Consider the following 72,089-nt stretch of genomic DNA (forward strand, 5'->3'; position numbering starts at 1 on the left):
GAGCTCACGCCCGAGCCGTTTTTTTCAAAGACCAAAAGCATCGCTGAAAGAGCACATTGTTGACGACGATGATCATCATCATTGATGAAGATGAGGGTGGTGACTCCGTGGTTGGGAAGCATTGACGTGGCAGTAGAAGACGTTAGATGGAGCTAGATGGAGGAGGGAACGGGCAATGGCGAGCGTTTGCAAGCAGCTCTACACTTACAAGACGAAAGGCATCGACCAACGCTAAAATAGTACATTGATGACGACGATGATCATCATCGATGATGATGAAGGTGAATCCAAGCTTGACGGCGAAATTGGAACCGCTGACGCGGCGGCTACGACGGTGTCGTAACGCGGAGCGCAACCGAGCACGCACAGGCGGACGTTCGATTGGACGACGAAGAGTGCCCCGAGTCCAATGCATATTCATCGGAGGAAGTGTGTACAGTCTGCTACTTGCTTTTTATTCCCCGGAAAAAAAGCCCGTCAAGAAAGTGTAACGTTTGCACGCAAAACGGACCAATGCGAAAGTGAAAGTAAACTGTTGTGCAAGTCCTGGCGTCTCCTTGCACGCAGGAGAGCGTTACAAAAGGAAAAACTGTATTTGAAACATCCACATAATTGTAAGTAGTACCACAGTTGCACACATTTGTAAATAGTTTGCGAAATTGTTTTGTCAAATTGTTACACTGTTGAATGGAAATAAACGTATTTTGCAATCAAAAAACACTTTTTCATTGTTGGTGAAAGCGTTTTACAGAAGTAAAGCACTATTTAGGTGTTTGTGGCATCATTCATGGACAAAAAGAAGTGTACAATTCACTAGAGTGCACGAAATAACATTGTTTCACAAAAAGCTCTTTTTCTCCATTTTTTGTTTCAAAACAGAGAATTTCGGTGAAAGTAACCATTTTCTATCGTTGATTACTGAAGAACGGAATAAGGTAGAAACAAACTTTTTTTTCTGATGAAAGCTGAGAGTCCAATCTTTCATTTGGTAGTATGTGTGTTTCCATAGTCCAAACACAACATTTTCTGTGGACCTTGAAAGATCACTCAAAATGCTTAAATCGGCTGGCAGTGGGGACAACCCGTTTCTGAAAACGTCTGGCAGTGAAAGAGTTAACAAACAAACGCGTACAATCAACCATTCATTTCTAAACTAAGAGCTCTCGCTTGGTTCAATTTTTCCCGCGGGTCATCTGTCACAGCCAACACTTCATCCAATTTATGTTCCAATTTCTTAACAGATGCGGCTGCCCGCAGCTAACTCATCCTCAGCCTTAAAAACAGATTCGTGCGGTAGCGTCTTACCAAAAACTCATCTCCTGCGCATGGCAACTCGTACGCTGGCAGAGCCGCTAGCTTAGCATCAGCCTCCTTATTCTCAAAATCACTTAACACTGCCATCCGCGCAACTTTCACAGAGCTACCCAACGCTAACATTCTAGCACAAACCAACATTTGGTCCACGACTTTATATTGTATAGATGTGTTTTTCACGGAGGTAATCAGCGTCTGGCGCTGTTTTACACAATCAAGTTCCACGAAAACACCACATTTTTCAATGGTGAGAACCAACCACTATCACAATTAGTGCGCATTCATACATTTAAAAGAGTTTAAAACTTACGTTGACGCCGTGGTGGAAATGCGTCCAGCATCATGAACGTTACAGCCTTCACTGTTCGCTTAGCGACCAATTCTCCTCTCGACCGGAAGCGTATGCAAATCGAACCATCCTTAGTTACGGTCAGAATTTTTCATCCATAATATGTAGTAATTAGTCGTTTTTAATATTTATAAAGTCAGTGACGTCTCACTTATGATACTACAATATAACAGATCAAAACTATTCTCATCAATCCCCCCCAAAAAAATTATTATATATATTTTTTTTTTCTCAGAAAAATACAAACAAGACGAAAATAAAACAGATATTAAATACCTTCTGCGCGACTTTAATAAATATATCCAGGATCTTCACGGGCGGCTAATATCACACAGCACTCGAACCGTAGAAATATATGGCCGGCTTTATACCACTCCACACACCGTAGCGATATACGGGCGTTTAACACAGCACTCACTATGCGTGATCAACGCGAGCGGCTTATTTCACGACACACATCAGCACTCACTCAGTGCGATCAACACTAGCGGCTTATAACACACCACAATAAAAACAGCCTATTCCTCCGTGGAAACTCAATCTCTTATGCCGTTTCAAACGGCGGAGCGCTCCTACTTGACGTCACTTCCGTACACAACGGGGCATCACTTCCTATGCATAGTTCAATGTCGTAGTAATTTTCAAAATCGAGGACTTTCGCGTCCCTCCGTAAAAAATACGACTTTAACCCCCCTGAACTTGTTCACAGATCCCAAATACAACTTAGCACAGACGAAATGTGACTGTATTGATTCTAAACAACCAGAATTTCTCTACGTGGATAAATGTCCACTCACCTTTGTTAATATTTTGCGCTTTAGAAATCCGGTGTTCAGGACCAATCACAGCTGTTGCAAAAACGTCTCAATTTGTCTCCGTCGGCGTCAGGGTCACCATTTTGAAGGAATTATTTGATTACTATATTACGTGTAATCTTTGCATGTTCCAAATAATTGCATTGAGATCTGATGAAGTTTTCTTTGCAAAACATTTATTTAGAAGCTTCTAAAGACACAGTCAGGACACCCAATCTCCATGCAACGTGGGGCCCCAAGTGTGTAACAGTCTACAGAACATCAACTCATTTATAAACAAAAGATAAAAGGTTCCTCTTCCCGCCTCTTGATTGAACAAAGGACAGACATGTCGACTCCTAGTTGAACAAAGGTGTAATGTTGATGGTAAACAGACATCTTTATACAGTTCCCCTTCTTGATTGGGGGAACAGATGCAATCAGGATCTGACCCCAGACCTTCAGTCCCTAATGACAAGAGACTCTGACAACATCATGCACATTCCCCTCTTCAACAGCTTTGAGGGTACGAAGTTCAAATAAAGTTCACAAAATCACCATCCCACTGTATTCTTTTAAACACTCATGATTATATCACATCTATATGGCTATAAGTAAATTCAAAAACAGCAAAACTATAAATTGAAAATGTTAAATGTCTTCAATCCTTACTATGAATTAGGCCAACAGAGTGAACAGTTACCATTGTACTTTTCGAATCACTGTGAAAAATGTAAAAAAAATAAATAAATAAATAAAAAAGTTGAATGTGGTGTAACCCATGGGTGGTATTTTATTTTGAAATAGCCTGGTCAGAACCATCAAAAAGCCCAAAATGGGTCACAGTACCGATCAGGGGGTTGACCAATCGTTACAAAAATCCACATGCACTGTCACGGTTGCGAGTGGAGGACCCAAATGCAGGAAGGTAGGAGAGCCACGGCGGGGATACAGGTAACTCAATTTGAATCAAAAACAAGAAAACACAAGATCACGCCAGAGGGCGGATAAAACAGAGAGGAGTGTGGAATACAAAGTAGATCCACGAAAAAAACGCTACTAGTCAAAGCACTAGTGGTGTCCACAGCACCAGGAAAGATTGCAGCTAGAAAGGTAGCAGAATCACAACGTCAGGTCTGGTGAGTAGTGTCATGGAGTAATAACCCGACACTCCTCTCTGTTGCTGCCAGGCTTTTATTTTGGCCTGATGACCCAATGAGCAGCAGGTGTGTTTGGCAGGATCCGCCCTCCAGCTGTTTCCCCAGCAACTGCAAGGGAATACAGAAACAGCTGAAAACCAAACATGACATGCACATCTCTACGTATGCCCACAGCAATATCTGAAAATATGAAAGCGATAGACACAGTGGTTAGGATTTTATGGGCATATACTCTCTTGCTCTCCATAGGCGCACTCAGTTTGTCAAATTGCTTAATGAGGAAAATGTTTAATGTCCATAAAACCCAAGCTATTGAGCCAATCATATTGATATTTTCAAAGATTGATGTTGGCATAAGTAGAGATGTGCGTGTGTATTTTGGTGGCAGTTGGTCGTAGTTTTCTAACATTAAGCCACGTTAAACTTTTTATGGTAAGGCTCTATTGGGAGGAAGGCTGAATGCCAACATAATCAAAAATACCTTGGCAATTGTTTTGATATTTTCAGAGGTTGAAGTACGTAGGCATACTGTAAGTGAGATATATGGGTGGGTGAATTTTGGTGACGATTCATAAATGTTTTCTGACATTAGGTGACGTTACATGCACATAAAGCGTCTTATACGGTCCCCTTTTCGATGAGTTTCTCGTGAAAAAATGCATACCCTGTCTTCATCTTTTTTTGTGATGGAGTTTTCTTGTACAATGCTTGTTTCCACATCGGCAAAGAGGATTTTGGGCAAATGCTTGAGATAGTGTACAGTATACTCTACGATTGATCTTTCCTCTATCGCTAAATAGAAGAACCGAAAGTTGAGATCCCCAGTGACTACATATTTCCGTTTTTTTTCAAACATGTTTGGTACTCTGTACCGATGGCGCAGCACCATCCGCGCTCAGAAAATGCCCCGCACATGAGGCGTGGAAAGCAAAATACCGATCGCAGATGATGACTTGGCGCCTCATGTGCGCTGGTCTTAAACACCTGGGAGAATATGCTCCCTAAACGTGATGACATTTTACATTTAAGGCAAACACAGTTCCATGCAGACCACTACTCAAGTCAACTTCACTGTTATAAATATCAAAACAATTGCCACAGTATTTTGGATTTTTTTGGGCATTAACATTAAGGGGAACTGTAATTCAAATACAGACACAGGTGTCACGGTGGGGTGGAGAAGAGGAGGACCCAAATGCAGGACAACCACGGCAGGGATGCATGGAATACTGAACACAATTTATTTAACAAAAACACTAACAGGGGTACTGGGTAAAACTCTAAATAAACAAAACCAACAATGTACTGAAAAGACCAAAAATCTAAGTAAAAACAAAACACAAGAGTGGTGACAGCGACAATGATCCAACAAAGACTGAACGAAACCAGGAAACTAAATAAAGGCCAACTGACGAGACAACGATAGACTCAAGTGGCTGGGGGAGATGATGGATGACACAAGGGAACAGGATGACGAGTACAGGTGCAAACAAAACTTAACCAGCAAGACGGAACACAAAGCCAAAACAACAAACCCATCCATCCATCCATTTTCTTAACCGCTTGTTCTCACAAGGGTCGCGGAGGGCGCTGAAGCCTATCCCAGCTGGCTACGGGCAGTAGACAAGATACACCCTGAACTGGTTGCCAGCCAATCGCAGGGCACACAGAGACAAACAACCATCCACACTCACAATCACACCTATGGACAACTTGGAGAGTTCAATTAACCTGACATGCATGTATTTGGAATGTGGGAGGAAACCGGAGTACCCGGAGAAAACCCACGCAAGCACGGGGAGTACATGCAAACTCCACCCAGAATGCCGAAGCCCGGACTCGATCTCACCTAAAACAACAAACCTTCTTGGTCATTACTATTGTAGCTTTGTCTTTTTAATGACCTTTTCCACAGCAAAATGACACCTTTATCACAAGATGACACAATACTCTGAATTGAAACTTGAATTATAGTCCCTCAGAATTTTTCTATAACATCACGGACATGAATAATTTTCAAAATGTTTAATGTCTTATAAAGGAATATAAGAGTTTGTGTTGAGTGGGGGTGAAATACAGGATGTGTGTGATACACGTGGGCGTGTTAGGAATGGAAGGTTGCCAACAAAGGATGCTAATTGCAGGGGGAGATGCAGAACCGTGATAAGATCAAAGTAGGTTATAAACCACATTTGTTTGAGACCATGGCGGAAAAGTACAAAACAGGAGAAGCCACCCAGTGACCTGCGGATGAAGATCGGCCAATGAGAAGCAAGCTAAAGTTAAACTGCAGAAAACACATAGCCAATAGAATAATGCCAGGATGCCGTTGTTTCTGTGTCATTTAAATATTGTGTAGTATAACTATTCACTGGGGCAACTCGGATGAGACTACGTTGGCTGCTTGAGACAGAGACGTATAGAATTGTATGGGTAGGGACCCGGGACCCCAGCTGTGATGTATTAGATTTGAGTGTTAGGAATAAATCCACTCGTGTGTGAAAATGCCGGCTTCCTGATACCTTTCTATTGCAGAACGAGCATGCTATTGTTGGATGAGTGATAGTTTGGTAAGGTCACAAATTGGAGTCAGATTATTAACTTAAATTTATATTAATATAGAAATAAAATCCAACAATTATGGTGACCCCGACGTGATGCAAGAGAGGTAAAAAAGAAGTCTGGGACTTCGAGAAAACCACAAGAGTCTGGGACTCGAGGATCTGGGATCCAAGTCCACACCAGGTGACGACCTGAAAAAGCCACACGTCCGATCGGCTTTCCTCTTGGGCCCATACTCAAACAAGGTGAGCAGATTCCTTTTGTTTAAATTCTGCACATTGGCAACGCTAAATTATGAGAGGAAGGAATGTGGGACGTGTTAGTAGGGTATAAAATCTGGGATTTACCTACTCGAATAAGTTTGGAACTGTTCGTGGTTTGATACGGTATAAAATCTGGGATTTACGTATAAAGTGTGGACATTAGTAGGGTATAAAATCTGGGATTTACCTACTAGAATAGGTCGCAACTATTCGTGGTTAGATACGGTATAAAATCTGGGATTTACGTATCGATACGGTTTAAAATCTGGGATTTACGTATCAGTGTGGAAGCGGTGTGAATGTAAAAACTAAAATTAAACTGCAAGAGAAGTGATTAAGGACACGTGCGAGTGGATTTAAGGATGGCGGAGAAGAGAAAGTGTGATGAGGGTCTCGGGTCCCCTGAAGTCTGGTCGGAGATTAATGGTCATTACGCTAAACTGGAATCACAGTTGATTAGTGGAATAGAAAGTAAGAGAATTAAGAAGGAAAGAGAACGGTGTCAGAAGTTGTTTTGGAAATTAAAGAAGGATGAATTGTTTCGCGGAGAACCTGGAACATGGGATATGTCGAAGTTAGCGTGGCAGTTACAGGAAAAGGAGAGCAGAATGTTGGCAAATATTCAAGATATGGAGGAGGAACAGAGCCGAGTTGGATGGCGAAAGCGTCATAAACTCAGAAAAGGAGTTGAAGATGTAGAGAATGATAGACGGGGCATTCACCAATTGGCGACTATTGCGACTGCGCTGGCAGCGATAAGAGAGGAAAAGAAAGAGGAAAAGAAAGAGGAAAAGAAAGTGGAAAAGAGAGAGGAGGAAGTGATTGATAAGGGAGAAAAGGCGGAATGTTTTAGATGCGTTTATCCACAGTTGCCGAGCTCGGGACAGTATGTATTTGCGCCCCCTCCGTATCCGACGGCGTCAGTGATGGCCCCCGTAGTCACTTTGGGGGGCAGAATGGTTTTAGATGTGGAAGATGACGGGTCACGGATGACGCCAGCAACAATACAGTTGATCGAACAGGCTGTGAATAATGAGAGGAAAAGGCTGAGGGGGAGTGAGTCGCCCGTGCGCACGTCAGGGGCGGTGTTCGCAGGAGACGGCGGCACCACTAGTGCAGGGGATAAGAGGACTCCGAAGCTGATAAGGGAGGAGGCACAGGGGAAGTTGTTTGATGGACATAAGGTGCAGACTGAGGAAAGAGAGATGTTAGAGAAAATGGTGAAATCAAAATGGCCATTTGGTCTGTTTCTCCTCACTGCCTTTGTGGAGATGATAAAAGTGCAGAAGTTAAGTGAATGGAAGTGTAAGTTTGTTTAAGACAGTGATTTTTAAGTGTGTGGAAAAAAAAAGGTGAAAAAGAATGGTAAGCAGGAAATCTGCATATTTTGAAAGGATGGGGGCCGTGAGCTGCTGTTTAAGAAGGTGGTGATTTGTACTGTTGTCTGTTAAAATTAAATTAAACTAAATAAAAAGGACAGGGGGTGTGATACGTTTAGTCCTCTCTTCCATTGTCTCCATTTGGGAGACTTGTAGTCTGTTGTGTGTGAATAGCAGGGGTCTTCTACTGCTAATCTGTTAAAATCAAATTGGTCCTGTTATGCGTAAGGACATAGAGGTCTAGGTGTTAACTACAGGCCACTATCATATTATTTTTAAAATCAGATCTGTGTAATATAGTTGAATAAGTAATAAAACCAAATTTTAATTGAAATAGACTTTTCATTTTTGATTTTTATATTTCCCCTCCATCTCTGATAACTTATTAGTAGGTGTGAAAATTATTTAACCTTTGTCCTTATCTGAGTCCCATTCTAGAAGTCTGACGAGCCTTGAAATTCGAAAGGACTTCCATCCAAGTGGCCAGGGTGACTGATAGATGTCACATGTTTCTTAAATTTGAGGTAACACGTAATGAAGATGTCTATGGTAGACATATGCGTAAATATAGTACTACTACTTGATATAGTGTAGTGATCAAATTCAAATAAAACCACAAAATGAATAAATTAGGGGTTTGGAAAACAAAATATTTTGGGGGAATTTTTTATTTTATTTTGTCTTGGAAATTGAATGACAACAAGCAGTGTTCTCTTGCTATAATCTCATCTCCCTCTGTCTGTTCCGAGTGTATAAATGTTTCAGGCAGGTTCAATCTTTGACTGAAAGGTGTTTCACTTGGGTGACTCAACCAAAAAGTGCTGGAAATGGAATGAACAGCATTCTCCTGCTATGCTTGATGTTCAGAGTGGACGGCGAACTGAACAATGGTCACTTTCGGGGGGGAAGTGACCACACGGACTGCAAAAAGGATGGTACACTGTAAATCCGCTCGTCCTGTGACTGTTCAATGACTCTTATGCATTGTTTGAGCATAATGTCCAGCAACTTTTTGAGCAGACAGGATAACCATCGATTCTGTCATGATGAACTTTTCCTGAGAACTCCAGTACACAAAGCCCAGTGCCCGCTTTGAACTTTGCCCTGCATAAACTGCTATCGACAAGGACAGGAAGGAATATGAACTACAGTTGTGGACTCAAAGTTCTGGAATCATCTGAGTGTGGTGCCTGAGGTCGTATGTTGTATTCTGTTTGTAGACATTTGCACTCTGTACTATGTCAGAAAGGAAATGTGATCTATAGCAACGCAGTTTCGGAAATTGAGAACAGCTTATGTGAATTAGGGTAGTATAAAATTTAGTCTAATCTTTAAATACTATATTTTCCGTTGTTTGATGCTTGTTGAATTTGGCCTTCTATTATTTTCCCATTTCTCTTTTATAACTTTGGCTTCTCAGAGTGGACTCAGATATGGAACACTTATGGCGAATTTGCTGGTTAAATTTTTAATTTTTGATTTAGGTTGCAGCACTGATTTTTGATTGGGTCATGATCTGCAAAGTTCCCTGCTGTGTTTTTACAAAGCCCCCACTACTCTGTAGAAGAGGTGAGGTTAGTTAGCATTTTAAGAATACTTTTTGGTTGGTGTAAAGTAGGGATTTTGTTTTGTTTTTCTGATTATAACTCATTTCTTTTATTAGTTGAGATGGCAGATATTTGGAAGATTCGTGACATGCAATAGATTAATGGGGTTATTTTAAATCTTTTTTTCATCTCTTCCTGACCCTAAAAGTCCTCCGCTGCAGTATCTTAATTTACATCTGCTTAAGTTGGTTGTTTTTCTAATCTACAGGATTCAAATTTACATTACAAACTCTTGCCTCAAAGGCTTTTGTTTTTATGGCTCCTGGCTAGCTCAGCTGGAGATCTTTTTATAGTTCTGGTGTTGGCCAAATTGTCACAATTTGGTTGTTTTTTAATCTACAGGACACAAGGTGTCTGTTTTTCCTCTTTGAAGCAGCAATTTGGAAGCGGCTGCCGTTTTCACATTCAGGTCTGAAATGATCAAAATTGATCTTTATCAGATGGGGGAATGACTGGTCTGTCTGTGTATGGTTGAAAAGGAAGTCTGATGTGAGAATGAAGTTTGGTGTGAGGAATTTACAGGCAAAGAATGGAGCGAGAATGGGGAGGATGGGAGTTGGAAAAATAAGTTCTACAAAGATGACAAAAGACGACCCTTATAGCAGAAATACGGTAAGTATGTTCCATCTCAGAAACAATTGAAAAGTATAATTTCTAGAGCCCATGGAATATGCCATTTAGGTGTGGAAGGAACATTGACACACCTGGGTGACATTTTTTCATGAGACAAGTTGTTAAAAATGAACTGCGGTGTTTATTTAAGGTATAAATATAAATCTCTTCTCAGACTGTTCATGGCCCGGCCGGACATGAATAGTTCTGAGTTAAGATGATGTTGTTTTTAAATGATTTACACTGCTATAATAAGAAACCAGCGTTAAAAATACAGAAATTTGATGTACGACAAAGAGCAACATTATGCTCAGGCATTGGAGCTGTGGATTGAGACCACAGGTAAACACCCAGGCAGCTACCCTGAAGCTGAGATGATGTTCAGGATGGCGATGCTGAACGGCCTCCCAAGTGAGGTGCAAGCGATTAGGAGAATTGAAACTAAAGGACAAAAGTGGTACCATTACTCACAGTTGCACCCGGCCCCAGACTTTGTGCCTGCCAATGGTGAGCTTAAAGATTGACTGCCCGGACGGGCAGGTCAAGAGAGGGAATGTGACGATGGCAAGAATTGGATCAAAATCGGACTCGGAAGTGTCTGAACAAAAACGACGACGATGCAAATGTTTAACTTTATTGACTATTTTGTTTGCAGGCTTGTGCTTTGTGTGGACTATGTTAGCGTTTGAACATATGGTGCGGGATGATAGAAGTGATGGAACGAAAGGAGAACGAGTGATGGTGTATCATTCCTGTAATGGAACGGTATGGTATGAAGCAGAGCAAGATGGTGGTAAGACGCTGACACAGACACAACAACTACTGTTAAATCTGAAGTGTAAACAACCGACACAGGTATTTCTATGGTCACTAATAATTGGCTCCTGATGGCTGAACAGGCCGCTAAGAATACTAACGAGGATTGTTTGGTATGTTTAGGTGCAAGACCAGTTTTGAAAATCATGGCAGCAACTGTTGTATCCAAAACCTGTCTCTTTGGTTTCCTGTATAACAAAACTCTCCAAGGAAAGTGCAGCCAATTGGATTCGGCCTTTCCACTGACAAATATGGAAAAGCAAAAGCCCATTTTTGACATCCATGTTGCACAACAAAATTTTACCTGCCTAAAGTTACATGGGAGTGGCCCTGGGATTGGAAACATCCAGGAGTCATGGTGTAATGAAAATGTGTCTTTGCCAGCAGGAATACCTCTCGCTCGTGCTGATGTTTGGCTGTGGTGTGGAGAGAGAGTGTTGTACGATAGGCTTCCCCCCAATGCCTCAGGTAAGTGCGCCCTAGTAACGCTGATCATGCCAATTAGTGTGACAGCATTAGACATGGCTAGGATAAATTGGGAAGGAGTTAGACAGTGGGGAAGAATCCCCTTCCTTGGGAGGAAGAAAAGGGACATGCAAGAATGGTTGAATGCAGGAGACCCCACATACATAGATGCAATTGGAGTTCCGAGAGGGGTCCCTGATGAATACAAATTGGTGGATCAAGTGGCGGCAGGATGGGAGAGTATTTTTCTGTTTATTACAGTAAACAAAAATGTGGACCGGATTAATTATGTCCATTACAACGTCCAACGATTGGCGAACTTTACCACCTCGGCACTCCAGGCAGTGCACGAGCAATTAGCAGCCACGTCTCTTATGGCATTCCAAAATAGAATGAGTTTAGATATGGTGTTAGCTGAAAGAGGAGGAGTGTGTGGTATTTTTGGGGAGCAGTGTTGTACTCTGATCCCCAACAATACATCTCCTGATGGTCGCCTTACTAAGGCATTGGAGGGTCTGCGCACGCTAAGTAATAAGATGAAAGAGCATTCGGGCGTGGACACCAGTTGGTGCTCTGACTGGTTGAACGTCTTTGGCGAGTATAAAAGCTTGATTGCATCAGTATTGATGTCGATCGCAATGTTTTCCGCTATTATGGTGTTATGCGGCTGTTGTTGTATTCCATGTATCGGATCATTGACTGTTGGGACAGTTGAACGCACGTTGGGGCCAATACCGCCGGGTGGGCAGTGTATGATGATCCCTCGGAAGGACCCCCAGGAAGTGGAGACAGCTGTGGCCCTCCGGGAGTCCGGGATGTGAGTATGTGAAGTTAGCCTCAGGGATCTGAGGCCATGAGAAAGAATGAAATTTTATACTGATTTTCTACTAGAATGAAATTTTTTACTAATTTTTAGTTGTTTATTGATTTATAGCTCATGTTTAACAATAAAAAACAAGGTATTCGAGTGATGACCTCAGTCGTCTGAGGTCATGAGAGGGATTAAAGGAATATAAGAGTTTGTGTTGAGTGGGGGTGAAATACAGGATGTGTGTGATACACGTGGGCGTGTTAGGAATGGAAGGTTGCCAACAAAGGATGCTAATTGCAGGGGGAGATGCAGAACCGTGATAAGATCAAAGTAGGTTATAAACCACATTTGTTTGAGACCATGGCGGAAAAGTACAAAACAGGAGAAGCCACCCAGTGACCTGCGGATGAAGATCGGCCAATGAGAAGCAAGCTAAAGTTAAACTGCAGAAAACACATAGCCAATAGAATAATGCCAGGATGCCGTTGTTTCTGTGTCATTTAAATATTGTGTAGTATAACTATTCACTGGGGCAACTCGGATGAGACTACGTTGGCTGCTTGAGACAGAGACGTATAGAATTGTATGGGTAGGGACCCGGGACCCCAGCTGTGATGTATTAGATTTGAGTGTTAGGAATAAATCCACTCGTGTGTGAAAATGCCGGCTTCCTGATACCTTTCTATTGCAGAACGAGCATGCTATTGTTGGATGAGTGATAGTTTGGTAAGGTCACAAATTGGAGTCAGATTATTAACTTAAATTTATATTAATATAGAAATAAAATCCAACACTTATCACATTCAAATTTGGACATAGTATGAACAATTTTGCTAAGTTCACTGATAATTTGGCATTACTTTACTGCTCAATGCACAAGAAGATACGTATCTTGACATTGTAAAATCTGAAGACTATCGACAGATTTTTCCAGAACTGGCAGAGCTCGCAAAGATCTTGCAGTAGGACACTTCCGCATACAGAAATGCCTAAAATGTGTTTTTAAATGTGAAAAAGTTAAAACTGCGGCCATGAAAATGTGAATTAATGAATTTATTGATTTTTTTTTCATGTTAACTTATTTGTTTGAAATCAATCAATCATGCTGCAAACAGATGGACACATTGAGCTGGTTTGTTTCAGGTCTGGTCTCAGACTATAAATGTATTTCCTGTTAGGCGTGCCTCTCCGCTTTCACTTCTGCCTAGCTGACTGCCTCAAAATAAAAGTTAATGAGCAGAGAATGTTGCAGTGACTAAATCTTCTCAGCAAAATGAGTTTTTCTGGTCATACACCTTCTAAGGATAAGCGTGATGAGCTATTAAATCTGGGGTAAGACTGCCTGCGATTGTTAACTCTCCAGCTATCACACTAAAGAATAATTAACAACCAACTACTGTAAACTGTTCATTGCACTGTTATTCAAAATCACTCATTGGACTGTTTACATGAAATGATTGTTTGTGACTTTCACAATACTTGCACTAGGTATTTTTATTGTCCAGCACAGCATAACAGCTGTGACCTGATGGTGCTTGTTTTGGTTATTGATTTGATTGCTACTATAGTTTTTAGTGGCATTTTGAGTGTCAGAATTACTTGCTGTGTATTTCAACTGAACGCAGCAATTTACTAGAGCATTCTTTACAATTGTTAGAATATTTATTTACACTGAACTTAATTTCACCTCATCTCAGGCACGTTTGGTCTGTGGAGAAAGAATTTACAGAAGTCTCCTATAATTTGAATTGTGGCTGAGTTCCTGTTCTGTTCTGCATTCGAGGAAGGTGGGAAGTCGGACTTTTCCGAATTCATACCAGGAAGTATGGATGGTAACGCCCCTTTGAACCCGGTGTCGGTACCAGATGTAATCGGGCTGCCAGATCGTATCGGGGTCGCCTAACAAACACATCACGCTACAGGATTGTCTGGAAATTATGCAGTTGACGTGAAACATTGGAAAGAAAATATTAAAGATGTAATTTAAATAAGAAAATGTACAGACCGAAATTGTAAAAACGTAAATAAACCTAAGAATATAAAAGCAAGATATATTGAATCAATAATAAAATAGATTGAATAAATTATATATACACAAATTGCCTGAGATGTGACAAATATTGTCAGTTTAGATTGTTAACTTAATAATTAACATGTTAACATGTTAATTATTAAGTTTTTGTGATGTACTGGTACAACACTGGTACAACATTCAAGTTTTCTCTGGTTTTATAGTCTTTTGTTATGGTCACACCTAAATATTTCACCTCATCTTTCACTGGAATTCCATATAAATCCGATGGTGATCATCATGTATTGACATCAACTCACATTTATTTTTTTATTTAAATATAACCCAGATGCTTTAGAAAATGTTTTTTTTTAATTACCAAAGGAATGTGATCTGCTTTTTTCAAAAATATTGTTGTATCATCAGCTAATTGAGTTATTGTCAGATGACTACCCAATACATTTAAAGGTCTCATATATTTCAACTTTTTAACATGCCAAAATAGTTCTGTGACATGCATTCGTTAAAATTGACTTTGGATCTAATATTTTTGCTGTCCCTAAATCAGCCAAAAAACGCTCCGTTCAAACCAGCCTGTTTTAGGGGTGTGTCACTTTTATGGAAATAGCTGCACCAGGCCACACCTAGGACACACTCTTCTCTTTCGAAGGGGCAGGGATTTTGTTCATGGTAGCCATGTGCTAATTTTGTGAATGGAAACGACTGGTCATGGGAGCAGAAGAAAAGAAAAATACAGACATGCCTTTGACACATTTGAGAACTATTTTAATATGTGGAAAAGTGGCATAACGTTTTACCATAAGAAAAAGTAGCATAACGTTACTACAGAGACTATGTTGTAGCGTTAGTTTGTCATTGTTTAGGCAATGGTTATTTTGTTGTAACCGGCAAATATCCCGCAAGCATTATTTTGCCGTAAATGCTTGTAGACATTAACAAGCGGTTAGGAATAACACAAATGTGCACATTTAGGCCACTGCGCAGTCGCAACGTGCCAATTGTCTCGTTGAGACCACCTAGGTGGCGGGTTGCCAGTCACGGCAAATTAACCTCTGCGGATTGTATCTTGACAAACCAATACGCGACCGCTTCATATTATCCAACCACTGTCTGCTTTATCATATCTGACCTCTTGTAACCAAACAACCTCCACACGCCAAATGTAGCTCCCACTTTAGGCACTAAAAATACACAAGTAATATGGTAGAAGGTGCACATCTCTTATTAGAAAGGATAGGAAGGAAGGCTAAATCAAAAGTGTTAAACTTACATCTTTTCCGTTTGCAGTCGCGTCACACTGTTGGGACCGATCATGTTGCAAATCCAGCTCTGAACAGGCTTTCACTAACAAAACACTCCGTTGTGAAATCATGTCGGTACACAACCTTCAAAAATAAAATTAATCCACTGTCTTCTCAAAGACTTGAGATGAAGGAAGCAACCACTTTTTCCTGGTCATTGTTTCCCCTCTCCACGGAGCATTTGCGAGCAGGGAGAGAAAAAGAAAGAAGCAGCCAGCTTCTCAAATTGGTGGCAAGATGAGACCTAAAAAGGACTCCCTCATTCTGATGTTGTGGGGCTGTCGTGGTTGACACGCCTCTACAACATCGCGTGGACATCAGGGACAGTGCCTATGGATTGGCAGACCAGGGTGGTGGTCTCCCTTTTTTAAGAAAGGGGACCGGAGGGTGTGTTCCAACTATAGAGGGATCACACTCCTAAGCCTCCCTGGTAAGGTCTATTCAGGGGTGCTGGAGAGGAGGGTCCATCGGGAAGTCGAATCTCGGATTCAGGAGGAGCAGCGTGGTTTTCGTCCCGGCCATGGAACAGTGGACTAGCTCTACACCCTCGGCAGGGTCCTCAAGGGTGCATGAGAGTTCGCCCAACCAGTCCACATGTGCTTTGTGGACTTGGAGAAGGCGTTTGACTTCCCTTGACAAATTGGATGATCACCTGGCGTGTTCTCCTCTCCTCTCTCCTTCCTAGCCTGTGCACGGTGTCCACCACGTCGTCCATCTGCTTCTCCCACGTGGGTGCAATCCACTTTAGTAGATCTTCTCTCTTGTATTCTCATTTTCCATTTCTTACATACCTCCAAATTCCATTGCCTGCTGTTTCTGTCATGTTCGCCAACTCTTTCTTCAAATGTTGTGTTCTCTTTTTCCAAAACCACCACTTTCGCTTCCAGCTTAGTCACTTTACTTTTACCATCATTACGTTCCGCAGCATTAAACTCCAGTGCTTTGGCTAGACTACTAATCATCGTGCTGTTAGATTTGATCTGCGACATAATGTTTTCCATTCGGTCTTCTTGCTTGTCAAACCTTGAGTTTGACATGTTAACAGCTTTTAGTATAGCCTCCAACAAAGAATCTTAATTTGGCTTCCCCCATTTACGAATGACAGAGGACTTAGTCAGCGTGCTTACCTGAGAATCTTCAATTTAGTCGAAACTCCGTTAATCCATTCCACCTCCGGCAACTTCCATTGAATAGCTGTGGTCCACCACTATCCTGTCATTAGCCATGATGCTAGCTGGAACAGTGGCTTTTTTTTTTACCAGTAGAATTTTCTTCCTTGTTCTCCGGGTCTGTTCTCTTCTTAGGCACGTTTCTTGTCGTAACCCCGTCTGTTGTAAGGGGAAATAGTAATTAATTACTACATTTGAGGAACTTGACCGAGAGCGCTACATCTGCTCTGACCGCCATCTTGCCGGAACTCCCCGCCCGATCACATCTGGTACCAATACCGGAAATCCGATTTACGAAGTCAAGAAAAAAAACCCAATGTGGTTTAAATGATGTCACTCGACAATGGCGAACCCGGTAGAGCAGTCTTCTCAAACCAAGCTACCAGTCGCTGGGTATAGCTCGCGAACAGATTCATTCACTATATTGTTGTATTTTTATTGTTTCATAAAACCTTTGCTTCAGGTCTCTGGGATTAACCTGCAAAAACTGTGTCTCATAACTAGGAAATTGCTCTTCAAATGAAGTCATTGATGAGTAAAACTATTACGCAAAGACAAAGAGTTATTTTGAGCCTTGTTTACTACCTGTAATATCTCTTCATTGACCACTAACTTAGATGTATTTTATTGTAGATGGTACCACTATGATCTGTCCCGTCATGCTGCTGAGGCCCTCCTCTTGTCCAATGGAAGTGATGGATGTTACCTCCTGAGAAACAGTAATGAGGGGCCAAGCTGTTTTGCCTTGTCTGTAAGGTCAGTTTAAACGAACAGACATTAGTCAGGTTTCCATCCAATTGTTTAAAAAAATTTAAGCAAATTTACTGAAAATGCGCAAAACGGACATGCTTTTCCATCTGTTCTTATTTTGCGAACATTGATTGGACTCCGCCACTGTAAGTGGCAGTATACACCATAGAGATGTGATCTCGTATTTGTTTTCTTTTGTAATTTTTGATGAACTGTAGCGTTTCGTTGCTGTTTTCCATCAAAAATAGCATTAATATTGCTTCTTTAACTAATTCCAAAAAGATTTATGTTTCGTGCCCCCCCATCCCAAACATACCTTAGTTTATCGGTTGACATTGCTTTGGGACTACAATCATACGTGTGATGTAATATCCGGTCAAAACGTGCGACGTGTATGTCTTGCCAGGGGTTATTCGCAAAACCTGTTTCCATAGCCAAAATCTGAATTTTCATTTTTTCCATACGCTTCAAAATCCACTCCTAAGCGTAAAAACTTTCTTGGAGAATTTTGGGCATTTTTTTTTTAATTTATAGTGCTTCCATTCAATTTTATTTTCGCATTTCTTGACAATTCAAATAAAAATGGATGGATGGAAACACAACTACTGTACATGTATTGTGTATATATACTGTATATCTGACTTCCACACAATGTGGAGGATGCAGGAGACAAACAGAAAGATATAAAAAGATGACCTCTTTTCTAACTCCTTAGAAAGACCTTTGTGTGAGATTAGTGAATTAGATTAGTGAAAATTCCCAAATTAATATTATGTTTCCAATCCAACCTGCAGAGCGAAGGATTCAGTCAAGCATTTTCATGTGACACGCAAAGAGAATGGCTATGTGTTTGGGTTTAACACATTTGCAACCCTTCAGGACTTCATTAACCACTTCGCCAATCAGCCTCTCGTGGGCAGCGAAACAGGTACAACAAGCACAGTTTTAGCTCAACATAGTCACTGCATGATTGTACGGTGTGAAGATTTAACCCAAAGTAAAACGTGTAAGGTCAGACAATTATCTGCATCATCTGCACAACTATCATTTTATTGTAATAACTGCACTACTAATCACTTTATCTTTGCTTGATGACTGTGCGCATCATTTGCACAGCTGTCATTGGTCAGTAATTGTACCCTTACATTACGTAAAGACTCTGTACTCATGTGTCACGTCTTTGTATGTCATAGTTACTGCAATACTAGTGTAGCTCATACTCAGAGGTGGGTAGTAACGAGTTACATTTACTCCGTTACATTTACTTGAGTAACTTTTTGAAAAAAAGATATGCTATATTGGGCTACACTAGAGTCGTTACCCGCCGCCCCATTCATACATTAGATTTCACTTAAGCGCTCGCTTGACTGACTATGTGGGAGTAGTTCTGCGGACACATTGCTTATATACAGGAAATGCGGTTGAAGGCTGGCAGGCATGATGAGAACCCAAAAAAGTCAACTGAAAGATGATGTCTTGGTCCTTTTGCTTTAAAAAACTGCCACCTATGGTCGTTAGACTGGGTGGCAGCGCCGAGCGAGTTATGCCACAATTTGTGAATGGATTGTGCATGCTTGAGCTAACATGTCTGCTTGCACTGTTGTTCGAGCTCAAACAGTTATTATTCTTATTTTATGATTTGAAGATGCCAGCGTTTGCACATAATTTTATGTTTTTGTCTGTCTGATGACATTGTTTTTAAAAATAAATCAGACTTCATGTTCAAACACTTACTCAGTACTTGAGTATTATTTTCAGTGAATACTTTTTTTTACTTTTACTGTACTTGAATTATTTTTTTGATGACTACATTTTACTTTGACTTGAGTAATATTATTTTGAAGTAACGCTACTCTTACTTGAGTACAATTTTTGGCTACTCTACCCACCTCGACATACTTCTGGAGACAGTGTGTTTTTTACATACTGTAGACCTACTTGGCCAAAAAATATGATTGTGATTCTGAAAAGAACTGACAATGAGACTTTCTGTAGTCTAAACTATTAAACTAGTGTTAATTATATCTGCCATTTTTTTTACTTTGACTTCGTTTTATCCCAGTTTCAATCGCTCTTGTTAGTTAGTTTGTTTTTTTAAATTTAGTCAACCTGTTTTTATTTAGTCAAGTTTCTATGAGTGGAGGATTTTAGTTATTTTGTCCAAGAAAAACTTTATTTGTGTTGTTTTATTCAACAAAAACTCGAGCAACAAGGCTGCTTTCAGACTGCAAGCATATCTGACTCCAATCGGATTCTTCCTCAAATTCGATTTTTAGGGCTTTAGTCTCTAAATCCGATCTGGCCTTGTTCAGACTGAGCTACATTATTGACCCATCTGACAGGTTGCTGTAGCAACGACGTCGACGGCGGCGCCCAGGGCGTGTAGTGTTTAACGTCATTGTGACGCTGTTTACTGCTCCATACTTCCTGTTCGCAAGCGCGTTAAGCGGTTTTCTTTTCTTTTTCTTTTCTTTTATTGATATTTATACAAACACAAATCTTCAGAAGTCAGTGGCAAATTGCATGAGTCAAGAAAGTCCATTATTTTCTCCTGTGTGATTGTTCCCGGTGTTGTAGAGGCAAAAAAACTTTACCAATGATATGGTAGCAACAGGTTTAGGCATCGTAGGCAAGTGTGTTGTTCCCCCCCAAATTTTTTTTTGCCTGCGATTGCTTAGGCAATGATTATTTTGACGTAACCGGCTAATCTCCTCTATCAAACAGAGGAGCCCTGATTGCTTGTAGACATTTACAAGTGGTTATGAATAACACAAGTGTGCGTGTTTAGGACGCTGCAAGGCCGCAACGTGCATGCCGTTGAAGGAATATTTTGATTACTATATTAAGTGTAATCTTTGCGTGTCCAAATAATTGTATTCAGAATCTGATGAAGAAGTTTTCTTGCAAGAATTTATTTAGAAGCTTCTAAAGACACAGTCAGGACACCCACATCTGAATGCAATGTGAAGCCCCCAAGTGTGTGACAATTTACAGAACATCGACTCATTTATACTCAAAAGATAAAAGGTTCCTCCTCCCGGCTCTTGATTGAACAAAGGGCAGACATGTCATCTCCTAGATTGAACAAAGGTGTAATGTTATTAGTAAACAGACATTTACATACAGACATGTTGATTCCAGGTTGAACAAAGGTGTAATGTTATTAGTAAACAGACATTTACATACAGTTCCCCTTCTTGACTGGGGGAACAAATGCAATCAGGATCTGACCCCAGACCTTCAGTCTCTAATGACAAGAGACTCTGACAACATCATGCACATTCCCCCTCCAACAGCATTGAGGGTACGAAGATCAAATAAAGTTCACAAAATCACCATCCCACTGTATTCTTTTAAACACTCATGATTATATCACATTGATATGCCTATAAGTAAATTAAAAAACAGTAAAACATCAAATTGAAAATGTTAAATGTCTTCAGTCCTACCATTGAACTTCTATAAGTTCAAAAACCGGACATTTAATCCCATAATAGTCTAGAGAGAAAGTCCAGCGCGAATCTTGATCGTCGCAAAATGAAGCAATGTTTATGTGTGGAGTTTAGAAATAAGAATAGCAGGTGAGAGAGAGAGAAAGAGAAAGATAGATAGAGGGGCTTAGCAGTCAAAATTCAGTTTGATTCATTAAAAATTCGGTGGAAGGGGCATAATAAATGTGAGGCATAACCCTATGTGATGTGGTTAAGTGTCACGACGCAATAGCAGATGTGTCCGTCCCTCAAAGCCATCTCCTGATGAAGGTCTTTGTTGAATGAAAAGTGTGTTCGACAGTTGGTCAATTTTTTTAAAAAAAGAGGCGTTTGTCAGCCTTTTCCGAACCCTGGCTCACTGCCAGAGATCGCAGGAAAGGTCACGGGACTTCATTCCCAGTGTGACTCTATCCGTGCCCAGGGAAAAGGCACTCCAATGAATCTTCTTTCAGCGACCTCCTCCGTGTGCCCAGTGAAAAGGCACTCCAATGAATCTTCTTTCCTCCGCGTCCTTGGGCAGCTTGTCAGGTAGACACTGGAACCGGGTGTGGTGGGATCCGTTAGATGGCTCCAATTGGTGTGGGCGCAGATCAGCAGTTTAGTCAACCCCCTCGGTCGGGGTCAATTGATGTGATTGATGAGCCTGGGACCTCGTGGCTCACATGTGGTGGATGTGGCCCCCACCATTATGATCAGCAAACCAATCTGTGTGCAAAATCATTTTCATTTAGTCACTCATAACATACATTTGAAAAGAGCACCTGGTTCTTTGTTAGCAAATGTTAATTGTTTCTATAGCTTATGAAGTGTTCCTAGGAAACCCTTATGAGGGTAGATAATGATTAATCAAATATTTTACCATGATATTCACTGTTGTAGATTTAGCATAAATGTGCTCTTTGTCGTACATCAAATTTATGTATCTTTAACGCTGGTTTCTTATTATAGCAGTGTAAATCATTTAAAAACAACATCATCTTAACTCAGAACCATTAATGTCCGGCCGGGCCATGAACAGTCTGAGAAGAGGTTTATATATATACTTATACCTTTAATAAACACTGCAGTCCTGCAGTTCATTTTTACAACTTGTCTCATGAAAAAATGTCACCCAGGTGTGTCAATGTTCCTTCCACACCTAAATGGCATATTCCATGGGCTCTAGAAATTATACTTTTCAATCATTTCTGAAATGGAACATACTTACCATATTTCTGCTATTCGGGTCGTCTTTTGTCATCTTTGTAGAACTTACTTTCCAACTCCCATCCTCTCCATTCTCTGCCTGTAAATTCCTCACACCAAACTTCATTCTTACATCAGACTTCTTTTTGATACACAGACAGACCAGTCATTCTCACATCAGACTTCCTTTTCAACCATACACAGACAGACCAGTCATTCCCCCATCTGATAAAGATCAATTTTGATCATTTCAGACCTGAATGTGAAAACTGCAGCCGCTTCCAAATTGCTGCTTCAAAGAGGAAAAAACAGACACCTTGTGTCCTGTAGATTAGAAAAACAACCAAATTGTGACAATTTGGCCAACACCAGAACTATAAAAAGATCTCCAGCTGAGCTAGCCATGAGACCATCAAAACAAAAGTCTTTGAGGCAATAGTTTGTAATGTAAATTTGAATCCTGTTCAGGCAACTTAAAGTGAGAAAAACAAACAACTTAAGCAGATGTAAATTAAGATACTGCAGCGGAGGACCTTTAGGGTCAGGAGGAGAAGAAAATCCTTTTTTTTTTAAACAACCCCATTAATCTATTGCAGGTCACAAATCTTCCAAATATCTGCCATCTCAACTAGTAAAAGGAACGAGTTATAATCAGAAAAACAAAACAAAATCCCTACTTTAAACCAACCAAAAAGTATTCTTAAAATGCTAACTAACCTCACCTCTTCTACAGAGTAGTGGGGGCTTGTAAAAACACAGCAGGGAACTTTGCCTTTGTGCATTCCCCGTGGGATCCAAAGATCACAGTGCTGTTGAGCTTAATCAAAATTAAAAATTTAACCAGCAAATTCGCCGTAAGTGTTCCACATCTGAGTCCAATCTAGAAGCTAAAGTTATAAAAGAGAAATGGGAGAAAAAATAAATAAATTTAGAAGGCCAAATTCAACAAGCATCAAACAACGGAAAATATAGTATTAAAGATTAAAATTAATTTTATACTACCCTAATTCACATAAGCTGTTCTCAATTTCCGAAACTGCGTTGCTATAGATCACATCTTCCCTTCTGACATAGTACAGAGTGCAAATGTCTACAAACAGAATACAACATACGACCTCAGGCACCAAACTCAGATGATTCCAGAACTTTGAGTCCACAACCGGAGTTCATATTCCTTCCTGTCCTTGTAGATAGACATTTATACACTCGGAACAGACAGAGGGAGATGAGATCATAGCAAGAGAACACTGCTTGTTGTCATAGCAAGAGAACACTGCTTGTTGTCATTCAATTTCCAAGAAAAAATAAAATAAAAAATTCCCCCAAAATATTTTGTTTTTCAAACTATTTTTAATTTATTCATTTATTTATTTTGTGTTTTTATTTGAATTTGATCACTACACTATAGCAAGTAGTAGTACTATATTTACGCATATGTCTACCATAGACATCTTCATTACGTGTTACCTCAAATTTAAGAAAATGTGACAGCTGTGAGTCACCCCGGCCACTTGGAGGAAAGTCCTCTCCAGACTTCTAGAATGGGACTCAGATAAGGACAAAGGTTAAATCATTTTCACACCTACGAATAAGTTATCAGAGATGCAGGGGAAATCAAAAAATGAAAAGTCTATTTCAATTAAAATTTGGTTTTATTACTTATTCAACTATATTAAACACAGATCTGATTTAAAAAATAATATGATAGTGGCCTGTAGTTAACATCTAGACCTCTATATCCTTCCGCATAACAGGAACAATTTGATTTTAACAGATTAGCATTAGAAGACCGCTGCTATTCACACACAACAGACTACAAGTCTCCCAAATGGAGACAATGGGAGAGAGGAATAAACTTATCACACCCCCCTCCCCACAGGAGACAAAAAGGAGAGAGAGAGAAGGGGGGCGGAAGAAAAACTTATCATACACACTCCAGACAACAGTACAAATCACCACCTTCTTAAAACAGCAGCTCACGGCCCCCATCCTCACAGACCTTTAGTCCCTAATCAAGTGTGGGGGAAGGGCTTTAAAAATTGTCACAGACAAAGGCAGACTTCTCCCCTACTTTCAAAATATGCAGATTTCCTGCTTACCATTCTTTTTCACCCTTTTTTGAGGACAAAGGATTTTGGAGGGAAAAAATTACTTTCCACCCGTCTTTTTCTTTCTTTCCTACACTTAAAAAAATCACTGTCTCAAACAAACTTACACTTCCGTTCACTTAACTCCTGCACTTTTCTCATCTCCAACTCATAAAATAACCACAGACGAACACAAACATCTCCGAAGTGCACAGACTCACTTGTAAAATACACCGTTACTTCGTCTAATAATAACTTCACCACGTACGTATAGCGCAAATGTCGACTTATTCGCGCACAATCCATCGCAACGTTACGGCTGCGACACAAACACGTCGCGCACATTGTAAAACAAACAACGAAAAACCGCGTGGCCACAACACACCATGGAGCTTAACAAACAAACGCGTACACTCAACAATTCATTTCTAAGCCAAGAGCTCTCGCTTGGTTCAAATTTCTGGTTCATTTCTCCCAGTCAACACTTCATCCAATTTATGTTCCAATTTCTTAACAGATGCGGCTGCCCGCAGCTAACTCATCCTCAGCCTTAAAAACAGATTCGCGCGGTAGCATCTTACCAAAAACTCATCTCCTGTGCATGGCAACTCGTACGCTAGCAGAGCCGCTAGCTTAGCATCAGCCTCCTCATTCTCAAAATCACTTACACCGTCATCCGCACATCTTTCACAGAGCTACCCAACGCTAACATTCTAGCACAACCCAACATTTGGTCGACGACCCCACACCGTCTAACTTTTCTTCCATTCGAAGAAACTATAGATGTGTTTTTCACAGAGGTAATCAGCGTCTGGCGCTGTTTACACAATCAAATTCCACGAACACACCACATTTTACAACGGTGAGAACCAACCACTATCACAATTAGTGCTCATTCATACATTTAAAAGAGTTTCATACTTACGTTGACGCCGTGGTGGAAATGCGTCCAGCATCATGAACTCACTGTTCGCTTAGCGACCACTTCGCTATCGACCGGAAGTGTATGCATCCATCCTTATTTACGGTCGAAATCTTTCATCCATAATATGTAGTAATTAGTCGTTTTTAATATTTATAAAGTCAGTGACGTCTCACTTATGATACTAGGATATAACAGATCAAAACTATTCTCATTAATCCCCCCCAAAAAATTATTATTATTTATTTTTTTTTTTTTCAGACAAATACAAACAAGACGAAAATAAAACAGATATTAAATACCTTTTGCGCGACTTTAATAAATATATCCTGGATCTTCATGGGCGGCCTATATCACACAGCACTTGAACCGTAAAACGGCAGGCTTTTTATATCACTCCACGCACCGTAGCGATACACGCGATATACGGGCGTTTAATTCAGCAAACACTACGCGTGATCACCACTAGCTGCTTATAACACCACAACAACAGAAACAGCCTATTCCTCCGTGGTACTCAATGTCTTATGCCGTTTCAAACGGCAGAGCGCTCCGACTTGACGTCACTTCCGTAAACACGGGGCATCACTTTCCTATGCATAGTTCAATGTCGTAGGAAATTTCAAAATGGAGGACTTTGCGTCCCTCCGTATACGACTTTAACCCCCCTAACTTGTTCACAGATCCCAAATACAACTTAGCACAGACGAAATGCAACTGTATTGATCCTAAACAACCAGAACTGCTCTACGTGGATAAAATGTCCACTCACCTTGTTAATATTTTTGCGCTTTAGAAATCCGGTGTTCAGGATCAATCACAGCTGTTGAAAAAACGTCTCAATACGATCACGTCAGGGTCACCATTTTGAAGCAATATTTTGATTACTATATTAAGTGTAATCTTTGCGTGTCCAAATAATTGTATTCAGAATCTGATGAAGAAGTTTTCTTGCAAAAATTTATTTAGAAGCTTCTAAAGACACAGTCAGGACACCCACATCTGAATGCAAAGTGGAGCCCCCAAGTGTGTGACAATTTACAGAACATCGACTCATTTATACTCAAAAGATAAAAGGTTCCTCCTCCCGGCTCTTGATTGAACAAAGGCCAGACATGTCATCTCCTAGATTGAACAAAGGTGTAATGTTATTAGTAAACAGACATTTACATACAGTTCCCCTTCTTGACTGGGGGAACAAATGCAATCAGGATCTGACCCCAGACCTTCAGTCTCTAATGACAAGAGACTCTGACAACATCATGCACATTCCCCCTCCAACAGCATTGAGGGTACGAAGATCAAATAAAGTTCACAAAATCACCATCCCACTGTATTCTTTTAAACACTCATGATTATATCACATTGATATGCCTATAAGTAAATTAAAAAACAGTAAAACATCAAATTGAAAATGTTAAATGTCTTCACCGTCTCGTAGAGAGCATGTAGCTTAACGGCTGGTTAGCATCACAAAGTCACATCAACTAAGTAGGGAGTTGTCGGTCACGGTAAAATAAACAACGCGGATTGTTTATCTAGGCTAAACAATATGCAACCACTTCGGTATTATCCAACCACCGTCTGCTTTTTTTTTTTTTTGGTCATAAGGAGTGCGTCTAATCAAGGGTGCTCCAACTATGCTCGGTTAAATCTTTTGTTCCCTTTTACGCCGAACAATAACAAGCTGTTTCCATGTCCTCCTCACATGTCTTTAGCCTGCACATCCTCTTTCCTCCACAATTTGCAAACAATTGTATTTTTGCATTATATCTGACCTCTTGTAACCAAACAACCTCCACACGACGAAGGTAGTTCCCACTTAGCCGCTGCTCACACTCTGCGACATTGTTGTTATGCAGCAGCGAATGACACGTGTATGTCCAAATGAACACAATGACCCATGATGTTACGGATTATGACATCACATCCCTCCAGTGTCAATTTTGCGATTTTGTAAGTTTTTATCACCCAAAAAAAATACACTGGTAATATCATAGAAGGTATTATATGGATCACCCCTAAAGGCTACTATCATTTAGGAGACGGTAGTTCATCAAAATCACTCCAACCACCCACACATCCCTATATAATTCAGTTGGGACTCAATTCAAAAGGAATGCCTGATTTTCATCAATTAATTATCTGTATCCACTTTTGTCCATTATCAGGTTTACCTGTTAGACATTTATTAAATACTACACAAAAAGGAGAGAAGAACTCAGTTTTTGTTAGACAGCTCGCGAGGAGAGAAGAGAGGAAATGCGTCATACAATTCACTACTGTACCTCTCCTCATCTTCTCTTTTTATAGTTTTCCATGCACCTAGTTACATGGGTGTTCCAACTCTCAGGGGTATGGGCACAAGCATAGTTGGAACACAGTGTACTTGTTTGTCTATGTGTGTGTGTACATGTGAGTGGTGAGCACATGTGTGGTCAAGTTTGCAATCATTTCTTAACAGACAACAGGCCCATCATAGCTGACTGGCTCAATACATTTTGCTGGGTTAGACCTTCTTGTTCTTGTAGTTATCATGAGTCATCTCTTGTTAATCAGCTGCCCTAATCTAGCCAAGCTATGTCAATGTGAGTGTGGTAGCAGAGCAAAGCATAATTCATTGCAGCAAATAGTAAAGTGCTTATTCATGTGATAACTTATTGTACAATTTTCCCAGCATCCATTTTCAGTTATTTCAGTCACTATAGACATGTTTTCCTTTCTTTAATATAAAAGTACCAACAATTTTGTTGATATGTATACATCAAATGCCATACTGTATAATATACAAACCCCTTTTTCATTTGCAACATAAGTTTTGGGAACAGACAGAATTAGTAGCAACTACAACTGCCTCAGACCACTGTACAAAGTGCTCACCATTATTGAGAAAGAGCATGCAAGTACTTGTACTTGTGCAAACATGACCTCACACAATGTTTGCCGATGTGATAAGTACATGACAATTCAAAAAGGTTCTTCTGGTTTTGGGCAAATTATGATAAATTTCTCATTATTAACATTCACATTTCATCACATTAATTGGAATTGCCATTTGAAATAAGTTTCTATTGCTCATCACAATTAGAACGAAGTGGAGATATAGTTGAATCATTCTTTTTGACAGGGATGCTCTTCTTTCTCATCATCTCTCCATGTCTTAGGGACTCTCATTGTTCTCAAGTATCCATACCCATGGAGAGTGGAAGAGCCATCCATCTATGAATCTGTGCGGGTTCACACAGCTCTGCAGACTGGCCGCACAGAAAATGATCTTGTGGCAAATGCTCCCTCGGTATGACACACAGAACCTTTAATATGATAAGTAATGAAAGTAATGATTAAACTTTATGACAACCGAGGTGTTACGATCATTAAAAGAAAGATCGGCTGCTTATTGTTGCCTACGTACCTAACTTAATAGTAGTTAATTTGCGAGCTAGCTGGTTAGCTCGAGAGCTAACAGTTAGCTTGCGGGTTAACCATTCACCTGTACGCTAACTCCCAAATAGCTGCTATTTCGCGAGCTGTTAGCTCGTGGGCTAACCGTTCACCCACACTCTAACCCCGGGATAACTCCCAATATCCACTAAAAAATGGCTATTAGGTTAGCCCGCTAGCTTTTTATCGGCGATTATTGGTCCATCCCCAAAAATTGCAGAAAAAATATATATAAAAAAGAGAGTCAAAAAAAATTAGGCATCCTCTTGCATTGTCAGCCCATGGTTGATGAGAAGATTAAGTAACGTGTTGTTGTCTTTGGCCATGAACTCCTCTACCAGCTCTACCCCTACCTCTCACTCTTCCTCCCCCCTCTCTTTCTCCCCCCTCATTGTCACCCTCTCTTCCTCTCTCTGCCACATCTTCCATTGTTGATGTAAAAAAAAAAAAGGTGCTCACCTGTGCTTACTTCCTGATTGTAGTGGTAAGAATTAACCATTGAGGTGTTTGGCTAGGCGGCTCATATATTGGCCAATTGGCTAATGTATTGTCATTTTGAATGGCAGTGTTTTGAAATGGTAAACATGTGACCTTTTGTCAGATTGCTGTGTTTTATACAGTGAACCGTGTTCAGTGCATTTAAAAAGTGCCCATTTGAATTGCAAAATGTGTGTAAAGCAGAACACGTTTATTTCCAAATAATTGCATTGAGATCTGATGAAGAAGGTTTCTTTGCAAAGATTTATTTAGAAGCTTCTAAAGACACAGTTAGGACACCCACATCTGAATGCAACGTGGAGCCCCAAGTGTGTACTCGAATACAAAACATCCACTTATTTATAGTCAAAAGATAAAAGGTTCCTCTTCCCGCCTCTTGATTGAACAAAGGACATACATGTCGACTCCTAGGTTGAACAAAGGTGTAATGTTGAACAAAGGACAGACATGTCGACTCCTAGGTTGAACAAAGTTGTAATGTTAATGGTAAACAGACATCTTTAACAGTTCCCCTTCTTGCTTGGAGGAACAGATGCAATCAGGATCTGACCCCAGACCTTCAGTCCCTAATGACAAGAGACTGATAACATCATGCACATTCCTATCTTCAATAGCTTTGAGGGTACGAAGATCAAATAAAGTTCACAAAATCACCATCCCACTGTATTCTTTTAAACACTCATGATTATATCACATCTATTTGCCTATAAGTAAATTCAAAAACAATCAATTGAAAATGTTAAATGTCTTCAATACACACATGCTGTTGAAACTTTTCAACAATTTAAATGTACTTTTTTTTCCCACCAACAAATCAGTGCAACATATGCACAGCCGATATGTCTACATTGGAGTGAACAAATATATTCATGCCAAACAGTAAACTGGAAAAGAAAATTGCAGAAAAAATATGTATAAAAAAGAGAGGCAACAAAAATTAGGGTGCCTCTCGCATGGTCAGCCCATGGTTGATGACATTATCATGCTCTGATTTCATTTGAAAGTTGTTGTCTTCTTTGGCCATGAACTTCTCTACCACTACCTCTCACTCTTTACCCCCCTCTCATTCTCACCCTCTCTCTTTCTCTTCATCTCTCTGCCACGTCGTGGATTGTTGTAATTAAAAAAAAGTGTTCACCTATAGTGCTTACTTCCTGATTGAGGTGGTAACAATTAACCATTGAGGCCAGATATATTGGCTAATTAGCTAATGTAGTGTCATTTTGAATGACAGTGTTTTGAAATGGCAAACATGTGACCTTATGTCAGATTGTTGTGTGTTGTTAGCCCATACCTCCTTACAAAACAGCTTCTGCTCAGCCAGGTTAGATGGAGAGCGTTTGTGAACCGCAATTTTAATCTTTAGTTAGCATTATGAAGGCTAAAGAACACACCCCGCTGTTCCGGGTCAATGTTTTGGGCAGATTTTAATCAAGAGAAGGATACAAAACGATTTCAAAAGCTTTGAACATCACAGAGTACTGTTCAATCAATCATCCATAAGTGGATGGAGTACGAAGCAACCACAAACTTACCCAGGCAAGGCCATCCCTCCAAAGTTCCTGACCGAAGAAGGAGGGCACTGATCAGAGAAGTGCCAAAGAGGCCTTTAATTACTCTAAATCAGGGGTGTCCAAACTCGTCGTCAAGGGCAGCACAGCTAATATATGATCAGCAGATCAGCAGGCTCTGTATAAGCCTGATAACAATCCTGTTGATTGGAATCAGCTTGTGTTGAAAGAGGGAGACCTCCAAAACCTGCAGGACTTCGAGGACTGAGTTTGCCCACCTCTGCTCTAAATGGCCTGCAAAGACCCTGAGCAGAGGTTGTGGAATCTTTCCATAGAACAACAATCAGCACAAATCTGGCCTGTATTGAAGGTGGCAAGAAGAAAGCCATTTCTAAAAGTGAGCCACAAGAAGTGTCACGTCTGCAGTTTGCCAGGAGCCATGAAGGAGACACCGCTGACAAGTGGAAGAAGTTGCTCTGGTCAGATAAGACCAAAATTTAACTTTTTGGCCTACATTTCACCATCCCCACTGTCAAACATGGTGGTGGGAACATTATGCTCTGGGGGCGCTTCTCTTCTGCAGGGACAGGGAGCGCAAGTTGAAGGGAAGATGGTGCCAAATACAGGGCAATCTTGAAAGAGAACCTGTTGGTGTCTGCAATAGACCTGAGATTTGGATGAAGGCTCAATCCGAAGCATACAGCTAAAGCGACAATGGAATGGTTAAAAAAGAAAAGAAAAGAGGCATCAATATGCTAGTGGTTCAGTCAAAGTCCTGATCCAGATCCAATAGAAAATCTATCCTAATATCTTAAGATTGCGGTTCACTCTCCATCTAATCTAGGTGAGCTGGTGGTGTTTTGCAAGCAGGAATGGGCAAATATTTCAGTTTCCTGATGTGCAAAACTGATAGAGACATACACCAAAAGACGTGCAGCTATAATTGCAGCAAAAGAGGGTTTGACAAACTACTAATACAGGGGGGACGAATACTTTTGCACAACCTGCTTTTCAGTTTTTTGTTGATCTTGTTAAACAAGTTTGAAATAAGATATACATTTTGTTTCACTTCACGATTGTGTGCTACTTTGTGTTTAACTTTCACATAAAATTCCAGTGAAATATATTTGCTTGTGGTTGTACCGTGCCAAAAACTCAAGAGTTGTGAATACTTTTGCAAGGCACTGTATGTGTCATGAGTACTACCCAGAGATCCCATCCCCTCTCAACCATGGATTTCACATGAACATAGAGACTGGCAATTTAGAACCACTATGGTTTGAGGGTGACGTCACCCCCAAAGCCCTTGAAGAAGAGGAAACAGATGAGGATGTTATGTTTAATGTTGCGCCTTGATACCTTGGTCCACCTTGGGGGCATGACATTATTCACTTTTTATGTAATTCACTTCAGATAGTATAGGACTACATAACCCATGTTTGAAATATTGTTTATGATTTTTTTTTAGATGCAGAAAAATAGCTTAATCCCATTTGGAATGGTAATTCTGGAATTTTCATTTTTTTCCCGATTTAGGGTACAGTGGAATACTTTGGTCATAGCTCCTCTAATACTCCAGATAGAAAGCTCATCTTGGACTTAAATTGAAGGTTATAAATGTAGAAAATGTTTAACTCTTTGACCGCCAAGCGATGCTCTGAGTGCCAGCCAATTTAAGCATTTTGACTGATCTTTCAAGGTCCACAGAAAATTTTGTGTTTGGACGGAGAAATCAAGCTTTTTGTGAAACGATATTATTTCATGCACTCTAGTGAATTTGACACCTTTTTTTTTTCCATGAATGATGCCACAAACACCTAAACAGTGCTTTACTTCTGTTAAACACTACCACCAACAATGAAAAAGCGTTTTTGATAGCAAAATACATTTATTTACATTCAACAGTGTAACAATTTGACAAAACAATTTGGCAAACTATTTACAAATGTGTGCAGCTGTGGTACTATTTACAATTGTGTGGATGTTTCAAATACAGTTTTTCTTTTTGTAACACTCCCCTGCGTGCAAGGGGACGCAGCAGGATTTGCACAACAGATTAGTTTCACTGCCCCTTCGCGTGCTGGCTTTTTTTTCCCGGGGAATAGTAAGTATATACTGCAGTGTGTGCTTGGCCATGTTGCCATCCATTCTACTCTCAGGATCATGATACGGTGACATTACGGTGGTGTTACGTCTGGCTTCCTCATGTCCTTCAGTTCCTATACCGGGTGGTAAGAGATGTTCTGATCCATCTTATCCGCTCCATTCATGGTGGCATCGTAGTCCATAACCAGTGTCTTCTCCGTGATCAAACTGTACCCACTCCTCTGATGAATATGCATTGGACTCGGGGTACTCTTCGTTGTCTGATTGACGTCCGCCTGTGCAGAAGTGCTCGGTTGTGCTCCGCGTTTTCCGGCGTTAGCATCGCTTGTCAAGATGGGGGAGCTTGGGGACCCAAATGCGGGAAGACAGGGCGAGGAGGCAGAGGTTAAATCAAAAGAGGGATTTTAATTTCTACAAACAAAAAGCGATCTTTCAAATTTCAAGATGAACCAAAACATGAACCAAAACATGGGGGGAACAACAAGGCAAAAACGAGCAGCATGACATGGGGAAAAGACAAGGCAAAAACGGGCAGCATGACACGAGGAAAGACAATGAACCGACACAGACAGAGGGGAGACAGCAGAGAAAATACACAGACACTAGGGACACAACAAGACACACCTGGGGCAAGACACAAGTGGCTGAGGGCACTGATTGGATCACACGAGGAAGGGCAGGATCACACTTAACAAGACCAAGGAAGACACACAAGGAAAACAGATCCAAACATGACAGAACCCCTCCGTCGAGGGACGGCTCCCAGACGTACCTATAACAAAAAAGGTTAAAAAACAGGGCGGGCGGAGGGGGGCACGGAGGCGGGAACCTGGCACATCCATCAGGGCCAGTCCGGGGGGCGTCCCGGACGCCGGACGAGGGCAGCCCGGCGGCGCCGGTCCGGAGGGCGCCCTGGACACCACACTGGAAAAGAACGGCAGTGGGACGTATACCTCCTGTCCACCCTCATGGGCTTGACGCCGCCATGGAAGAGGCGAAGAGACTTTGCACGAGAGCGGCCGAGGCCAGGGGCGGCCGAGGCCAGGGGCGGCAGCGGCGAGGATGCCCGGGGACTTGGGGCTGCCGAGGAGCCGGCACGGGGACCTGGGGCTGCGGCGGCAGACGTGGCTCGGGGACCTGGGGCTGCGGCGGCAGACATGGCTCGGGGACTTGAAACTGCGGCGGCAGACGTGGCTCGGGGACTTGAAACTGCGGCGGCAGACGTGGCTCGGGGACTTGAAACTGCGGCGGCAGACGTGGCTCGGGGACTTGAAACTGCGGCAGACGTGGTTCGGGGACTTGAAACTGCGGCAGACGTGGTTCGGGGACTTGGAACTGCGGCAGACGTGGTTCGGGGACTTGGAACTGCGGCAGACGTGGTTCGGGGACTTGAAGCTGCGGCAGACGTGGTTCGGGGACTTGAAGCTGCGGCAGACGTGGTTCGGGGACTTGAAGCTGCAGCAGACATGGTTCTGGGACTTGAAGCTGCGGCAGACGTGGTTCGGGGACTTGAAGCTGCGGCAGACGTGGTTCGGGGACTTAAAGCTGCGGCAGACGTGGTTCAGGGAATGGAAGGTGCGACAGACGTGGTTCGGAAAGTTGAAACTGCGACAGACGTGGTTCGGGAAGTTGAAACTGCGACAGACGTGGTTCGGGGAGTTGAGGCTGGCGACTCCGAGCGCCACCAGCTGAAGCCAAACGACGCCCGACTCCCTCAATCAAGGATGATAGTAGGTCCATTTGGCTGGCCATGGCGTGCTGGAACGCCTCATGGCGTGACAGGCGTGCCTCCTGATTCCACAACGTGGCTTTCAGCGCTCCCGCTGGGTCCTTCTCTGGTCGGTTCATTCTGTCAAGATGGGGGAGCTTGGGGACCCAAATGCGGGAAGACAGGGCGAGGAGGCAGAGGTTAAATCAAAAGAGGGATTTTAATTTCTACAAACAAAAAGCGATCTTCCAAATTTCAAGATAAACCAAAACTAGAACCAAAACATGAACCAAAACATGGGGGGAACAACAAGGCAAAAATGAGCAGCATGACATGGGGAAAAGACAAGGCAAAAACGGGCAGCATGACACGAGGAAAGACAATGAACCGACACAGACAGAGGGAAAACAGCAGACTAAATACACAGACACTAAGGACACAACAAGACACACCTGGGGCAAGACACAAGTGGCTGAGGGCACTGATTGGATCACACGAGGAAGGGCAGGATCACACTTAACAAGACCAAGGAAGACACACAAGGAAAACAGATCCAAACATGACATCGCTAGCCGTTGAGGCTTTATGACGTGATCATACGCGTCAACGCTTCCAACTTCGGTGTCAACCTCGGAGTCACCAAGCTCCGCCTCACGTCTTCTACTGACGCCTACCCAATCTTGTCCAAAGTGAGTCATCGCTGCCATCTAGGGGCCAAAAATAGTCATTATACTAACTAGATCTGCTTGATACTTTCAGCACAGTTGGCCAAGTCTTTCCTCCACCCGTTTCCCAAAAAAATACCAAAAAAACACAGTGAACGTCTTTTAACGTCTTTGGCGGTCCTCCGTAGGATTTTACTAAACGTTATTTAACGTTTTTGGCGGTCAAAGAGTAATATACATTTGAGGAAATGAGATGTACAATAAAAGGTTTGAAATTAATCCCTTTTAATAGTAATTTGTCAAGTGGGGAGACATTTGTTTGGTATTTTAGAGTATGTTGAAGGTGATATTTGAGAATTGAACTACAGGAAGCCCATGATTATTTTCCTGCTAGTTCCCCCATGTGTCAGGATACACCATGAAAAATGATTGCGTTTTCTGACCATTTATGCAGGTGCTGTACCTTGTCATTTGCAATTACACAAGTTCCCCAAAAGCTTTTCCCAAAAGGGTGTTTTTTTGGCCAGAGGTGAGGGTGTTCCCTATCAACTTGTGATGGCTCAAGGTATGAGGTAACAGGAAATAATAGTAAAAAATAATAATAGAAAAAGGTAACAAAAAAACATCCTGAGGACCTGGCTCCCGGCCTAAGTATCGACTTAAAACCACTGAGGGGGTCTGTATCATTTTTACTGGCACTGAGCAACTTTGGATGATGGAAGGAACACTGCCACACAAAAAACTACAAATGTGCTGACTGCTTTATGACATATGACACTTCCCCCTTTCCCCATTTGTTACAAAGACGGAAGTCAATTTGAATGTCGATGCAAGAGTACTGCTTTCCTGGCAGAAGTTGCAAAACAACTGAAATGTTTTGTCTGAGAAGACAAAAAAAAGAAGGTAAGATACCCATATAAAAGGACAGTCAAGGATCAATATTGGCCCAAATTTCACTCGCGTGAGCTAAAAAAACGACACAATGTGCTTGTCTTCATGGGAAATGTGGTCTTCCTTCAGGCATAACATTACCGCTTTTGTCCATATGGTGCCGCCATAATCAACATAAACTAAAAGTTACTTAGTGTTGCTGTAATTCATTATGTGATGGGGATTTCATTGAAATGTGGGTGCAATTAATTTACCACTCAAACTGTCCCCTTTATTATTTGCAATATTTATTGAGCCACTTGCATTAGCCATACGCCAGGAAAGAAGGATTCAAGGAATTCACTGTGGGGTAACAGAACATAAAATTAATCTATATGCCGATGATATTTTACTTTATTTAGAAAAGCCTGCTATTTCGTTAGGGGAAGTATTTAACTTAATAACTAAATTCTCACAGTTATCAGATTATTCTATTAACTGGACAAAATCAACACTTCTACCTATTACAGAAAATTCATGGAACCCTGCAAGCCAGGACCCACACTACTCATTTCCTATAGGTAATTTAAAATACTTAGGCATAAAAATCTCACCTAAATTAACTGATTTAATTCATTTAAACTTTACTCCACTTCTGGATAACATTTATAGTGACTTGGAGCGCTGGAATAATCTTCCTATTTCTCTAATAGGACGAATAGCCACCATTAAAATGAAAGGAATATGACTTTTGGATTCAAGTTTGTGAAAACGCATTTAAAATGACAAACGCTTGGCGCCATCGGTTGGGGCAGGCCACATTATAGAGCAGTGCTGCGGTCCCCTGTCCGTGTCCCCGCCGCGCCCCCCCCCATTTTTCTTTTTTTTTTTAACGCACCACATACACTCACTGACATGCCTGGGAGGCGGGTGGATCGGAACGTGGGGATATCATTTCCCTGTGCTCCGGTTCACCTGCTCCCAATTTTAATGCACCACACACACACACTTGTATATACACTGGGTGGGGTCACATGTGCTTGGGGGCCTGGGGGCGGCTGGGGCTGGGTTGGGGTGGATGGCGTGGGGGGAGCGGGGGCTGTGGGCCTGTGGGGTGCCTGGCGGGCCTGCAGTGCCCCGTCCTGCTGCGTTGGGTTGGGGGCGCGGGCTGTGTTGGGGTGGGGGCGCTCCTGCTCCTGGGTTTGCTCTCCGACCGGTGGCCCCTGCGGGGCCCGGGGGTCGTCCTTTGGCGCTGCCGCGGCCTGGGGGGCCCTGAGGTGTTGCGCTTGCTCTGTCCTGGCAGGGGTAGACGGCTCCCCTCTTTGGTTGAGATTTTCATGCATGCCAGATCCACCACACCAGCATCTATCGAAACTCAGACACAATCTGCTTCTTCCCCAGGTCATTGAATCGGTGGAGGCTGGTGTCTGTGGATCTCACTCTGCTTTGTCTGTCCTTCCTTCCTTTCCTCAGTCTCTCCTTTGGTCTCTTGAGGTCTCCCTGATTTGTTGGAATTTAGATGTCTCTGGGGTTGGTGAAGGACTCTGGTTGGTGGCCTGGTGGGTGGTGTCTGGTCGGTGCTAAATTTCACTTTCCTTTCTTTTCTTTGGTCCTTCTGGTTTCCTGACGGCCTCACGACTCTGGCTGGAAGTGTTCGGTTTAGGTGAACGGTATGGGATTTTTTAATAGGTTTTAGGTGAACGAATGAATACACTCGCACGCATGCACACATGCAAATACACATACTCACCCACATACAAAAAAAGGAGAAAAAAAAGAGAGAGCAATGATGATGACATGTCAAATCGGTAAAATTACCGAATGAACAATACTGAGCTCCCCAGGAAAAAAAATAATAAATAATAATAATAATAAATAAAATACCACTCAAACTCAGTTTTTTTTGGAGCTTGTTTCATTTTCGCTTACTAGTGGTTTGTATCTCATTGTGTGAAGGCAGTAACCTTCACACATATATTATTTCAATCCTTTAATAATATTATTCATCCCACTTTTTTATCTACTTTCACATTATTCATCTGATTTACGTCATTCGAATTTCATTCACGCCATGCTAGGGTGTTTTTTTTTTTTTAATTCCAAATAATCACAGTTTACCCACAATTTCCCATTTTGCACTCCAAAATTCCCCATTGATTACCAATGGGAGACACATGGATCTTTGAAAGTACAAATTGATAAATCTCAAACTTTATGTTGGAATGTTTGTATGCATTCTTTACCCACACTTTTGTTTGTGATAAATGAGCCCCCTGAAAAAGTCATGGAATTTTTTTTTTTTTTGGAGTGGTAACCCAGTCAGAGCTTCCTCCAATGGATCCCATTAGTTTTCAATGGTAGCCATCTACTACCCAATTTTTCTTACCAGTAACGCATGACTTTCATTATAGAGCCAAGTTGTACTTGATGTTTACAGAAACACCAATGTTAGGTTAGAATAGCAAAGTCTATGGTTGGGTGGGACCTGTCTCTGCAGCTGGCATTGGTGGTTTTGGCGTCCGTGGTCCCAATGGTTAATGCTGTGATGGCCTCGGCGCCCAATGAAATTCCCCCGTCCAACAGCGGTGATCTTGGTCTTGGTTGTGAGTGAGATGCTGGTGGTATGCTCCCACTTGGTCGCCTCCATGTTACACTGTTCGAATGTGTAGTCGAACTCGATGTCCTGGCAGGGTCGGTTTGTGATGAAGCTTTTCAACATAATCTCTGGGGGATGCTCCACCGTGTTGGTGTAATTAGTGTAGTAGCGCACGTACATCAGTTCGTCCTCCTGAATGTCTGTGTTGATGGTCAAGAACATGTAGTTCTTGTCGTAGATGTACTCATAGTTTCCATATGGCAAGTGAAAAACATTGTTCTGAATCGTGCCCAGGCCGTACATGCAGGTCATGATTGCATTCCTCACCACTGAATGACTGGTGGTCGCCTGCCACTCTGGTCGCTCAAAATTGACCTTGTTAACCAGTAAGGAAAAGTCGTATGCTGAGATTTGCCCTTGAAGGATTTCTACTCCTAGTTGGTGTGGTACCTCAGACTTCTTCATTGATCAGTATCACCGAGCTCTAACGGTCACTTCGCCTAACAGGCAGTGTTTACTCAATGCTAAAAATTACAAACATTGTGTGAACACATCAGCGAAAAACATTGGCGCTAGCAATTTACCTTCAAAGCCAATGATGTAAGAACAAACACAACATTTAAATAGTTTCTCCATCAGGCTCTGTGGAGTTGAAGTCGCTAAACGAACAGTTCAGCTCACATCATTTACTGAGACTTTGGGAAGCTCCAGTAGGCAGCGACTAAACTCAGATGACTCAGCCATCTTCACATTAACAGTGCGCTCCGGTAGTCTCCCCCTGAAGGTATTATTTGATTACTTTATTAAGTGTAATCTTTGCGTGTTCAAAATAATTGCATTGAGATCTCATGAAGAAGTTTTCCTTGCAAATATTTATTAAGAGCTCTTAAGACACAATTAGTGATCTTACATTTGAAAGCAATGTCCAGCCACAAGTGTGTCCAGAATAGAAAACACCCACTCTTTTTATACTTAAAAAAAAACGGTTTCTCTCCCCTCTCAGGCTGAACAAAGGATTAGTGATGATAATAAACAGACATGTGATATACAGACATGTTTACTCCAGTTCCCCTACCAGCTCGGGAAACAGATGTAAACAGGATTTTACCTTAGACCTTCAGTTTTTACGACCAAATGACTAATGACAAGAGACTCTGACAACTTTATGCAACATACACATTCTTATCTCAAGAGCTGGTGGTGAGTAAGAGGTTCAAATGAAGTTCACAAAATCATTATCACATTGTATTCATTTAACTACACATGGTTATATCACATCTATATACCTATAACTAAATTCAAAAACAGTAAAAATATAAATTGAAAATGTTAAATGTCTTCACCCCCCAACCAGAAGCTCCGGTGCCTTATGACATCGAATGCGGAAAAATAATTTATACCAAAAAATGGCCTGACTGTAACTACAAGTAATGGGAAATTGGGAATGACCACATTAACAGACTCAAAACATCAAACATAATTAAACTATTTAAGTTTAAAGAAAAAAACATCTATAGAGATCCGGACGTTGACATTCACATGTCCCAAAATGGGCATTTGTGAAGCCATTTTGGCAGCATAGAAAACGCGTCTGCTGCTTTGAGTAAAAGGCAAAAGCCGCACTTTAACTCTTTGACTGCCAAAAACGTTTAATAACATTTAGTAAAATCCAAATGAGGGCTGCCAAAGACGTTAAAAGACGTTAACTATGTTTTTTTTTTTGGGGGGGGGGGGATGGGTGGAGGAAAGCCTTGGCCAGCTGTGCTGAAAGTATCAAGCAGATCGAGTTAGTATAATGACTATTTTTGGGCACTAGATGGCAGCGATGACTCTTTGGACAAGATCGGGTAGGCGTCAGTAGAAGACGTGAGGCGGAGCTAGAGTGTTGCGGGGAGGATGGTTGAGGAAGGGAAAATGGCGACCGGTTGCAAGCAGCTCACGCTTGTGCATTTTTATCAAAGGCGAAAAGCATCGACCAATGCTAAAGAGCACATTGATGACGACGATGAAGATGATGGTGACTCCGAGGTTGACGCAGAAGTTGGAAACGTTGACGCGGCGGCTATGATCATGTCGTAAAGCCTCACCGGCTAGCGATGCTAACGCCGGAAAAATGCAGTGCACAACCGAGCACTTCAGCACAGGCGGACGTTCAATCGGACGATGAAGAGTACTTCGAGTCCAATGCATATTCATTGGAGGAGTGGGTACAGTCTGATCACGAAGAAGACACTGGTTCTGGACTACGATGCCACCATGAATGGAGTGGATAAGATGGATCAGAACATCTCTTACCACCCGGTATAGGAACTGAAGGACATGAGGAAGCCAGACGTAACACCACCGTAACGTCACCATATCATGATCCTGATAGTAGACTTGATGGCAACATGGCCAAACACACACTGCAGTATATACCTGCTACTCCCCGGAAAAAAAGGCCGGCAAGAAAGTGTAGCGTCTGCACGCGAAGGGGCAATCGCAGTGAAACTAATCTGTTGTGCAAATCCTGTGAGTGTTACACAAAAAGAAAAACTGTAGTTGAAACATCCACACAATTGTAAATAGTACCACAGTTGCACACATTTGTAAATAGTTTGCCAAATTGTTTTGTCAAATTGTTACACTGTTGAATGTAAATAAACGTATTTTACTATCAAAAAACACTTTTTCATTGTTGGTGGTAGTGTTTTACAGAAGTAAAGCACTGTTTAAGTGTTTGTGGCATCCTTCATGGAAAAAAAGGTGTCAAATTCACTAGAGTGCACGAAATAATATCGTTTCACAAAAAGCTTGATTTCTCCGTATTTTGTTTCAAAACAGAGCATTTGGGTGAAACTAACCATTTTCTATTGTTGATTACTGAAAAACGGAGTAAGGTAGAAACAAACTTTTTTTTCTGATGAAAGATGAGAGTCCAATCTTTCATTTGGTAGTATGTGTGTTTCCATAGTCCAAACACAAAATTTTCTGTGGACCTTGAAAGATCAGTCAAAATGCTTAAATCGGCTGGCACCCACGGCATCCCTTTTCTGAAAACGTCTGGCGGTCAAAGAGTTAACAATGATTGACAGCTGTTGTGGACCAGCTACCACAACGAGAAGACAAAAAAATCCGTAGTCAATGTTGCACTCTGTACATGGTGGCTGAATCAGCAGATGCTAACTGTTACCACACTTAAATGTGGGGGAAATAATCTGTTTTGTTCATTTGTGCTGCTACGGTTTAATAGATATTACACAGTTGAATTTAATAACTGACCAACACCATAAAGAAGACTTCTTACGGCATAAATGACAGCAGCCGCAGCCGAATTAGCAGCTGCTTAGTTGCTAACGTACCTCAATAACAAGACTTGCATGAAACTGCTAACTTCTATGGCATTTTGACCGCTCATAAAGGGGAAATAAATCCGGATTGTACAAATTTGTAAAGCCTTTATATGATCAGATTTGAAAGCACTCACCGGCAAGAGAGAAGATAATTACACGTAGCAGCGTTAACGAGTTGAGGAAAAAAAAGCCCTCCTGGCACTTCATCGGCAATCCAACATGTCCACCTCGTGCATGTATATCATGTCCTTTTCATCAAAGTGACTGTCAATGCTCTTGAGCGGAAAGTTGACGGATAAACGCTAGTTATAGCCTTCCTCGCCGTTCTAGTCCATTAACGCTGCGCCGCTACTTTCCTGCCGCAGGAGGGCGTGTTCAGAGAAATAGTCACGTAACGTCCAGATCTCTATTGAATAGCAAGGTTGACCTGAGTTTTCTTTTTAAAGTCAATTGTTGTGTTTCCAGTTTGGTACAAAGGAAGGCTATCTACTGAAACAAGGGGCAATTGTGAAGGTATGGGCAGCAGACAGATTCTAGACATGTCTTATTTGCACATGTAGTAATTTAATGTTGTTTCATATAACGAAAATTTTGTTTCCAGAGCTGGAAGCAAAGATGGTTCACACTAAGCAGAAATGAACTGAAGTACTTTAAAGACCAAATGGTTAGCTTACGTTCTACTTCATTAAATGGTTTGCAATCGTACACCTACAGCAAGCTGTAAGCTTGATTGTTTCTTGATTGTTGCAGTATGAGGCGCCCATTCGGACACTTGACCTGAAGGCATGCTCTGCTGTCCAGTTTGACTACTCTCAAGAAAGAATCAACTGTTTTTGGTAAGGGATAACTTAATTGTTGATTGTTGAATCGGTAATCGTTGAGTGGCTAAGTCCATGGATAGTTTCTGCCTGTATTTAATTTGTAACCTGGCAATAGCCAGATTGATAATTATGATTCACTCAAGGGAGTTCTTCACATTATCAATCTGGGACTGCACCACGGTGATCTGCTCAGAAAGGCAGGGCATTTTGTGCTCTACTGTAGGTCTAAACCAGCGCCATGGCTCAATGATGTCACAGGTGCAGCGAGGCAGGAGTGTCGAAAAGCAGAGCGCCAGTGGAAGAAAGATAGGGTTGAAGTGTTGTATCAAATTAGTTATCAAAAAATTCTTCAAGCTGAAAAATCTAAATATCTTTCAAATGTAGTGTCTCGAAATCTGGACAAGCTCAGGGTCCATTTTAAAACCATAGGGTCGGTACTGAACCCTCCCCAATCCACTTTTTTGGAGTCTTTGTGTAAGGCCTGTGAGCCATTTTTGATTTTCCATAGTGAAAAAGTGATGGCTATCAGGGCCAACATTTTTGTCCCTCTTCTTAATTCTGTAACAGACACTCGATGCTCCACAGTAATGCATCAGTTCAAATCTGTGTGAGGAAAAGCGGTTAAGAAAATGGATGGATGGATGGATATATATACACATACACACTGTGTATTTATCAGGGCTGTCAAAGTTAAAGTGTTAACTAATTAATTAATCACAAAAAAATATTGCATTAATCATTTATTAACGCAGATTAATCACACTATTAATTTCGACCGCATATGATCCTTTAGCTGACAGCGGATGGTTACGTTAAAGGTGGCACAGGTTGTGTTTGAGCAATAAACATAACTACATGCAGTGGATCAAAACATGTTGAAGACATCTTCATAACATTAAAAGTCGAAATAATTACCACATAACAGGTGCTCTTTAAATTTGGCGATCAAAAAATGTTGACAGAAAAAAGCCTTTTTGATTAAGCGATTAATCGTGATTAATCAAAATCGTACGATGTGATTAATCTGATTAAAAATGTAATCGTTTGACAGCTCTATATTATATATATATATATATATATATATATATATATATATATATATATATATATATATATATATATGTGTGTGTGTGTGTGTGTGCGTGTAAAAATAAACAAATTAATACTTTAATTGTTTAAATTGTGGGCCTTGAATCTGGCCGCTTTCCCGTCCCCGATGTGCAGCTCTACAGCAAGGACATGTGATCGCAAGAATCCCTTGCTGCTGATTGGGGCCTGCTCATTGGCTCTGTTGTCGCCACCCGCCAGGCCTGTTCGCTCACTCGCTAGCTTTGCCGCCACTCGCTGGTCCTGCTCGCGGGCTTCACCGCTGTCACTCGCTGGAGCTTGTTAGCTTTCACCGGCGCCGCTCGCCGGGCTCACTGGCTTCACCGCCGATGCTGCTCGCCGGGCTTACAAACAAGTAGTTTCCTTATAAACAAGTAAAACAGCAACACATCTGATTAAAATTATAGTGCTGATGGAGTGAAGGACAAAAGGTCATAACTGGGGCATATAGAGGGGCGTATCCTGTCCCTGGGGTTTGGCATGAAGATAAATGAGGAACTGCTGAAGGTCCATCCAGATCCATCACAATCCACGAATGATGACAAAAAAAAGTTTCATTGTAATGGTATCAGAGAAACATAATCTTAAATACGAATTTATTTTCAGCATCTGAATGAAAGATTCATTGAAGTAATAGCTCTTGAGCGAGCTAGCCAGAGATGGTAAATCCAGGTCCAGAAAGTAAAAACCTGCCACAGTTTGGCTTTAACCCCTTGTGCTACCTAGTTAGCTCTCTAGCAGGTAAAGAAGGTAAATGAAGCGAGCAAGCTAGCACATGGGGCTAAAGCCAAACTTTGGCAGGGTTTCTACTTTCTGGAACTGGATTTGCCACCTCTGTAGCTAGCTCTCGAGTTTCTTGCCAGGCAGAAAAGCCCACCTATGTGCCATGGACGTCTTGCCAAATTCCAACATTGCAAATTATGACCTTCCTGTTCTTATTACATTACCACAGTCTTGTGTTTCCCGAGAGAACATTTTATCTCTGTGCAAAGACTGGTGTGGAGGCAGATGAATGGATCAAGATTCTCAGATGGAAATTGGTGAGCTTTCTATGCTTCTTGTTACTAACTGTGCTGTTGTGAGGCATCACATTTAAACTAAAAGTCGCAGTACTCCAAGGCCACCCCTAGTGCAGTACACTGACCAATACATGCAGACTAAATAATAATAATAAAAAAAATCCAACTGCACTTTATGAGCATTTAGTTGAATTGTAGGGGAAGTTGCAAACAGTAGTTCATGAATAAGTTTACAGAAGTTCCGGTGTCCGATGGAGCATTTGTGCTACAAATCAGCACAAAAATGTGAAAAGTAATGTCATGCAATATTGCCTCTTGACTTACATAATTTGAAACATGTTGCTTTATGAAACACTTAAAGGAGTACTTGATTCATTGAGCAATATTCAGCAGCAAAAATTTAATATTTTATCCAGAATGAATTTGGCAACTTCATTATTTTATATGTACAATTAATATTGTAAAATACTATTTTTTTCCACTTTCTGTCCACTGAAGATGACATAACCTGTGCTGAGGAAGTGGGCAATGACCAATCATGGGTCAGTTTGCTGACCAAACCCAGAAAACGGGTGAGCCATGTTTGGTCATTACCTACTTCCTCAGCACAGAATATGTCATCTTCAGTCGAGAGCATGTGGAAAAATTAGTTTTTAAAGTTATGTATTTGTACAAGAATAATAAGAAGTTATTAAATTCATTCTGGACAAAATATTGCTGAAAATGTCTCAATGACTCAAATATCACTTTAACCTCAAATGGTGCAATTAATGTCATTCCCCCCCCCCCCCCCCAGTCACAGGCACAAAAAGGTCAATGAGAGTGAACAGACTGGAACATCACTGGAGAACACACCAAATTGAAGGAGGGACACTGTGCCTTCATTAGACTGATTCTGATGCCAATGTGTCATATTTTGTAAGATGGTGGGCTGATTGATCCAAATATATCAATATTACCGATACCAAGTCATTATCTATCAGATAGATACTGCCACTATAATATCGATCGAGTAGTTTAGTTTCAGTTTGGCTCTTTTTTGCAGTTCTGCGGTTTGGTCAAACAGATAACAGGTATGTCACCGCACACTCCACTTCTGTCTGTCAGAGCAGAGCAGGCAAAGGCAGCCTTGCTCACGTTCTCCCTCTTCCCCTCCTCCTCTCCTGTGTTTCGATCGTGTGCCGTCATGTGACTTAGTATCTTGTCTTTGTAGTAGATTGCCTGAACACATACAGTACTGTATTTGAAAAATAATTTGTTTCGTATGTTGTTTTATATTTGTTGCATGATAATCTTTAACATCTTGTTTGTTTGGGTTGAAAAAACCCACAAAAGAAGTGCAATGAAGGCAGAATTTTTTGTTTGATAAATAATTTGTTTTCCTAGATCACCACTTTGTACACTTTGTTTAAGAAAGTAAATAAATAAATAAATAAATGAAATTGTTACAGTTGTAATGTTTCTGTGGGGAGAAAACATTGATAAAGTATTTTCTATTTATCAACAAACTTTGTCCCAATTTTGTCTTTTGTTTAAAAAGGAAACACAATAACACAAAATTGATTGTGATTAAGGAATTAGATGATACAGCTACGTGGGGGGAGGGGGGGTGTCTGGGGATTTGGGGACCTGGGGGCGGCTGGGGCTGGGTTGGGGTGGATGGCGGGGGGGGTCGTGGGGGGTGCGGGGGCTGTGGGCCGGTGGGGTGCCTGGCGGGCCTGCAGTGCCCCGTCCTGCTGCGTTGGGTTGGGGGCGCGGGCCGCGTTGGGGTGGGGGGCGCTCCTGCTCCTGGGTTTGCTCTCCGGCCGGTGGCCCCTCCGGGGCCCGGGGGTTGTCCTTTGGCGTTGCCGCGGCCTGGGGGGCCCTGAGGTGTTGCGCTCGCTCTGTCCTGGCGGGGGTCGACGGCTCCCCTCTTTGGTGGAGATTTTCATGCATGCCAGATCCACCACACCAGCATCTATCGTAACTCAGACACAATCTGCTTCTCCCTCAGGTCATTGAATTGGTGGATGCTGGTGTCTGGGATCTCACTCTGCTTCGTCTGTCCTTCCTACCTTTCCTCAGTCTTTCCTTTGGGCCCTTGAGGTCTCCCTGATTTGTTGGAGTTTGGATGTCTCTGGGGTTGGTGAAGGACTCTGGTTGGTGGCCCGGTGGGTGATGTCTGGTCGGTGCTGGACTTCACTTTCCTTTCTTTTCTTTGGTCCTTCTTCGGGTCTCCTAACAGTAATGTCAATCTCATTTTGGTGGCAGTCGCTATATTCTACTTGCTCTAACGATTCGAAGGAGACTCAACCATGGAAATCGACCAATCCATGAGCTATGAGTTAGCCCTGGATGCAGTGCCCAGGTCGAGGCGTGCCGCCACGTCAGGTGGACCGAAACGTTTGACTCCGCCCACACAGATTTTCGCCCTCGAAACGCCTTCTTTCTTTCTTTGTTGTTAAACGTAACCCTAACCATAGCCCTACCACATCACGATTACAGTATTGTTTGAACACTTAATTGAACAACAAAAATTAAAAACTGACGCTATAAATTATATGCTAATGTAACGAATATTGCCCGTCACCCTCAATTTTTTCCTTTTATTTGCCTTTTTAACTCTTTGACCGAACTATGGAAACACACATACTACCAAATGAAAGATTGGACTCTCATCTTTCATCAGAAAAAAAGTTTGTTTCTACCTTATTCCGTTTTTCAGTAATCAACAATAGAAAATGGTTAGTTTCACCCAAATGCTCTGTTTTGAAACAAAATACGGAGAAATCAAGCTTTTTGTGAAACGATATTATTTCATGCACTCTAGTGAATTTGACACCTTTTTTTCCATGAAGGATGCCACAAACACTTAAACAGTGCTTTACTTCTGTAAAACACTACCACCAACAATGAAAAAGTGTTTTTTGATAGTAAAATACGTTTATTTACATTCAACAGTGTAACAATTTGACAAAACAATTTGGCAAACTATTTACAAATGTGTGCAACTGTGGTACTATTTACAATTGTGTGGATGTTTCAACTACAGTTTTTCTTTTTGTGTAACACTCACAGGATTTGCACAACAGATTAGTTTCACTGCGATTGCCCCTTCGCGTGCAGACGCTACACTTTCTTGCCGGCCTTTTTTTCCGGGGAGTAGCAGGTATATACTGCAGTGTGTGTTTGGCCATGTTGCCATCAAGTCTACTATCAGGATCATGATATGGTGACGTTACAGTGGTGTTACGTCTGGCTTCCTCATGTCCTTCAGTTCCTATACCGGGTGGTAAGAGATGTTCTGATCCATCTTATCCACTCCATTCATGGTGGCATCGTAGTCCAGAACCAGTGTCTTCTTCGTGATCAGACTGTACCCACTCCTCCAATGAATATGCATTGGACTCGAGGTACTCTTCATCGTCCGATTGAACGTCCGCCTGTGCTGAAGTGCTCGGTTGTGCACTGCATTTTTCCGGCGTTAGCATCGCTAGCCGGTGAGGCTTTACGACATGATCATAGCCGCCGCGTCAACGTTTCCAACTTCTGCGTCAACCTCGGAGTCACCATCATCTTCATCGTCGTCATCAATGTGCTCTTTAGCATTGGTCGATGCTTTTCGCCTTTGAAAAAAATGCACAAGCGTGAGCTGCTTGCAACCGGTCGCCATTTTCCCTTCCTCAACCATCCTCCCCGCAACACTCTAGCTCCGCCTCACGTCTTCTACTGACGCCTACCCGATCTTGTCCAAAGAGTCATCGCTGCCATCTAGTGCCCAAAAATAGTCATTATACTAACTCGATCTGCTTGATACTTTCAGCACAGCTGGCCAAGGCTTTCCTCCACCCATCCCCCCCCCCCCCCCAAAAAAAAAACATAGTTAACGTCTTTTAACGTCTTTGGCAGCCCTCATTTGGATTTTACTAAATGTTATTAAACGTTTTTGGCAGTCAAAGAGTTAAAGTGCGGCTTTTGCCTTTTACTCAAAGCAGCAGACGCGTTTTCTATGCTGCCAAAATGGCTTCACAAATGCCCATTTTGGGACATGTGAATGTCAACGTCCGGATCTCTATAGATGTTTTTTTCTTTAAACTTAAATAGTTTAATTATGTTTGATGTTTTGAGTCTGTTAATGTGGTCATTCCCAATTTCCCATTACTTGTAGTTACAGTCAGGCCATTTTTTGGTATAAATTATTTTTCCGCATTCGATGTCATAAGGCACCGGAGCTTCTGGTTGGGGGGTGAAGACATTTAACATTTTCAATTTATATTTTTACTGTTTTTGAATTTAGTTATAGGTATATAGATGTGATATAACCATGTGTAGTTAAATGAATACAATGTGATAATGATTTTGTGAACTTCATTTGAACCTCTTACTCACCACCAGCTCTTGAGATAAGAATGTGTATGTTGCATAAAGTTGTCAGAGTCTCTTGTCATTAGTCATTTGGTCGTAAAAACTGAAGGTCTAAGGTAAAATCCTGTTTACATCTGTTTCCCGAGCTGGTAGGGGAACTGGAGTAAACATGTCTGTATATCACATGTCTGTTTATTATCATCACTAATCCTTTGTTCAGCCTGAGAGGGGAGAGAAACCGTTTTTTTTTAAGTATAAAAAGAGTGGGTGTTTTCTATTCTGGACACACTTGTGGCTGGACATTGCTTTCAAATGTAAGATCACTAATTGTGTCTTAAGAGCTCTTAATAAATATTTGCAAGGAAAACTTCTTCATGAGATCTCAATGCAATTATTTTGAACACGCAAAGATTACACTTAATAAAGTAATCAAATAATACCTTCAGGGGGAGACTACCGGAGCGCACTGTTAATGTGAAGATGGCTGAGTCATCTGAGTTTAGTCGCTGCCTACTGGAGCTTCCCAAAGTCTCAGTAAATGATGTGAGCTGAACTGTTCGTTTAGCGACTTCAACTCCACAGAGCCTGATGGAGAAACTATTTAAATGTTGTGTTTGTTCTTACATCATTGGCTTTGAAGGTAAATTGCTAGCGCCAATGTTTTTCGCTGATGTGTTCACACAATGTTTGTAATTTTTAGCATTGAGTAAACACTGCCTGTTAGGCGAAGTGACCGTTAGAGCTCGGTGATACTGATCAATGAAGAAGTCTGAGGTACCACACCAACTAGGAGTAGAAATCCTTCAAGGGCAAATCTCAGCATACGACTTTTCCTTACTGGTTAACAAGGTCAATTTTGAGCGACCAGAGTGGCAGGCGACCACCAGTCATTCAGTGGTGAGGAATGCAATCATGACCTGCATGTACGGCCTGGGCACGATTCAGAACAATGTTTTTCACTTGCCATATGGAAACTATGAGTACATCTACGACAAGAACTACATGTTCTTGACCATCAACACAGACATTCAGGAGGACGAACTGATGTACGTGCGCTACTACACTAATTACACCAACACGGTGGAGCATCCCCCAGAGATTATGTTGAAAAGCTTCATCACAAACCGACCCTGCCAGGACATCGAGTTCGACTACACATTCGAACAGTGTAACATGGAGGCGACCAAGTGGGAGCATACCACCAGCATCTCACTCACAACCAAGACCAAGATCACCGCTGTTGGACGGGGGAATTTCATTGGGCGCCGAGGCCATCACAGCATTAACCATTGGGACCACGGACGCCAAAACCACCAATGCCAGCTGCAGAGACAGGTCCCACCCAACCATAGACTTTGCTATTCTAACCTAACATTGGTGTTTCTGTAAACATCAAGTACAACTTGGCTCTATAATGAAAGTCATGCGTTACTGGTAAGAAAAATTGGGTAGTAGATGGCTACCATTGAAAACTAATGGGATCCATTGGAGGAAGCTCTGACTGGGTTACCACTCCAAAAAAAAAAAAAATTCCATGACTTTTTCAGGGGGCTCATTTATCACAAACAAAAGTGTGGGTAAAGAATGCATACAAACATTCCAACATAAAGTTTGAGATTTATCAATTTGTACTTTCAAAGATCCATGTGTCTCCCATTGGTAATCAATGGGGAATTTTGGAGTGCAAAATGGGAAATTGTGGGTAAACTGTGATTATTTGGAATTAAAAAAAAAAAAACACCCTAGCATGGCGTGAATGAAATTCGAATGACGTAAATCAGATGAATAATGTGAAAGTAGATAAAAAAGTGGGATGAATAATATTATTAAAGGATTGAAATAATATATGTGTGAAGGTTACTGCCTTCACACAATGAGATACAAACCACTAGTAAGCGAAAATGAAACAAGCTCCAAAAAAAACTGAGTTTGAGTGGTATTTTATTTATTATTATTATTATTTATTATTTTTTTTCCTGGGGAGCTCAGTATTGTTCATTCGGTAATTTTACCGATTTGACATGTCATCATCATTGCTCTCTCTTTTTTTTCTCCTTTTTTTGTATGTGGGTGAGTATGTGTATTTGCATGTGTGCATGCGTGCGAGTGTATTCATTCGTTCACCTAAAACCTATTAAAAAATCCCATACCGTTCACCTAAACCGAACACTTCCAGCCAGAGTCGTGAGGCCGTCAGGAAACCAGAAGGACCAAAGAAAAGAAAGGAAAGTGAAATTTAGCACCGACCAGACACCACCCACCAGGCCACCAACCAGAGTCCTTCACCAACCCCAGAGACATCTAAATTCCAACAAATCAGGGAGACCTCAAGAGACCAAAGGAGAGACTGAGGAAAGGAAGGAAGGACAGACAAAGCAGAGTGAGATCCACAGACACCAGCCTCCACCGATTCAATGACCTGGGGAAGAAGCAGATTGTGTCTGAGTTTCGATAGATGCTGGTGTGGTGGATCTGGCATGCATGAAAATCTCAACCAAAGAGGGGAGCCGTCTACCCCTGCCAGGACAGAGCAAGCGCAACACCTCAGGGCCCCCCAGGCCGCGGCAGCGCCAAAGGACGACCCCCGGGCCCCGCAGGGGCCACCGGTCGGAGAGCAAACCCAGGAGCAGGAGCGCCCCCACCCCAACACAGCCCGCGCCCCCAACCCAACGCAGCAGGATGGGGCACTGCAGGCCCGCCAGGCACCCCACAGGCCCACAGCCCCCGCTCCCCCCACGCCATCCACCCCAACCCAGCCCCAGCCGCCCCCAGGCCCCCAAGCACATGTGACCCCACCCAGTGTATATACAAGTGTGTGTGTGTGGTGCATTAAAATTGGGAGCAGGTGAACCGGAGCACAGGGAAATGATATCCCCACGTTCCGATCCACCCGCCTCCCAGGCATGTCAGTGAGTGTATGTGGTGCGTTAAAAAAAAAAAGAAAAATGGGGGGGGGCGCGGCGGGGACACGGACAGGGGACCGCAGCACTGCTCTATAATGTGGCCTGCCCCAACCGATGGCGCCAAGCGTTTGTCATTTTAAATGCGTTTTCACAAACTTGAATCCAAAAGTCATATTCCTTTCATTTTAATGGTGGCTATTCGTCCTATTAGAGAAATAGGAAGATTATTCCAGCGCTCCAAGTCACTATAAATGTTATCCAGAAGTGGAGTAAAGTTTAAATGAATTAAATCAGTTAATTTAGGTGAGATTTTTATGCCTAAGTATTTTAAATTACCTATAGGAAATGAGTAGTGTGGGTCCTGGCTTGCAGGGTTCCATGAATTTTCTGTAATAGGTAGAAGTGTTGATTTTGTCCAGTTAATAGAATAATCTGATAACTGTGAGAATTTAGTTATTAAGTTAAATACTTCCCCTAACGAAATAGCAGGCTTTTCTAAATAAAGTAAAATATCATCGGCATATAGATTAATTTTATGTTCTGTTACCCCACAGTGAATTCCTTGAATCCTTCTTTCCTGGCGTATGGCTAATGCAAGTGGCTCAATAAATATTGCAAATAATAAAGGGGACAGTTTGAGTGGTAAATTAATTGCACCCACATTTCAATGAAATCCCCATCACATAATGAATTACAGCAACACTAAGTAACTTTTAGTTTATGTTGATTATGGCGGCACCATATGGACAAAAGCGGTAATGTTATGCCTGAAGGAAGACCACATTTCCCATGAAGACAAGCACATTGTGTCGTTTTTTTAGCTCACGCGAGTGAAATTTGGGCCAATATTGATCCTTGACTGTCCTTTTATATGGGTATCTTACCTTCTTTTTTTTGTCTTCTCAGACAAAACATTTCAGTTGTTTTGCAACTTCTGCCAGGAAAGCAGTACTCTTGCATCGACATTCAAATTGACTTCCGTCTTTGTAACAAATGGGGAAAGGGGGAAGTGTCATATGTCATAAAGCAGTCAGCACATTTGTAGTTTTTTGTGTGGCAGTGTTCCTTCCATCATCCAAAGTTGCTCAGTGCCAGTAAAAATGATACAGACCCCCTCAGTGGTTTTAAGTCGATACTTAGGCCGGGAGCCAGGTCCTCAGGATGTTTTTTTGTTACCTTTTTCTATTATTATTTTTTACTATTATTTCCTGTTACCTCATACCTTGAGCCATCACAAGTTGATAGGGAACACCCTCACCTCTGGCCAAAAAAACACCCTTTTGGGAAAAGCTTTTGGGGAACTTGTGTAATTGCAAATGACAAGGTACAGCACCTGCATAAATGGTCAGAAAACGCAATCATTTTTCATGGTGTATCCTGACACATGGGGGAACTAGCAGGAAAATAATCATGGGCTTCCTGTAGTTCAATTCTCAAATATCACCTTCAACATACTCTAAAATACCAAACAAATGTCTCCCCACCTGACAAATTACTATTAAAAGGGATTAATTTCAAACCTTTTATTGTACATCTCATTTCCTCAAATGTATATTACTCTTTGACCGCCAAAAACGTTAAATAACGTTTAGTAAAATCCTACGGAGGACCGCCAAAGACGTTAAAAGACGTTCACTGTGTTTTTTTGGTATTTTTTTGGGAAACGGGTGGAGGAAAGACTTGGCCAACTTTTGAAACAAAATACGGAGAAATCAAGCTTTTTGTGAAACGATATTATTTCATGCACTCTAGTGAATTTGACACCTTTTTTTTTCCATGAATGATGCCACAAACACCTAAACAGTGCTTTACTTCTGTAAAACACTACCACCAACAATGAAAAAGTGTTTTTTCATAACAAAATAAGTTCATTTACATTCAACAGTGTAACAATTTGACAAAACAATTTCGCATACTATTTACAAATGTGTGCAACCGTGGTACTATTTACAATTGTGTGGATGTTTCAAATACAGTTTTTCTTTTTGTAACACTCCCCTGCGTGCAAGGGGACGCAGCAGGATTTGCACAACAGATTAGTTTCACTGTGATTGCAGACACTACACTTTTTTGCTGGCTTTTTTTTCCCGGGGAATAGCAAGTATATACTGCAGTGTGTGTTTGGCCATGTTGCCATCAAGTCTACTCTCAGGATCATGATACGGTGACGTTACGGTGATGTTACGTCTGGCTTCCTCATCGTCCTTCAGTTCCTATACCGGGTGGTTGATCCATCTTATCCGCTCCATTCATGGTGGCATCGTAGTCCATAACCAGCGTCTTCAGATCAGACTGTACCCACTCCTCCGATGAATATGCATTGGACTGGGGGCACTCTTCGTCGTCCGATTGAACGTCCGCCTGTGCAGAAGTGCTCGGTTGTGCTCCGCGTTTTCCGCCGTTAGCGTCGCTAGCCGGTGAGGCTTTATGACGTGATCATAGCCGCCGCGTCAACGCTTCCAACTTCGGCGTCAACCTCGGAGTCACCATCATCATTGTCGTCGTCATCAATGTGCTCTTTAGCACTGGTTGATGCTTCTCTTCTTTGAAAAAAACGATCAAGCATTTTCGCTTTCTCAGCCATTGTCCCCTCAACACTCTAGCTCCGCCTCACGTCTTCTACTACTGACGCCTACCCGATCTTGTCCAAAGAGAGTCATCGCTGCCATGTAGGGGCCAAAAATAGTCATTATACTAACTAGATCTGCTTGATACGTTCAGCACAGCTGGCCAAGGCTTTCCTCCACCCGTTTCACAAAAAAAAACTTGGTGAACGTCTTTTAACGTCTTTGGCGCTCCTCCGTAGGATTTTACTAAACGTTATTTAACGTTTTTGGCAGTCAAAGAGTTAAACATTTCCCCCTGGGGAATGTGTGTGCGTGTTTGAATCCTGTGTTTTCAGTTCAAAAAGGACTCTTTGAAGTTCGCTCGAGCAGGGACTGGATTTCGTTTTACAACCCACAGGAAACACATAGCTCAGCGCCTACAGACCAGAAAGCCTGTTTAACAAGCAAACTAGCGATAAGACTGCTTATATGGAGGTAAATATGGTGCAAAACTAACTTGTAAAAAATTTTTGTACCTGTAGAAAAAAGTCTAAATTTGTATGTGTAAAAGTCGTGATTTGTACCTGATATTAAGATGTGTCAAAATCTTCGTTTTTTTCTGGCTAACAAGATAAAGTTTAACCGATTACGTATAATGTCAGTGGCTGTGTTTTGATAATGACCCAGCTAGGAAGCTATGATTATTTTTTATTGTATGAATATGCTGACCCAACCATTTTGTTTGGCCAGATGCCAGCATGCAGTCAATCAAAGCTACTTCCTGATCCATCTCTAGACAGTGGCACATGGTGTGACATCAAACCTGCTTCAAAGTGGCTGTCAAGTCCAACAAATGAGAATCCTTGATACCCTGGTGACTGTTCTGAGAGAATTTCACCTCAATCACCTTTGGGAAAGTGCTTCTTAAATGTCTTCCAATTTTGAGTTTGAAATGTTAAAGGAGTACAATTTAATCCATATTGAGAGTTATTTGAAATAGTCAGATCAAATAACAACATGTATCATTCAATAAAGAAGATTGTGCATCATTTGAAATGTTTTATTTGATGTCCAGAAGAGCCGTTTCCGCATCCATCCAAGATGACAACAGTATTCTTCTCACAAACAGAACAAAAGTTATTGATGGAGCTGTATGAGGAATTCAAGACTCACCAAAAAAGGCAATAATGCTGCTATCAATAAGACAAGGGAAATATCATTGCCAAAAAAAAAAAGCCGACAGACTAAATGTATAAATTATAATTGTTTCATGTTAGATGTGTATTTCACATTAATAGTGTTATTAATTATTGATTTAATGTAAAGCACTTCAAATTGGCCTACATATTCATTCTTCACTGTTACATCTCAACAGTAGCCAAAAGCGATCATGGCAACAAGTCGGCAAGTAGCCTATAACAATATATATGAAAAATAAGACTAAATAGGTGTTGAGCTGTAAATATATGTTGCCCATTATTGTAGCCATCAGAAAAAAAGACTAAGGCCACTGCCACAGGTGGGGGAGGGGACTACCGCCTGCTACATTCACATCAGCAGAATATCTGCGAAATAAACTTTTTTTCCTTAATCCGGCTTGATGGAATACCCCCTAGGTGTCATCTCCTGTCTCTTGGCTGCTTGCTGATAGAGTGGGTCATCCTTTTCACTGATGCTTCAGCAGTGTCTGCAGCAGTTGTCTCCGCCTTTTGAGCAAGATTTGGAAACTTATGAGATTCTCATTTAATTAAAAATAAATAAATTAACATTTGACCTAGTTACTTTTGTTAAAGTAGCTAGGTGACATTGACACTGCTCACATCTTAGTGATACAGATAAACTAGCATTTCAAAAGCAGAATAGCCAATATTTAAATAAGAGTAATGTTACATTGGCAAATTTAACTCAAGTAGAAATTAAAAGTGCAGAAAAAATACTTGCACAAATAATTGAGTACTGTGAGTGATGAGTAAACAATTTTTTTTGTACAGGTACAAATCATGACTTTTACAGGTACAAATGTGTTTTTACAGATACATTTTTTTTACACACACATTTTTTTTTTACAGGTACACGTTTTTTTTACAGGTTCAAATCACAACTTTTATCTACAGGTACAATTTTTTTTTACAAGTTAGTTTTGCACCATATTTACCTTGAAGGATTATATCATATTTTGTAATCTTTTGCGTGTTCAAATAAATCAAAGATGAGATTCTTGTGAAGAGGGCCCTTGCAAGGTCAATTTATTACAGAGATCTCTGGTCACACAATTGCATATCACCCAAGCAGTGTCATCCAAGATGTGTGTCTGCTCTTTTGCCCACACAGCCACTTTATTCAAAACATGAGGAAACGCCTCTGTCATCCCGTGAGGTACAGAATGAGTTTGCATTTTCCCAGTAAACTAGATCGTCCTTGAACTTTTGAAAACCGGATTTCTGACGAACAGGAACTAGACTTCTTAGATAAACATACAAAACATATTAACTTTCTCATGTCTGGGAAAACAGTAGAAAAGATAGCAAGAATGTCAAAAGCATTACTCATCGGGTTATATTAGGTCAACATATTTACACCTACATCAGCACATCTATAATGAAATGCAAAACAGGTAAAATGTAAAATAAAAGAGTAAAAATGTTAGCAATGTCAATAATCCTTCAATTGGGCTCGAAAGAGCCCAAAAATTAAGCATTTAAGCATTTTTACAGAGGTGTTCGTGTTTGGGGCAACTGTCACAGCAATTGAGTCATCATAAGTCCAGGATATGATCCAGGGAATGTGTGGAGAGTCAATGTCTCGCTTAACACGAAGTGTTGTAGTTACGTTCAAAGTTGTGGCGAGGGGATCCCAGAAATAGCAGATTGGCATGACAGTCAATATGAGAAAGAGTGTCATGATGTAACCGCAATTGAAGACGTGTTGTCGCCATCTCGTGGTGAAGTTCTTTGTTGAATGAGAAAGGCCCTGGTCAATTGCCAGAGATCCAAGGATAGGTCACCGGGGTTATCTTCCGAAAGTGTGACTCATTTGTGGAATGATGAATGGGAAAAAGGCATGTGACTCAATCTCCATTGAGTGAGTTCCTCCGCGGGCAGGTCGTCAGGTGGACACTGGAAGCAGGCATGGTTTTCCAGTTGAATCGACCCGGCGGGTCTGATAGGCAAGATGTGAAACGATGTGTTCCCAGTGAACTGGACCAGATTGACCTCTCCATCACACCTCATCTGGGTGCAGGACATTTTCATTTAGTCCCTTATAAACATACATATTCACAATTCCTTCTTTTTGAAAGAGCATCTTGGTAGTTTTTGTTAGCTCTTTGACTGCCAGACGTTTTCAGAAACGGGATGTCGCCAGTGCCAACCGATTCAAGCATTTTGACTGCTCTTTCAAGGTCCACAGAAAATGTTGTGTTTGGACTATGGAAACACACATACTACCAAATGAAAGATTGAACTCTCATCTTTCATCAGAAAAAACAGTACATTACAGTTGTAATGTTTCTGTGGGGAGAAAACATTGATAAAGTATTTTCTATTTATCAACAAACTTTGTCCCAATTTTGTCCTTTGTTTAAAAAGGAAACACAAAAACACAAAATTGATTGTGATTAAGCAATTAGATGATACAGCTGAATTAATTTAATTTAATTATATATTTGCCCATTTTACTCAAGTAGCCCTGGATGCAGAGTGCAGTTTGAGGTGTGCCTCCACGTCGGGTGGACTTAAACGTTTGACTCAGCCCACACGGATTTTTAAAAAAGGTTTAAACAATTTTTGTTATCAACAAAATTTGCAGATTTAATGATGCGCCTTCTCATGACTCTCCGGGGCAGAGCAAGCTAAATGATTTGAGGAAGAGGCCGAAGTTCAGTACTACATGTCGCCAGCACATAGCGCATCCCATGACGGCTGAGGTTAGTATTTGGGTTTTGGTCTGTTCTCCGCTCAGCATGCTAGATGGCCTTCTTCTGATTATGATTGGCTAACAGTAATGTCAATCTCATTTTGGTGGCTGTGCTATATTCTACTTGCTCTAACGATTCGAAGGAGACTCAACCATGGAAATCGACCAATCCATGAGGTATGAGTTAGCCCTGGATGCAGTGCCCAGTTCAAGGCGTGCCGCCACGTCAGGTGGACCTAAACGTTTGACTCCGCCCACACGGCATTGAAACGGCTTCTTTCTTTCTTTGTTGTTAAACGTAACCCTAACCATAGCCCTACCACATCACAATTACAGTATTGTTTGAACACTTTATTGAACAACAAAAATTAAAAACTGACGCTATATATTATATACTAATGTAACGAATATTGCCCATCACCCTCAATTTTTTCCTTTTATTTGCCTTTTTAACTCTTTGACCGCCAGACGTTTTCAGAAAAGGGATGCCGTGGGTGCCAGCCGATTTAAGCATTTTGACTGATCTTTCAAGGTCCACAGAAAATTTTGTGTTTGGACTATGGAAACACACATACCACCAAATGAAAGATTGGACTCTCGCCTTTCATCAGAAAAAAAGTTTGTTTCTACCTTATTCCGTTCTTCAGTAATCAACAATAGAAAATGGTTAGTTTCACCGAAATGCTGTTTTGAAACAAAAAGCGGAGAAAAAGAGCTTTTTGTGAAACGATATTATTTCGTGCACTCTAGTGAATTTTACACCTTTTTTTCCATGAATGATGCCACAAACACCTAAACAGTGCTTTACTTCTGTAAAACACTACCAACAATGAAAAAGTGTTTTTAGATTGCAAAATACGTTTATTTCCATTCAACAGTGTAACAATTTGACAAAGCAATTTCGTAAACTATTTACAAATGTGTGCAACTGTGGTACTATTTACAATTATGTGGATGTTTCAAATACAGTTTTTCCTTTTGTAACGCTCTCCTGCGTGCAAGGAGACGCCAGGACTCGCACAACAGTTTACTTTCACTTTCACATTGGTCTGTTTTGCGTGCAAACGTTACACTTTCTTGACGGCCTTTTTTTCCGGGGAATAGCAAGTAGCAGACTGTACCCACTCCTCCGATGAATATGCATTGGTCTCGGGGTACTCTTCATCGTCCAATTGAACGTCCGCCTGTGCAGAAGTGCTCGGTTGTGCTCCGCGTTTTCCGGTGTTAGCTAGCCGGTGAACCTTTATGACGTCGTCATAGCCGCCGCGTCAACGCTTCCAACTTTGGCGTCAACCTCGGAGTCACCATCATCATCATCGATGATGATCATCGTCGTCATCAATGTGCTCTTTAGCGTTGGTCGATCCCTTTCGTCTTTGAAAAAAATTCCCAAGTGTGAGCTGCTTGCAACCGGTCGCCATTGTTCGCTTCCTCAGCCATCTAGCTCCGCCTCACGTCTTCTACTGCCGCGTCAATGTTTCCAACCTCGGAGTCACCATCATCATCATCGATGATGATCATCGTCGTCATCAATGTGCTCTTTAGCGTTGGTTGATGCTTTTCGTCTTTGAAAAAAACTGCTCGAGCGTGAGCTGCTTGCAACCGGTCGCCATGTTCTCTTCCCTTCCCCAGCCATTGTCCCCTCTAGCTCCGCCTCACGTCTTCTGCTGAAGCCTACCCAATCTTGTCAAAAGAGAGTCATTGCTGCCATCTAGGGGCCAAAAATAGTCATTAGGCTAACTAGATCTGCTTGAAACTTTCACCACAGCTGGCCAAGGCTTTCCTCCACCCGTTTCAATTTTTATTTTTTTTTAATTGGATGACGTCTTTTAACGTCATTGGCGGCCCTCCGTAGGTTTTTACTTGGCGTCTTTTAACGTCCATGGCAGTCAAAGAGTTAGTTAGGAGTTAGTAAATGTTGGTGAAGTTCTGTAGGTCCGTCCTGGGGAAAAATTCTGTTTGTTGTGACATTCAATCAGAATCCAGCCTTTGGCTGAGTTTAACTCTTTTACTGCCAAAGACGTTAAATGACGTTCTGCAAAAACCTACGGAGGAGCGCCAAAGATGTTAAAAGACGAAGGGAAGCCTTGCGGAGCTGTGATGAAAGTTTCAAGCAGGTCTAGTGAGCCTAATGACTATTTTTGGCCCCTAGAGGGCAGCGATGACTCTCTTTTGACAAGATCGGGTGGGCGTCAGCAGAAGACGTGAGGTGGGGCTAGAGTGTTGAGGCCGGGGACAATGGCTGAAGAAGCCATAATGGCGGTTGCAAGCAGCTCACGCTAGAGCCGTTTTTTTCAAAGACAAAATGCATCGACCAACGATAAAGAGCACATTGATGACGACGATGATCATCATCGATGATGATGGTGACTCCGTGGTTGGAAGCATTGACGCGGCAGTAGAATACGTTAGGCGGAGCTAGATGGAGGAGGAAGCGGACAATGTTGCAAGCAGCTCACAGTTGGGAATTTTCAACGCTAAAGAGCACATTGATGACGACGATGATCATCATCGATGATGATGATGGTGACTCCGAGGTTGACGGCGAAGTTGGAAGCGTTGACGCGGCGGCTATGACGACGTCATAAAGGTTCACGGGCTGGCGATGTTGACGCCGGAAAACGCGGAGCACAACCGAGCACGCTCAGGCGGACGTTCAATCGGAAGAGTGCCCCAAGTCCAATGCATATTCATCGGATGAGTGGGTACAGTCTGCTACTTGCTATTTATTCCCCGGAAAAAAAGGCCGTCAAGAAAGTGTAACGTCTGCACGCGAAAGGGGCAATCGCAGTGAAACGAATCCGTTGTGCAAATCCTGCTCCGTCTCCTTGCACGCAGGGGAGTATTACAAAAAGAAAAACTGTATTTGAAACATCCACATAATTGTAAGTAGTACCACAGTTGCACACATTTGTAAATAGTTTGCGAAATTGTTTTGTCAAATTGTTACACTGTTGAATGGAAATAACGTATTTTGCAAACTAAAAACACTTTTTCATTGTTAGTGAAAGCGTTTTACAGAAGTAAAGCACTGTTTAGGTGTTTGTGGCATCATTCATGGACAAAAAGAAGTGTACAATTCACTAGAGTGCATGAAATAACATCGTTTCACAAAAAGCTCTTTTTCTCCATTTTTTGTTTCAAAACAGAGCATTTCGGTGAAACTAACCATTTTCTATTGTTGATTACTGTAGAACGGAATAAGGTAGAAACAAACTTTTTTTTTTTGATGAAAGATGAGAGTTTAATCTTTCATTTGGTAGTATGTAGTGTAGTACTGTAATGTGTTTCCATAGTCCAAACAAACATTTTCTGTGGACCTTGAAAGATCAGTCAAAATGCTTAAATCGGCTGGCACTGGCGACATCCCGTTTCTGAAAACGTCTGACAGTCAAAGAGTTAATGACCTAAGCACATTCATTAATGCAACAATGAAAATCTTATAGCCAATTCAAATCTGATGATGCCAATTTTGTCTACAGCTTATAAATGGGTTCCATTGTCTGATCAAATTTTCCTAGGAAACCCATATGATGGTATATAATGATTAATCAAATGTTCTACCATGATATTTACTGTTATAGATATGGTATGAATGTGCTTCCAGCCATAAATAAATGCAACTATCACCAGCAAGTAAAATCATAAAATAACATCTGACCCCAGAGCTGTCACGTCCGGCCGGACCGTGAGCACCCTGGGGAGAGATCCTTCAATTGTTTCGGAAATAGAACATATTTACCTTATTTTCGCCATGAGTGTCGTCTTTGCCAAAACTTACTGTCCTCCATGGTCAAAGTCCGATCACCTTCAATTGTCCTCCTGTGAATTAATTCATTCTCACGGATTATATAATTATCACATTGCGACTAACTTATAGTTCTATATTTATTTAATTCAACATGGACTGTTTGTTTGCATATCTTCCTTCGTGACGATACACACAAACAGACCAGTAATTCCCCCATTTGATAAAAGATCAACTCAGATCATTTTCAGACCAGTATGTAAAAACTGCAGCAGCGAACAAATTGCTGCTTTAAAAGAGGGAAAAACAGACAGCTTGTGTCCTGTAGATAATGCTAATTAACCTCACCTCTACTACAGAGTAATTAATTAAAATTTTAATCAGCAAATTCGCCGTAAGTGTTCCACATCTAAGTCCAAATTCAGAAGCCAAAGTTATAAAAGAGAAATGGGCAAAAAATTAGAAGTCCAAATTCAACAAGCATCAAATAATGGAAAATATATTACTTAAGATTGAAATAAATTTTATCCTACCCTTATTCACATAAGCCGTTTTCAATTTCCGAAACCATGCGAAATTTACCAGTATTTTCTTTTCTACTATAAAAATAGAAATATTGTAGCTAGGCCCATTAATTTTACAAAGAACCCCCGTTTTCAGCAAACCATCAGTTATTACTAAGATATCTAGTCGCCCTTCATGTGTCATTAATATTGCGGCACCCAAACGGAGTGGGGTATTAATTTTTAAAAGTTACTAGAGCCTCTTTTGACAGGCCCACATCAGTTGGGTCAATACACCACAGTGCAGCAGTTTAGTTTAGTTCTTTAGTTCTAACATGTCACCATCAAGCTTGCTGTTCAGATGTCTCCCTTTGTTGATGTCGGTCCAAAAGCTGATTGTTCTAAAACAGACATGGAAGCAAACAAATCAGATTATCAAATAGGCATCAAGAGTTTTAGAATATAATAAATCTGTGTGTATAGAGTGTTGCCAATCAGTTGCTTTTGTGCAGGCCAGGACAAATGGACCCAAATGTTTCGCCCGTGTGCTGCGAACAGACCACCCACACGCAACTCTCAGGCGTTGTCAGCAACTGTACGGAATGCTTTACTGTATATGTCATCACCTACACCTGTCAAAAATAGAGTGCAGTGTACACAGTCAGATACCGCATCATATGATCTGAGATCACAAACTCAAGGAGACATTCTGGGTGGAGGCGAAGTCACCATCGCAGTGATAACTATTCCCATAAGATTCACGGGACAGTTCGGGGCATACACGAATGCATGCAAGAAAGTCTGTGCGAAGCACTGCGTGTGTATTGGAGATGTCAGATTGAGAGTAGTTTGTTCTCCTTTAAATCCAACCAGCGAAATGCCATCAGTGGTGAGGGAAATTCCAGGTGGCAATGTCATAAGGAAGTTCCGCCTACCGTAATGTCAATCATTGGTTCCTGGAGACCTTTGCATGTGAGTTCAGGATCCAGTCATTGCGGAAACTGTCCACCAGGTGGCGCCAGGAACTGCTGCTCTCCAGCAGGCGGTGGCAGGAACTGCTGATTAGGGAGAGGCAGATATTGTTGTTGTTGTGATGACAGCGTACTTTTGTATTTGTCGACCTTAGATTATTTATAATTACATATCACCTCAAATTATGTTAAAAATGTGACAACTCCCAGTTGGCGCCCTCATGGGAAGTTCTGTCCAGTCTCAGGGACTTGCACGCAAAATGGCCGACTTCAAATTCTGAAATGGGACTCAGAGACAGAACAAAGGTTAAATCATTTTCACACCCACGAATGAGTCATCATAGATGCAGGAAAAAAAATAAAATAAATGAAAATTATTTTTCTATTTACAAGCATGGGGGGAAAGGGTTTTTAAAAATTGTCACAGACAAAGGGAGGAAGTCTCCTCCACTTTCAAAATATGCTCCCTTTTTTCATTTAAACCTACTCTTTCCACTTTCTGCAAATGCCATTCATATACATCCTATCTTATCTGTTCTCCATTTTCATAAAGGCCCCGAGGAGAAATAACACAAAAACTGCCCTTCTACTTCAACACTCCCCCAGGACATTACGCAATACACTTTTCCGTTGTTAGGGCCACACAAACGTTCAACAAATATTCCACATACACATCTCTCATCCAATCTCTCTCCCAGTTCCCAATGCAATTATTCAACAATTGTTCCTCAACTTCTCAACCTAATGAAGGCACATACAAACGCAACAATCACACAATTAACCCTAGTGTTTTTATAACAAAGAATGTTCCATTCAATTCACACACCTTCCTCAAATGCTGCTCACACACGCACACACACACATAACTTCACCCCGTAAAAGCACACATATCAGATAAGGCAGCTTCCTCTAAATATCTTCAGTTTAATAGCTGTTTGACAATACATTAGAAGCTTCATTAGTCAAATCACGTTGTCGTTGTCTAATCAATTTATCCCGTTCAGCCTATACTAAACGGTTTTATTACGTAAATTCGTCGTCTACAGCTGTTTTTATTTTCGAAGCGAAAAAAAAAATAGAACGCTATTTACTTAGTTGTTATCACAGCCATCTGAGCGATCTTTCAACATTTCAGCATTAATCATCATTTAATACACTTTTCTTACAGTTACGTCCGTTTTTTTCCTCTATTTAAAGAAAATACATATATCTCTAACACTTTTGTAACCAGCGATCGGCGTTTACGTACACATACAACTTAAACTGCTGTCATCAAAGACATCAAGCAAACCACAGATCTTATCGGAGAGAACCAACCTTTTCCACAATAAATCTACATCCAGTCGTTCAATAATAAATACATTTCACGTCATTGTTTGACGGCCAACGGCCGATTACAAACCCCGGAAGCTCTTTCAACTCGTTCAGCGGAAGTACTATCAGGTTAAACTATTTGGTGTCGCGGTCAAAAGCGCCCCCGTAACTTATAATATGGTTTAATATATATATATATTACATATAACTATATGATATAATAAACATTAACCTGCTTAGTTATTATTATATTAAAGTTATATAAATATGTATTAAGTCAGTGACGTCTCACTTGTAGTACCACAATTCAATTAGTCGACAATATAGCTCATTACGCCCCCCGTAAAAAAAAAATAATAATAAATGACGTCAGACAATTGCACATCAGACAAACATGAAATATCGTTTTCGCGACAAAAAAAATAAATCATGATCTCTCGGCTCCTTCGCAGCGAAATGTTGTTTCCAACTCTACATATACTTAACAATTGCCTCAGAAATGCAAGGACTTACAATCTCTAAGATTCCTTCAGAACGAGACTGCCATGTGTTTTCCGTAATTTAATAAACCGCCTGCTTCAACCTGTCCTCTTAAAATAATAAATACTGCTTTAAGACGATCACGAAGCGGTCTCTCGGCTCCTTCGCAGCGAAATGTTGTTTCCAACTCTACATCTATTTAACAATTGCCTCAGAAATGCAAGGACTTCCAATCTCTAAGATTCCTTCAGAACGAGACTGCCATGTGTTTTCCGTAATTTAATAAACCGCCTGCTTCAACCTGTTTGCCACAATCCGTCTTAATTGTGCACAATCCATCGTAACGTTACGTACCAAACTCTGGTAATATTTCCTCAGCTGCGCATGCGTCAATCTGTTGTCTTGCAGTTGAATAAATGTATTCAAGGATCTCCCGATTTCTTAACAGCGGCGTAAATCCGCTGCGTCAACCTGTACCCCTTAGTATCAAATTTATAACAGCGTACGCTGTGTCAACTTGTACCTCTTAATATCAAATTTATCCAAGAATCTCCCGATTTCTTAACAGCGGCGTAAATCCGCTGCGCCAACCTGTTTTTCCCTTTCAGCGCAACAACCAACGTGACGGCATTTCCGTAAACAATGCTGTCGTCACCACGTACGTGTACAGTTCGAACACCGTAGTAAAATCCGAAATCAGGGACTTCGCGTCCAACACAACGACTTCACATTTTACCAATACCTGTTCACACAGATCTCATCTCCAATGTACTAATTTTACAAGACGAATACCAGCTGCAGCGCTTCCAAACAGACAGAATTCCTTAAACGTGGATAAATGTCCACTTATCGTAATTAATGTGGCCTGGAATTCTATCCGTCCGTGAACGCCACAGCCCGTAAAACGTCGCACGTCGGTGGTCACCATTTGAAGGATTATATCATATTTTGTAATCTTTTGCGTGTTCAAATAAATCAAAGATGAGATTCTTGTGAAGAGGGCCCTTGCAAGGTCAATTTATTCCAGAGATCTCTGGTCACACAATTGCATATCACCCAAGCAGTGTCATCCAAGATGTGTGTCTGCTCTTTTGCCCACACAGCCTCTTTATTCAAAACATGAGGAAACGCCTCTGTCATCCCGTGAGGTACAGAATGAGTTTGCATTTTCCCAGTAAACTAGATCGTCCTTGAACTTTTGAAAACTGGATTTCTGACGAACAGGAACTAGACTTCTTAGATAAACATACGAAACATATTAACTTTCTCATGTCTGGGAAAACAGTAGAAAAGATAGCAAGAATGTCAAAAGCATTACTCATCGGGTTATATTAGGTCAACATAATTACACCTACATCAACACATCTATAATGAAATGCAAAACAGGTCAAATGTAAAATAAAACAGTAAAAATGTTAACAATGTCAACAACCTCCATATGCTTATCAGTCCCCAGACCATCTTTTCTCAGTGGACCAGGTCTGCTTCATGCGCACGGAATCGACTACTGCCACCCCTTTGGACATAGTTTAAAAGTCAGCGTGTGAAGAAACTTCACTCTTCTTCTCTTCCCCTCTGCATCTCTCCTCTGGCCCCATGAACTTCTCCTGACCATCACTAGAAACATGGTCACGGAACAAGCTGAGAGTGACCACACGGCTTCTTTCTTTGATCCCCGGACTTGAGCCGCTGCGCGCCAGCGACCCCTTTCTGCTGCAGCTGTGCGCCCGAGACGCCCCCCAGCCCCCAAACCAACTGATTGCGGCCTCACAACCGCGCGTGCACCTTGCCACCAACCGGAGATTTGCAGCGGCCTCTCAGTCGTGTGCCCATCACCATCAGCCAGAGACTCCAGTGCAGCATTCCAGCTGCGCGTGCGCCGACCGCCCACATCGCCTCCAACGGAGCTTTCTTTAACTGAGGATCAACGCTCGTCGAGTCCCACTCTCTCCCGTGCATCTGAAGCAGTCCGTGAGTGCGCCTTCATTGCAATCTGACCATATACTACTGGTGCAACGTTCTATTCAAATATAAAAGATTTGACAGGTCAAGACGCTTCCATCTCTATTCCCTATCTACGCTTTTTTCATTACCTTTTTATCTTAGTTCGTTAGGTTGCATGTTTTCTTTTTATCTTTGAGTCACTCTTTTTTTCTCTTTTACTGCCAAAGACATTAAATGACGTTCTGCAAAAACCTACAGAGGAGCGCCAAAGACGTTAAAAGACGTCCTCGCATTTTTTTTTTTTTTTTTTTGAAACGGGTGCTGGGAAGGCTTGCGGAGCTCTCCTGAAAGTTTTAAGCAGGTCTCGTGAGCCTAATGACTATTTTTGCCCCCTAGAGGGCAGCGATGACTCTCTTTTGACAAGATCGGGTGGGCGTCAGTAGAGGCGGAACTAGAGCGTTGAGCAGGAGATCAGAATGGAAAACAAAGGAAAAATGGCGGCCGGTCGCGAGGAGCTAACGCCAGAGCCGTCTTTTTCAAAGACCAAAAGCATCGCTAAAAAAGCACATTGTTGATGACGATGATCATCATCGATGATGAAGATGATGGTGACTCCGTGGTTGGAAAGCATTGACGCGGCAGTAGAAGACGTTAGATGGAGCTAGATGGAGGAGGGAACGGGCAATGGCGAGCGTTTGGAAGCAGCTCTACACTTACAAGACAAAAGGCATCGACCAACGCGAAAATAGTAGATTGATGACGATGATGATGAAGGTGAATCCGAGCTTGACGGCGAAATTGGAACCGCTGACGCGGCGGCTATGACGGTGTCGTAACGCGGAGCGCAACCGAGCACGCACAGGCGGACGTTCGATCGGACGACGGAGAGTGCCCCGAGTCCAATGCATATTCATCGGAGGAAGTGTGTACAGTCTGCTACTTGCTTTTTATTCCCCGGAAAAAAAGGCCGTCAAGAAAGTGTAACGTTTGCACGCAAAACGGACCAATGTGAAAGTGAAAGTAAACTGTTGTGCGAGTCCTGGCGTCTCCTTGCACGCAGGAGAGCGTTACAAAAGGAAAAACTGTATTTGAAACATCCACATAATTGTAAGTAGTACCACAGTTGCACACATTTGTAAATAGTTTGCGAAATTGTTTTGTCAAATTGTTACACTGTTGAATGGAAATAAACGTATTTTGCAATCAAAAAACACTTTTTCATTGTTGGTGAAAGCGTTTTACAGAAGTAAAGCACTATTTAGGTGTTTGTGGCATCATTCATGGACAAAAAGAAGTGTACAATTCACTAGAGTGCATGAAATAACATCGTTTCACAAAAAGCTCTTTTTCTCCGTTTTTTGTTTCAAAAGAGAGAATTTCGGTGAAAGTAACCATTTTCTATTGTTGATTACTGAAGAACGGAATAAGGTAGAAACAAACTTTTTTTTTCTGATGAAAGCTGAGAGTCCAATCTTTTGGTAGTATGTGTGTTTCCATAGTCCAAACACAACATTTTCTGTGGACCTTGAAAGATCACTCAAAATGCTTAAATCGGCTGGCAGTGGGGACAACCCGTTTCTGAAAACGTCTGGCAGTGAAAGAGTTAATAATAGTTGATGGATTGGCTGAAAACTGAGATTCTTTGTAAAATTCATTGGCTTAAGCTACAATATTTTTATAGTACAAAAGATAATACAGGTAAATTTCATGTGGTTTCAGAAATCGAAAACAGCTAATGTGAATAAAGATAAGATAAAATTTATTTCAATCTTAATTATTATATTTTACGCTTATTGAATTTAGTCTTTTAATATTTTCCAAATTTTCTTTTGAAATTTAAATAAATTGCTTGGGGCGCATTGTCGAATTTACTGGTTAAATGTAAAATTTTCCCCTCTTTTTAAACAAAAAGCAAGCAAAATTTATTTACTGCAGAACTTGTATATTATTAGAGTCTGAAAAATTCTCTAAAGCGATCTTTTTTCAGATGGGGGAATTATTGGTCGGTCTGGGTATATCGTATATATTACGGCAACCCAAATAATCGCTACACTAATTATTTTTTGTTAATCAAATGTTCTTTATTAAACGTGAAAAAAAATGCCGGAAAAAGCAAGCAAAATTAGTCGACTGATGAACAGTAGATAAGCTGACCGTCATAAAAATTCTTTTTGACAACTGTTAACCGTTAAGATGATTTAATAGCCATTAATGAACAAAAAAACAGGCTGCCTGGAGTATGGCCCGCGTCAAAGTTGCGTCCAGAAGTTTTTACGACTGGCACCTGCGATTCAACAAAGCTGCTATTGTTCCAAGGGTCATCTCACGTTCAAGTTCAGCTCATACTGTAAGGTTTTAAGTACACTCTAGTGACATCAATATGTTAATAAGAAGGTGTTAATACCAATAGAAACCAACAATGTCGAGATGTGATGCACCTGGGCCAATGAAGTACAGGGGATGGACCTTGAATTTGGGCTATATAAACAAATGCATTTCATCGTTCTGTAGTTGTACTCCGCTTGCAAAATGGAGCGTTCTCATGTCTGCGTCTTTGTCAATAAAACCGTAGAGTTCAGCTTGAATCTCGGCCAGGACTTTGTCATTTTAATTTGATCCTGAGTAGTTAGTTTTTTGCAACATGACTTTGCAGAATCTTGCCCTGGACATGGACTAAGTGGGACCATCTTTTTTATACAATCACGGCTGGAGAGGACAAAGAATCCTCTATCTTCACAAAAGCGGGTGATGATGTCCCCATCCCTGGGATATTTACTTGTGCTGCGTGCTGGGGACATGTAGTACTGCACTTTGGCCTCTTCCTCAAGCCCCAGCTTACTGACAGTTGAGGGTTTGTAATTTTTGATGCTTCATAATGTGTTTAAAAAAACAACAACCTTTATGTCATAAGACGGCGCATCATTAAATCTTCAAATTTTGTTGGATTTTATTTTTTTTCGCCATTTTGAAAAATTCATGTGGGCGGAGTCAAACGTTTAAGTCCACCCGAAGTGTACTGTAGGCACGCATTAAACTGCACTCTGCATCCAGGGTTACTTGGAAATATCGGCATCCTGAAAATAAGATAAGATACAGACATGTGTAACAGCATGTTGCTTCACAGCGAGGTCTGACGCATGACGCACGACTGCAGTTCGTTCTAGTGGGTTTTCAGTATATTCTTGCATTTTTTTTTTACTAATAATAGCAAGTAAACAACCACAAAGGCGTTATTCTGCAGCAGAAGCCCTCCAAATAATTACAGAGGACGACGGGGGCCTCATTTGTCCACAGGACTCATCATGGGGTGAGGAGATTTTAGTCCTCGCATAAAACAGCAGCGATGACTCTGATTACGCCATTCCACCATCGGAAAGGTATGGATTGTCTTAAAAATATTATTTTTATCGATTTATTGGTGTCAAATTTTCAATCTATCCCGTGCTAGCAGCTTTGTCAGGCCAAAAATTTGGCATAGTTACATTTGTCTAATTGTATACTGAATTGTTTTCTGTATTCTTCAAAATGTTTATGCAGTCAAACTGCAGTGACACTATTCTGAGCACATAGTTGGACATTTGAGTGCTGAGAAAAAAAATTGAGCACACAGTGAAAAAGTGTGTGCGTGCGGGCGTGTGTGTGTCTGTAGGTGTGTTTGTGCGCGCATGCAATAATGAACAATGCACATTTGAGTTTACAGTCATGAGGATTACAAGCCATCCGCCAGCCTTCCAGGACCTTCCAAGTAGGGTTGGGCAATATAAATGGTATATTCAATAAAAGGTAGACATTTTGCCGAAGTTAGATATTTTGACTCTACTGTCTTACCGCGGTAGCACATGTTGATGACGTCACCGCATAGCGCATGTTGCGTAGTAGAGCTGTGCGATACTTGAGATTTTGGTATCAATCAATACCAAGTAAATACTGGTGCCAGTATCGCCGATACCAAGTACTTTTAGAGTCATAAAATATTATGGTATTTTAATTCATTTGTCCTATTATATAACTTTCTTGGGGCAAATTAGACTTCCTTGTTAGGTTCCTAACTATGCCACAATATAATATCCTCAACGGGAACATACCAGGGCATGTGCTACAAAGGGATTATGTGAGGGACCCATGAGAAACCAAAATAAATAAATAAATATAAAATATGTTTACTACTGTTCTGGTATCGATCCGATTTGATGTTTTAACTAGTGTTGTTCCGATACAGTTTTTGGCTCCCGATACCCAGTTTTGCAGTATTGGCCGATTGCGATACCGTACCGATAACTAGGTTGTTTTTTATTTTCAACATGAAAAAACTGCCCCGCCATTGGTTCCGAGCATTCACGGGCCAATAGGCTATCTTTTTTTGTTTGTTTTATTCATTTTTTCCTTTCGGACACATTATTACAGGTTACATCGATCACATAATATAATTTGCAACATTGCCATCCGAAAGAAGGGCTGACGGGTAGAAGCCATGGCTTATTAGTAAATCGTCAGCATCGATTCTTGCTATACGCATCAGTCATATACATTGATTATGTCATTGATTCATATCGTTATCAATCCCAGACTTCAGTCTGCACATTCCTCGCTCAGTTCATTTTGAGTAATGTCTGTGTGTAAGTTGCAGCTAGTACCGAACCCACCCAACCAGGCAAGCAGCCAAGGCGAGCGCATGTTT

At 41.4% G+C, this 72,089-nt stretch overlaps 1 protein-coding gene and 2 long non-coding RNA genes across 5 annotated transcripts; all 3 read left to right on the forward strand.

Annotated features, from left to right (window-relative positions):
* The first annotated feature begins 7,746 nt into the window (after positions 1 to 7,746).
* Positions 7,747 to 12,793, forward strand: LOC144049745 (uncharacterized). The gene is made up of 2 exons (XR_013293721.1): positions 7,747 to 10,040; positions 10,696 to 12,793. It is a non-coding gene; the product is annotated as an uncharacterized LOC144049745 (long non-coding RNA).
* A 575-nt stretch (positions 12,794 to 13,368) lies between these two features.
* Positions 13,369 to 46,251, forward strand: dapp1 (dual adaptor of phosphotyrosine and 3-phosphoinositides). 3 transcript variants are annotated; one of them, XM_077579723.1, is made up of 9 exons: positions 13,369 to 13,464; positions 17,268 to 17,390; positions 18,179 to 18,312; positions 28,234 to 28,364; positions 42,262 to 42,309; positions 42,398 to 42,460; positions 42,547 to 42,632; positions 44,677 to 44,764; positions 45,789 to 46,251. In XM_077579723.1, the coding sequence occupies exons 1-9, from the start codon at positions 13,406 to 13,408 to the stop codon at positions 45,933 to 45,935; spliced, it is 879 nt and encodes a 292-aa protein (XP_077435849.1). In that variant the 5' UTR covers positions 13,369 to 13,405; the 3' UTR covers positions 45,936 to 46,251. The 3 variants fall into 3 exon arrangements, with proteins under 3 accessions (XP_077435849.1, XP_077435868.1, XP_077435859.1); XM_077579742.1 differs by having other exon boundaries at positions 45,540 to 45,912; XM_077579733.1 differs by lacking the exons at positions 42,262 to 42,309; positions 42,398 to 42,460.
* Positions 46,252 to 54,850: 8,599 nt separating this feature from the next.
* LOC144060328 (uncharacterized) lies at positions 54,851 to 55,585 on the forward strand. Its single transcript, XR_013295905.1, has 2 exons — positions 54,851 to 55,031; positions 55,287 to 55,585. It is a non-coding gene; the product is annotated as an uncharacterized LOC144060328 (long non-coding RNA).
* Positions 55,586 to 72,089: the final 16,504 nt, after the last annotated feature.

Source organism: Vanacampus margaritifer, chromosome 1, assembly GCF_051991255.1.
Source record: "Vanacampus margaritifer isolate UIUO_Vmar chromosome 1, RoL_Vmar_1.0, whole genome shotgun sequence".
NCBI classification, from domain to species: Eukaryota; Metazoa; Chordata; class Actinopteri; order Syngnathiformes; family Syngnathidae; genus Vanacampus; species Vanacampus margaritifer.

Coding starts and splice junctions, on each gene's coding strand:
- dapp1 (XM_077579723.1), top strand. CDS start 13,406: ATGAGTTTTTCTGGTCATACACCTTCTAAGGATAAGCGTGATGAGCTA. Junction 42,633..44,676: donor GAAAGAATCAACTGTTTTTG/GTAAGGGATAAC, acceptor ACATTACCACAG/TCTTGTGTTTCCCGAGAGAA. Junction 44,765..45,788: donor AGATTCTCAGATGGAAATTG/GTGAGCTTTCTA, acceptor TCTTTTTTGCAG/TTCTGCGGTTTGGTCAAACA.